General features: G+C 48.0%; 2 protein-coding genes across 2 annotated transcripts; both read right to left on the reverse strand.

Annotated features, from left to right (window-relative positions):
- Positions 1 to 5,461: 5,461 nt before the first annotated feature.
- On the reverse strand, positions 5,462 to 27,838 carry LOC118836422 (anoctamin-7-like). The gene is made up of 23 exons (XM_036743726.1): positions 27,722 to 27,838; positions 24,681 to 24,786; positions 24,150 to 24,301; positions 23,399 to 23,506; positions 23,087 to 23,223; positions 21,627 to 21,684; positions 21,419 to 21,529; positions 21,075 to 21,240; positions 20,902 to 20,992; positions 20,684 to 20,780; positions 19,094 to 19,237; positions 15,134 to 15,271; positions 14,870 to 14,968; positions 14,134 to 14,236; positions 11,751 to 11,862; positions 10,913 to 10,967; positions 10,301 to 10,398; positions 9,830 to 9,966; positions 9,333 to 9,538; positions 8,656 to 8,801; positions 8,461 to 8,551; positions 7,568 to 7,702; positions 5,462 to 5,563 (listed from the first exon to the last, which is right to left on the reverse strand). The coding sequence occupies exons 1-23, from the start codon at positions 27,836 to 27,838 to the stop codon at positions 5,462 to 5,464; spliced, it is 2,709 nt and encodes a 902-aa protein (XP_036599621.1).
- A 3,189-nt stretch (positions 27,839 to 31,027) lies between these two features.
- CPLANE2 (ciliogenesis and planar polarity effector 2) lies at positions 31,028 to 37,218 on the reverse strand. Its single transcript, XM_036746339.1, has 6 exons — positions 37,133 to 37,218; positions 36,280 to 36,448; positions 34,955 to 35,107; positions 33,512 to 33,636; positions 32,745 to 32,881; positions 31,028 to 32,116 (listed from the first exon to the last, which is right to left on the reverse strand). Exons 2-6 carry the CDS (start codon positions 36,389 to 36,391, stop codon positions 31,855 to 31,857), a joined length of 789 nt encoding a protein of 262 aa, XP_036602234.1. The 5' UTR covers positions 36,392 to 36,448; positions 37,133 to 37,218; the 3' UTR covers positions 31,028 to 31,854.
- Positions 37,219 to 54,369: the final 17,151 nt, after the last annotated feature.

Consider the following 54,369-nt stretch of genomic DNA (forward strand, 5'->3'; position numbering starts at 1 on the left):
CATCCTGTGTTCTAAGGGTCCTCCCAGCTCTGACATTCTCTGTTCTAAGGGCCCTCCCAGCTCTGACATCTTCTGACATTCTGTTTTGCGACCTCTACATTTCCAAAGGTCATTGGGTCTGGGCACTTCTCTCAGCTGGCCTTTGGGACTCCGACCCAGAATCCGCTCTTAAGATGCCTGGGGCCCTGAACAGGGACCCTGTTGCCTCCTTAACTCACTCTCCATCCAGTGTTGGGGTGGGAATGGAAAGGAAGGGACTTAGTGTAGGAATAAGTTTGTGTGAGAATAATCAATCAATTCACAAAACTGAACCAGTCACTAACCTGGAGAAGCTTCCAGTCACCCTCTGTGTGACTGTGCCTAAGGGTAAGTGAAGGGGAGCACATATGTGTATCACTGAGGCTGTGAGTGGGAATCTGAGGTGTACGGGGTAGAGTAAGCATTGGACGGTCTGCATATCTGTGGGTGGATACAAAGTACGTGAGGGAAATGCACATTCCTGGGAGTGTGGGATAGGATGAATCTGGAGCCATTTTTACTCTCTCCCTGACACCGAGGCCATCTAAGGGATCCTAAGCCTCCAGGACAGGGACTGTCACTGAGCTAAGCAGAGGTACAATCAGTCCCCAACCCCCCAGTCCTGAAGGAAGAAGGCCTACAGTGGTCACTGAACTCCTCAGTAGGAGAGAGAAGGCAGGGAGAGGGATGATGGAAGTGGGGGGCTTCCCAGGGATCCCAGGAACACTTCAGGTCAGGGGGCAGGAGCAGGCACAGAGTGGCAGATAGCCCCCCTCCCCTGCACTCAGCTGGAGACCAATTTTAAGAGGCAAGCGGAGGCCTGAGCTGGGTCCAAGTTGTGCCAAGTCCACCTCTGCCAGAATCCCCATCAGCAGAAGGCCTAGCAGGGAACGGAGGGGGGCAACAGAGGGAAAGCCCAGCTGCTGGAGGGAAAACCAGTAACAGAGCCCGGGAGACCACTGGGAGACCGACCTGCGCCAAACAATGTTACCCAGTGATATCATAGGGTCAGTCAGTCGATCAATAAACATTCATTAATCGCCTACTGTGTGCCAAGCACTGTGCTGGGTACAAAGAAAAGTCAAAAACGATCCTTCCCTCAAGGAGGAGACAAGAACATACAAATGTGCTAGAGACAGGACACGTTGGAAATAATAGAGGGACGGCATCAGGATTGAGAGACTGAGGAAGGCTTCGCGTAGAAGGTGGGACCTGCAGGAATGGGGATGCTGAGATGGAGGAAGCAGAACATTCCAGGCTCGAGGGACAGTCAGGGGAGGTGCCTGGAGTCTGAGATGGAGTGTCTTGTTTGGGAAAGAGGGGAAAAGTCAGTATCACCAGACTGCAGGGTAGGTGGGAGTCTGACCCTCGCGTTTTGCAGATGAGGAAACTGAGGCCCGTGGAGGTTAAGCGACTTAAGATAAAGATGTAGAGCTGGAAGCAACCTCAGGGGCCATCTAGTCTGACCAAATGTTTTTACGTAAAAGTTAAGTGACTTTTCCAAGGTCACACCCAAACACCTGCCCTGATACTAGGAGACTTCAGCATATATACCACCCCCAACATCAAGTTTCTCAAGTGACTCCCAAAGATGGTCAACCATCACCCACAAATAGACTCCTTCCATGTTCAAGAATTGTGAAATTCTTTTAGCCAGAGTCAGTGTGTTTCCCACCCAGCCCAACGATCCATGCCACCATGGCCCCTTCAGGATGGCGAAGCTAGCTGAGGGAGGGTTCCCTTCAAATTCCTGAGGCCCCTTCCACACCTCGTAGCACAGAAATCATAATACGAGCTGCAAACGTGTTCATGGAGCATTCTCTAGTTGGCAGATCATTTAACATAATCTCATCTGAGCCTCAAAACAACCCCAGGAAGTGGATAAGACAGGCAATTACCCCCAATTAACTGATGAGGAAACTGAGGCTCAGAGTTATACAACCCACGTCTTTCTGACCTTTCTGTCCCCAGACGTCAAAGATCTGGACTGGTAGTAGAGAGATCTGAGCCCTAGTCATGCCTGTGCCAGCAGCAGAGTACAGAGTTTTAAGGATGGAAAGGGTCTTAGAGATTAAGGGGAGGCAGCTAGGTGGCACAGTGGACAGGATGCAGGACTAGAGTCAGGAAGACTCATCTCCTTGAGTTCAAATCCTGACTCAGGCACTTATTAGCTGTATGACCCTGGGCAAGTCACTTGACCCTGTATGCCTCAGTTTCCTCATTTGTAAAATGAGCTGGAGAAGGATATGGCAAACCATTCCAATGTCTTTGCCAAGAAAAGTCAGACATGACTGAAAGGGACTGAACAACAAAAAGTCTGGTTAAACATCTTCCTTCAATTTAAAAAGAAGGAAACAGACCCAGAAAGGGGGGAATATCAAATTTTCCAAGGTTCCACAGCTAGTAAGTGGTAGGGAGGGGCTGAGACTTGGACCTCAGGTTTTCTGACTCCCAGGAGACACTCAGGCATTCCTTAATCCCTGAGTGAGAGGAGTGAAGGCCCTTCTCTCTCTCTCTGGAACCAAGGGAGGGAGAGTGGATCAGTGGTGCTCAATGCGCCTTCCAGCCTTAAGACCTATGTATGGAGGGCATGTTGCCATCATTAGCCAAAATTCCTCTCACAGCCTGAGAACAAGAGAGAAGGTCCAGGAGCCGGAGGGCAAAATACCCAGTTGGCAGTATCGAGCAGACACCCAGACTGTCTGTTCATGTAGATGAGGCAAGAGAAAGGGGTGCCCAGGCTCGAGCTGCATGCTCAGGGTTGGCAGAGAAGTATCTTTGGTTCCTTCCTAGACATAGGGTTCAAATCCTGTAGCCAGCACTTTCTCTCTGTGTGAATGTGGGCAAGTCATGGAATGTCTGTGAGTCTAAGTTCTCTCATCTGTAAAATGAGCCATAACCATCTGTAAAAACTGCCCTAACCTATTGAACAGGGTGAGGTTCACATGAGATCATGCATGGAAAGCTATCTGCAGACCTTCAACTGACATGGACACATATGTTATGACTATTGTCAGAAACATAGGATGTCAGAGGTGTAAGGCAGCAATGATTCTCAGCTGGTGGACCAAAGACCCTAGTCCATGCATACCTTAGAACACAGAATGGCAGAGCTGAAAGGGCCCTTAGAACAGAGAATGTCAGAGCTGGGAGGGGCCTTAGAACACAGGATATCAGAGCTGGGAGGGGCCTCAGAGCTGGGAGGGAACTTAGAACAGAGAATGTCAGAGCTGGGAGGGCCCTTAGAACACAGGATGTCAGAGCTGGGAGGGGCCTCAGAGCTGGAAGGGAACTTAGAACAGAGAATGTCAGAGCTGGGAGGGCCCTTAGAACACAGGAGGTCAGAGCTGAGAGGGTTAGGGTTAGGGTATCAGAGCTGGGAGGGCCCTTAGAACACAGGATATCAGAGCTGGGAGGGGCCTCAGAGCTGGGAGGGAACTTAGAACAGAGAATGTCAGAGCTGGGAGGGCCCTTAGAACACAGGATGTCAGAGCTGGGAGGGCCCTTAGAACACAGGATGTCAGAGCTGAGAGGGTTAGGGTTAGGGTATCAGAGCTGGGAGGGCCCTTAGAACATAGGATGTCAGAGCTGGGAGGGCCTTAGAACACAGTATGTCAGAGCTGGGAGGGGCCTCAGAGCTGGGAGGGAACTTAGAACAGAGAATGTCAGAGCTGGGAGGGCCCTTAGAACACAGGATGTCAGAGCTGGGAGGGCCCTTAGAACACAGGATGTCAGAGCTGAGAGGGTTAGGGTTAGGGTATCAGAGCTGGGAGGGCCCTTAGAACACAGGATGTCAGAGCTGGGAGGGCCTTAGAACACAGTATGTCAGAGCTGGAAAGGCCCTTAGAACACAATGTCAGAGCTGTAAGGGCCCTTAGAACACAATGTCAGAATTGGGAGGGCCTTTAGAACAAACAGGATGTCAGTTGGGAGGAGCCTTGAAAAAGGAATGTTAAGAGCAGGATCAGAAGACAGGTCCCCTGCATCCCAGTTCAGGATTCCCCCCTTGTCTGGGGGCCTCCCAAACCCGGGACTGTCTATGCTCAGCTGCCGCAGGCCACCTGGCAGCCCTTCCTTCTTCAGCTCCACCCCTGACTCCACCTCCCTGGCTTAGCCTCCCCTGCCCTCAGGGCCCCTGTTGACCCACCTGCCCCAAACTAAGGAGATCCCTGCTATCATTCACCTGCCCCACACAGGAAAAAAGAGGACTTGAGCCGATCATAACAGAAAGTCAGGACTGAAAGAGGGGTAGAAAGATGGAAGCCAGAGGATGAGAATCCAGGGAGAGCAGTTTGGGAGCGGGGAGCCCGAATGTCCATCTCAGGTGAGATCCCATCCCAGGGAGATGGGGGTAGGAGGAAAGCTTGTAACCAGCTGGTGAGCCTGTAGGCCGGGACTCGAACTAGGGAAGGGACCATACCTTGTCTTGGCTCCTCTCCTCTGCGGAAGCTGTTGGGACAGTCCCTTGGGTATCCCAACACATTCCAAGCTCCCAAGGGGAACAGAGAGATGGCTCTCCCAGGACTGGGCTAGGGGATAGGAGTGGTGATGGGAGATGACCCGTGCCTGCCCCGGTTCTGAGCCGGTGGTGTGGGTGGCTGTGTTCAGGGCCTGGGGTATTGTGTGTGGGAAAGGGAGGGAGAGGGGGAGGGGAAAGCTGTGCTGTTTCAACCTGCCTGCCACCCCCCCCATTCCCCATCTCCAGAACAGGTTTGGCCAGTCTGGGGCGGGAGTGAGGAGAGGGCGGAGGTAGAGAAAGGAGTAGGGAGCCCAGTACAATGGAAGCCCTTTGTCCTGGGAGAGGGCTAGGGGACCCCAGAATGGGGCCCTATGATGTTAGGGGCCCCAGGCTTCCCCAGCTCCCAGACTCCAAGGCAGTATTTGCAGGAGACAGACTACCCTCTCTTCTAGGACACCTTAAAAGACACCACTTACTACCTTGAGCAAGGTGCTCCCCTTCTCTGGGACTCAGTTTACTTCTCTGTAAATGGGAGTGATGCCTGAGGCTAGATGAATCCTCAGGTCCCTCCCAGATTCAACATTCTGTGTTCTGAGGGCCCTCCCAACTCTGACATTCTGTGTTTTAAGAGCCCTCCCAGCTCTGACATCCTGTGTTCTAAGGTCCCTCCCAGCTCTGAGGCCCCTCCCAGCTCTGACATCCTGTGTTCTAAGGGCCCTCCCAGCTCTGACATTATGGGTTCTAAGGGCTCTCCCAGGTCTGGCTTTCTCTACTTATTTATGCAGTAAGCTTTCATAAAGCACTTACTATGTGCTAGACACTGGATATAGCAAAAACCAAATAAGACAGTCCCTGCCCTCAAGGAGCTCACATTCTGCTCTGTCCTGAGGCCTTCTCCAGCTCTGAATCCTATGAACTTGTGAGTAGGGACCAGCAAACATTTTAGGGGACCTGGATGTGCTGTTCCAAGGTACCACTGGAACTTCAACAGGGAAGAGGCCACACGGGGGCACTTCCGCAAAAGCAGCTGGGCCCAGGGCAGAGGATGCTGGGATCAGGCCCCTGATGCTCCCTCCCCATGGGGGTCTGCAGGAGGACCAGGACCCAGAGGGCTGAAGGCCCAAGCCCCAAGGCAGCCACCTCCAGGGCCAAAGTTGGGGTCACAGAGCCTGGGTGGGCACGTTTCTACTACTTCTTGTCTGAGCGACCTAGGCCAAGTTGCTTCCTTTCTCTGAGCCCTCAATACCCTCCTCTACAACCTGAGGGCTGGACAAGATGACCTCCAACGTCCTTTCTAGTTTTAGATCATTAGATGCTTGTCACCTTCTCCCTTCAAGGATCCCAAGATGGAGCCTTGAGGCAGAGGATTTCAGACCTCACAGCCCTGCTTACTTCCCTCTTCCAGGTCCCACAGAACATGGGATACAGAGATTGCCACTTCTCCCCATCCCCAGCCTTGGGATGGAGGGTGGCCTGTCACAAGATGAGGGGTGGGGGGACTTTAGAGTCCTGCCAGTTACTCTCTCCCAATGGGAATGAGTTCTGCAGGGTAGGACCCTCCTGATTCAGATGGCATGGCCCTGCAGGCAGAAAAAAAATCCAAAACCTTGCTCCCTTCTTCCAGGGCCATCTTCTTCTGCCTCAGTGAGTAGATACAGTGTGGGCCTGGAGTCAGGAAGACTCATCTTCACGAGTTCAAATCTGATCTCAGACACTTACTAGCTATGTGACCCTGGTCAAGTCACTTAACCCTCAGTTTCCTTATTTGTAAAATGAGCTGGAGAAGGAAATGGCAAACCATTCCAGTATCTCTGCTAAGAAAACCGGAAATGGGGTCAGAGAGAGTCAGACACAACTGAAATGACTGAAAAACCTACTCCAAATTAAGTTAGTGACCCAAATGCCCACACTGCCTCCTCCTCTTCCTCTTCTTCTTCCACCTTTCCCCATCACAGAAGTCCTGAAGTCCAACTCACAGCTGCTATTTATTGGTAGCTCTGTACAGAGAATGGCACATGCCAGGAGAGAACCAAAGGCATGCTGGGCTGATGTGAGAGGGTACTATGTGAGCTCCTTGGGGCTCCTCTGCAAGACCCAGAAAGGGGAAGGAGGTGTGGGGAAGTGGTGAGATGAAGGGGCCAAGATAAATTCCAAATCTAGGAATTCAGGAAAGTTCTAAATGCTGAGAGCCTCGATTCTCAAAAGCCACTGCCACACAGGCCATCCATTCATTCTTTTGCTTGGTCATTCATTCATTCACTCACTCATTCAGTCACTCATTCATTCACTCAATCATTTACTCACTCATTCATTCATTCATTCAATTGACTTTTATTAATTGCCCAGTACTTGGGGGGAAAGGTAAAAAGTTTAGATACAAAGGTTGTCAGCAGGGTTAGGGGATGAGGAAAGATCAGAGAACTCAAGGTGGTTCCAGAGACTTCTTTTAGCACTTTGCACAGGCTCTGACATCTCTGCCTGAGGCTGATGGAGTTAGACACCCTCCTGGGGCATTGGCTCTCTCGATCTCAGTGGACCCTCTTCTGGGGGCCTAGGGAACAGGTGCCCTGCTGTATCGGAAAGAGATGGAAACTCCCTCAGCACAGCTTCCCAGGCATAGTTGGGGCTGCCCAAAGTGGGCTGCGTTTGGAGCATCATGGTTTCAATCCCTTACTCTGTTTCTTGTCACTTGAGCAAATCACCAACCCCCATGAAATGAATAAAAAGAGGTGGGAGGTGGCTGGGGTGTGGGGAGTGAACTAACTGAGCTCATGGGTCCCATCCACCCCTAAGGCTATGATTCCATTGCCAGAGACACAAAGTGGTCTAATGGAAAGAGCACTGGATTTGGAGAGATGGGCCCTGAGTTCAGATCCCAAACTGGGCTAATTTTGAACTGTAAGACCTTAAACATGTCCCTTCCCCTGCCTGAGCCTCAGCTTCTTTCTCTAAACTGAGGGGGCTACTAGCGATGATCCCTCTGGTTCCTTTCAGCTGTAACTCCTGTGATCTATGTCCAAAGGACAGAGGGACCCTGAAGATCAAGGATGTTGTAGGGCAAAGACCTGTCTGGAACTGGGGGGCCCTCACCAAGAACAGGGCATCCTGGTTGTCAGCCAGCGCCTGCTTGGCCAGGTAGCGCTCTCGCTTCACCCGCAATGCCAGGTCTGCAGGCACGTCAGGCACCAGCCAGGCTATGAGCCGAAGGAAGAAAAACACAACATGCTGTAGGGGACACAGAGAAAGAGATGATGGAGACACAAAGAAGGATCAGGGTATAGAACGGCGAGGGAGAAGCACCACGGAGACCTCGGTTCTGCTGGTAGAGCCAGCAGCTCTCTGCCTGGGGGTGGCTCAGGGCTCAGGTACTTGGCAGGGAAAGGCAGAGAGAGAGGGGAAGAGTAGAGAGAGGCCAGACTTCTGTGTCAGGAGAGACTCGGGTTCAAATCTGGATTCTGGCAATTGCTATGTAACCCTGGGAAAGTCACTTTGCTCAGTCCCAGAGCCTCAGTTTCCACATATGTAAAATGGGAATAGCAATGATCACATTACAGAGTTCACTGGATAATGGTGAGAAAAGCACTCTGTAAACTTTAAAGTGTTAAGAAATGGGAATTATCATTATTACCATTATTATTATTATTCATAGCCATAGAAGAGGGCCCTCAAAAGCCCCCTAGTCCAACCCTCTCATTTTCCAGACAGGGGATTTGAGGGCCAGGGAGATTCCAACCCCAGCTGACACTATCTCTGTGGCCTTGGGAGACCACTTCCCTTCTCTGGGCCTTGGTCTCCCCTTCTGAAAATGAGGAGGGTGGCCCTTCCAGCTCTAGATCTCTAATACTATGGTCCCAAGATAATGTTATCATCCAGGACTGGTCAGTCCAGTGGCAGCCTGGAGGTGGTGGTTGGGGATGGAGGTGAGGAGGAGCATGGGAAGGGTCAGCCCCTCAGCTCAAGGGTTGTGACTCAAATGTTCCTACCTCAAATGCCAGGATGAAACCCAATCTCACAGCCAGCAGTTTCCAATAGAAGAGGGTAAAATCCCCAGTTTCATCCCGGAAGGCCTTATACCTGGGGTCAGCAAGGGGAGGGAAGGGGGCATACCATAAACATCCTAATAAACACATGCCCCTTCCCCCTGGCTTCTGCCCCTCCACCCTGCCCCTCACCCACACCTGCAGGGGGTGTGGTTTCCCTGGGCCAGGTAGGTTCGGGGTGCCTGAGCCAGGGTGAAGTTGACATAACCCTGCAGATGAGCGTGGTGCTCATACTGGTATAGGAGACGGGGCAGGAAGTCCGACGTGAAAGCAATGAGGAAGGCCTGGGGGACAAAAAGGGTCATGGGGGAGAGATCTGTTTGGGGTCCCCAACATCCAGTGGCCCAGGACATTCTTGCTTTGTCCTTCTCTGACTCTCCAAGGTAGAGTCCCAAGCCTCTGTTGCCTGGTTCCCAAAGTTTGATTTCCCATTTCTGATCCCCAAGACCCCATTTCCCATCTCTGATCTGTTCTCTGATCCCTGACTTTTGGATTCCTAGACTCTGGTTCCTGGGCTTTGAGCTGATCCCTAATCCCTCATCTGACCTTGGAGCTCCTGATTTCTGCTCCCCACTTCATGAGCTCCTACTTCTGATCCTGATCTCTAATCCCCCATCTTCGATCCTGATTCCTAATCTTGGATCACCAATAACAGTTCTCCAATGCCTGCCCTGAGGCCCCGATTTCTAGTCTCTGATCCTAATATTCGACTTCTGAGCCCCAAATCTTAGAGCTCTGATTCCTGATTCCCACTTTTCTGCTTTCTGATTCATGATCCCTTCTCCTCGCCTTCCCTGCCCACAACCCTGGCTCACATTGATAATGACGGAGAGATGGGCCATAGTCTCCAGGATGAGCAGCCAGACGCCGATGCCCTGGGCCCGCTCAGCCACAGGCCGCCGATACTCACACACAAACTTGTGGGCATCCAGGCGGATCTCCACCCAGTTGTTCAGTAGTGCAAAGAGAGGTGCGAGGGGGAAGGCAGCCACAAAGATGGTAATGAAGCCAAACTGCAGCACTGCGGGGAGTGGGAGAACTGAGGGTCAGGTCTCCCCTGGACCTTGTGAATCTCAATAGAGCAAAGTCTTTTTCATTTTTTGCCCTAGTTTCCCCAGTACCTAGCATGGTGCCTAGCACAGAGCAATAAATGTTTGTTGATTGACTCCTTGGTCTTGCAGATGCTGGGTTCGTGGGAGCTCAGGTCCCAAAGGCCCTACTCCCTGTTGAGAGCTGCCTGGTCTACTAGTCACTGCCATCAAATCCCACCTCCCCCAATAGGGAGGGGCATCCTGGGGTGTGCCCAGCTCACCCATCTCCAGGTATTCCTCAAACAGCCCTTCGCACTCAATGAGTTCATAGTCATCCTCCCAACGTCGGGGGTCATGCCCCACTTGGGCTCCCCACAGGCCCGCCAGTTGCCGCTTCTGCCACCAGGCTTTTATCTTCCTATGGACATGGAGCATTGTGTGTGTGGTTTGTCCTTCATTCTCAAGGAGAACCATGACATCGGGAAGATGATGCCATGACTTGCAAGTAAATTGGATTGAAGTGAGGCAGGGCTGTGCAAAGTCACCAGTCTCACTCTCTCCTTCAGAGCCACCTGGGTCCACTGACCAGATATAGATTAGGACGACTGGAGATGAACCAGCACATGGAGGGTGGAAGAGGGAAAAAGGAAGAGCTAGGGAACTCTGATGGCCCCCAGGGATGAGTTTTCCCCCTATGCAGGCCCCACCTGGCTGTTGCCCCCTGACCCGCTCAGGGCCTACAGGAAACTCACGGCAAGACAAATTCCTCCACATTGTTGGCCAGCTGTTTGCCCACCATGATGATGAACAACTGTTGAGCTAATTCAATGAGGCAGCCACCAGGTCCACACTGTGGGCACCAGAGAGAAGCCCCATCACCCTGTGTCCTCAGGGTATAGGACAGGGACTGTCTATCCTCCCACACTCACAGGTGGAGAAGGCTATTGTCGCCTTCTCATACCTCTTGGCATGAGACACATTCATTCATTCAAAAAGCATCTAAAAGTTCCTCTTAAGTGAGAAACTGTGGCCCAGTGGAACACCTGGGTTTCAGTCCTGCCTCTGACACTGATTGGCGGAACTTCCCAGTGTCCCAGGCAGGTGTTCATCTGCATTGATGGAGTGACTTCCCTCACCAAGGAGTTCCCCACACCTGATTAAAGCACAGGTTAGGACCACAAAGACCAAACAGAGTTTACATTGGGTTGAGAGGAAATATTCCTTGTTACCTTCTGTCTCATGTCCTTCCTTTATGGATGCTGGCCCTGACACACCCCAATCCACAGAGGCTGCAGAAGTCAGGGGAAGCATGCAGGGTCAGGGCAAGGGGCCCTCCTGGGCCTGCCTGCCCAAGAGGTACTCACATCCTCGTTCCTCATGCCCAGCAGTGTGCCATATTGTCCAGGGTAGCCCACGAACCTGCAAAAAGCCCAAACCAACAGTTGGACTCACCGGCCAACACCAAATCTACTCACAAACAGGCCAAGAATTCATAAAACTTAAGTTGTAAGAACCCTTAGAACATAGAATGTCAGAGCTGGGAGGAACCTTAGAACACAAAATGTCAGAGCTTGGAGGAACCTTAGAACACAGAATGTCAGAGCTGGGAGGAACCTTAAAACACATAATGTCAGAGCTTGGAGGAACCTTAGAACACGGAATGTCAGAGCTGGGAGGGCCCTTAGAACACAGACTGTCAGAGCTGGGAGGAACCTTAGAACACAGAATGTCAGAGCTGGGAGGGCCCTTAGAACACAGAATGTCAGAGCTTGGAGGAACCTTAGAACACGGAATGTCAGAGCTTGGAGGGCCCTTAGGACACAGGATGTCAGAGCTTAGAGGGATCTTCGAACACAAAATATCAAAGCTGGGAGAAGTCTTAGAACACAGAACATCAGAGATGGGAGGGATCTTAGAACACAGCGTTAGAGCTAGGCAAGTTGGCTTATTATGCCTTAGGAAATTCTCTAGGACTTCTTATACTAACTAGCATTGTACGGCACTTTAAGGTTTCCGGCATGCTTTACAGATATGTCTCATTCGATCCTCACAACAATCCTGGGAAGTAGGCGCCATTATTGTCCCCATTTTACAGAAGAGGTCTGTAGGCAAACAGGGTGAAGTGACTTGCCCAGGGTCACACAGCTAGGAAGTATCTGAGGCCACATTTGAAATTCCAGTCCAGCTGCCACACCCACTCACCTGCCTTTGAAGAAGGCCACATAGAAGGGCGAGGAGTAGAAATTGACAAACTGGAAGATGAAGACTTTAAAAGTGAAGGCATCTTCATGAAGGGTCTGGGTCCGGTGCATCTCTGGGGGATTTGTGGGGAAGGGATTTTGTAGTCAGAAGTCCAGCTGGGGAGAGACCCAAGCCCACCCCTAACATAGTTCACCTTTCCTGCTTCTCTCATGGCCCCCAATATTGACCAAAGGGGTTTCTGACTTGCTTTCCTTTCTCCACTCTAGGAACTCCCAAGAGCACTTCACAACCCTGTGGGCTCTGGAGACCCCCTGGGCACCAAATACGGTGGCAGGAGAGGCAAAGTTTCCCTTTAATCTCAGAAACTCAGAATCTCAGAGTTGAAAGGAATCTTAGAGACCATCCATTCCCCCCGTGCTTGAATTAAAACCTCCCTTCCCCCATCTATAACATACAGGACAAATGGTCACCATCCTCTGCTTGAAGGAGGTGGAGTAGATGAGAACCTGGACAGGGAGTTAGGCAGAAATCTCATCTGACAATGACTAGCTGGGCGACTCTGGACAAGTCCCTCAGTGCCTCATGCCCCTTAGTTGCCAAATGAGGGGGGTGGATTTGACAGCCTCCAGGGTCCCTTCCAGCTCTATATCAATGCTTCTAGGAGCTCCCAAGGCAGACCGTTCCCTGGGTGAACAGCTCTAAATGCAAGCAAGTTTCCCTCATGTGGATCCTATGTTCTTATTTCTGTAACTTTCCTCCATAGATTCTAGTCCTTTTCTCTGGCACCATGCATACTATGGCCCATTCCTCTTCCAATATGTGTCAGACTTGAACTCTGATCTTTCTGATTCCAAGGCTGGCCTTCTCCCCACTATGTAGTTCTGCCTCTCCAGTACCTGGCACAAAATAGGTACTCAATAAACGGTTGCTGATCGATTGCATAGTTTTAGGGCATATTAAGTAGATTGTAGTATTTGGAATGAGGTCTGCTAATCCTACAGCCTGGTCAAGACCCGTCTGCAGTCCTGGGTTCACTTCTGAGCATCCTTTTTTGTTAAGGACATTAAAAAGAAGGAGCATGTCCAGAAAAGGGTGACCATGATGGGCAAGGAACTATAGACTGTGTCACCTGAAATACTATTTTGCTGTAAGAACAATGAAGGAGATGGTTTCAGAAAATCCTAGGAAGATTTATATGAACTGATAGAAAGTAAAGTGAGCAGAAGTAAAGAAACAATGTATCCAATAACAGCCACATTGTGAAGATAATCAACTCTGAAAGACTTACGAACTCTGATCAACAGAAAGACCCATCACAATTCCAGAGGACTCATGGTGAAACATGCTATCAGTCTCCAGATGGAGAATGTGTGGACTCAGAGTACAAAAAGAAACATTTTCTTTTCTTTATTTTTCTTCTTTGATATGGCTAATGTGGGAATTTGATATTTGTAAAGCATTTTGTTTTCTTACTTTCTTAATAAGCGAGGAATTAGGAGGAGGGGGAGAGAACTCAGATAATGATAACTATTATTATATAATAAATTAAAATAAATTTTAAGAAATTAAAAACTATACAAATTGTGGCCTGGTTGAAGACACGAGTTAAATGTTTAGCCTAGAGAAGAGAAGATGTGAAGGGGTTTGTCTTCAAGTATCTGAAAGGCAGTTAGCTTTGTTCTACTTAACCCCAGGGAGCAGAACTAGGAGGTAGAGGTAGAAACTACAGAAAGATAGAATTAGCTTTATGTAAGGCACAATTTAGAAAGAGTGGTAACTCTCTGCAATGATTAGAGCTATCCTAACGTGTTATGAATAAGCTGCCTTGGGATATTGCTGTAGGATTGCTGTTTGTTACTAGTGAGGCCTAATGGCTAAGGGGAGTCAAGTAAGACTAAGGTTCACATCCTACCTCTGACTCTAAACTTCAGTGAACCTTAGACAACTCTCTAGGGCTTAGCTACTAAGTCACAGAAGGGGTGCAATCTGCTTTGGGGAAGGGAGTTTCCCACTCTGGGAGTTCCCAAATATGACAAAATCAAAATTCAAAAGATCACAGACTCAGAGTTAGAAGAGATCTTGAAAATTACCTACTCCAACCCCCTCAATTTACAGATGAAAAAATTGAAACACAGATAGGTGAGGTGACTTGCCCAAAGTCACACAAAGCCAAGATTTGAACTTGGGCCACTTGACCTCACTGGAAGACTTCAAGCAAAAGCTACTGTTCTTTTGTCAGGTACATTCCTACTCAGGTAGAATCTAGAAGATCTTCCAAATCTGAGACTGCACATCTGGTTGACATGCTTTGTGATCACATTGGACAGATGCCACAAGACTCCCTTGAACCCCTGCCCTCGCCCTGCCCCATTTAGTTACTGACCCCATTTGGTGAGCTGCTCTGCTAGTGAGGTGTATACTTTTCCCATCAAGAGAATCAGCACCAGGTTGAGGAAGGTACTGCTGATGTTGGCAATGTTGCCAGCCTACAAAGCAATCGTTGCCTGGTTACCTGGGACTGCCTGCCCTTCCCTTCCCAGAGCCCACCCACACAGCCCACACCCCCATGCCTGCTCATCTTCCTCCAGGAGCTCGTGTATAGAGCCCACCAAACACCAGGGGACCAGGACCCAGGGAGGTGCCTCCCCAGGGTAGGTGACAGGGACCTTAGAACATAATGTCAGAGCTGGGAGGGACACAGGGTGCCAGGGCTGGGAGGGCCCTTAGAACATTCAGTGTCAGAGCTGGAAGGGCCCTTAGAACACAGGATGTCAGAGCTGGGAGGGCCCTTAGAACCCAGAATGTCAGAGCTGGGAGGGAGACCTTAGAACATGGAATTTCAGAGCTGGGAGGGCCCTTAGAATAGAGAACAATTAGGCATGGATGGGATCTTTTAAGATTGTTTCCTCCAGCAAAGGAGTAACCTGAGGGCCTAAGAGAAATTAGTTGCCCAAGGTTACCCAGAAGGTAAGTGGCACAGCCAGGACTTCAGGTCATCAATTTTTCTATTACATCATCTGCCTGGAGGCCAGATGTGGAAACAGGAGGAAGGGAAAAGAGAGGGACAGAGCCACCCCCTCCCCATGCCTTCCTCTTCCCTGCCCTTCAACAGTACTTGCCTGGGTCATGAGCACAGGGTTGCCTGTATGGAACATCACAATACTGACGATGCCACGGTACATGATGACAGACACCAGGAAGATCATCACCACACACAGCTATGGGGCCAGAAGCATGGGCAAGTCAGTGCGTGGGAAAAAACTGCCCATCACCCTCTCCATTTGTTGGCTAGGCCGCAGATCCTTCTCCTCCCGTCCTTCCCACTCTGGCCCTTCCCAGGTTGAAGCCATCCCAGGCTTCCCTCCTACCTCCCAGCTTCTCACCATGACAAGGATGGCCATGGATCCAGTGACTATGCGTGAGAGGCGGGCCCTAGGAGGGAAGTAAGGCTCCTTTAGTCCAGTTACAGGGTTCTGAGCCATCTGAGGTGCCATAGCTGCAAACTCTGGGCGGGGACGTTCCTGCCAAAGACAGAGGACAGGGCAGGGCTTAGCTGGCTGGCTTGACATCCTGAATGACCTAGGAATGGCCAACATGGAAGGAGAAAGGACAAAGCTGAGGGGAAACTGGGGGTTTTGAGGCTAAGAGCCCTGAGGACACTGGAAACTGGAGGTCTTACTATGTCCTCCATCTCCAATTGGAACACCCTTCCGTGTCCAAATCCTCCCTCCTTCAGATGCCACCTCCTCCAGGATGCCTTCTCTGATCTCCGATAATAACCCTATTTAGCATTTTTAAAAACCACCCATTTCAGGAATAGACCGAAATGCAAACAGCACAGGATTTGGAGTCCAAAGGGAAGGGAAAGAAAGGAATAAGTATTTACATAGTACCTCCTAGGTGCCAGGCACTGCTTTTTACAAATATTGTCTCATTTGATCCTTACAACAACCCTGGAAGAACAACCCGGGTGTTGTCATTATTCCCATTTCATGGTTGAGGAAACTGAGGTGGACAGGGGTTAAGTGACTTGCCCAGGGTCACACTGGTATTAAGTGTGCAGGAGTGTGTAGCACTAAGTGTCTGAGGCAGATTTGCACTCAGGTCTTCCTGATTCCAGGCTCAGTGCTCTGTCCACCGTGCCACTAGCTGCCTCTAAGAAAATCTAGATTCCAACCCTGAGTCTGCAACATACTGCATGTGGGACATTGGGCAAATCACTGAAACTCTCTAGCTCTAAATCTATGGTCCCATGAGTCCTCTTATTACTAACATTACCCTCTTTTTATCCTTTTTGATGGGGTTCAGATAGAAATAGCCCAAGGACAACTTGCTGTTTTGCTATTACTCTTTTATAGTTTAGGTTCTTCAAACTATGACTCGGGTGAATAAAATCTTGTATTTCACAATTAAGTAAGAGTATTGGGATGTAAATCATCTTAGGCAGATTCCTAGGACAACTCCAGCAGCAGGCAAGATGATGGGATTGATCTGCACCCTTTCCTGTCCCCATATGGTTTTGATTTCTTCTTGCTAGGTCTCTATATTTTGGAAGTTTTACGTTCTATGAGGTTTGGAGATTATGAATGTTTGCTATGGCAACACCTGTTAAAACATCATTCTCAGATTTATGTGTGTCAGTGCAACACCTGGGCACTCATGAGTAACAGTTTCTGTCTGTAATGATGCTACTATTCCAATACTTTGTTCTTTTCCCATTCTGTGGAGAAGCTAGATCAGGTTACATCATCCCTTGCCATGCCTGTTCTGTCATTTATCATATTAATGGTGGGAATGCTTTCTATTTCTTATTTATTGTGTCCATATAGGTAGCCAGGATTTTTTTTCAAGAGTTCTCCTTCTCTGATTTCCCCAAGTCTCTGTGATTGAGTTTTTGATGGATATTTAATGGCCTATTTGGTTCTTTGCATTGCTCTGAATCCTATTGTGGCCTTAACTTTGGGACTTTTGCTTTTAATTGTTGATTAAGGATGTCGATAACTTCTGATACACCTTTGCTTTCTGGATTCCATTCTACTTGCTTCTTTTGGGATATCTTTAATTGGGTGAGATGGTGTTCACATTTCCTATGGTACATACCAATTAGTTACTGATGTGATCTTTCAGTGGCTTTCTGCAGATCTCCAATAGTTTTCTTAAGCCAATTCTGCCGTGGTGATATTTGACCATGTCATTAGGAGTATTCCTAGATCACTCCAGTTTTCTTCCTCTGGTCCTTACTGGCAATGGTCAAAGCACATACTGTTGTTGCACATAGGTACTAGAATGCTGTTACACTGTCAAATATAATGGGTTCCTTCATGTGTTCCTTCATAATAGAACAGATCCAACATTTCTCTGATTCAATCACATATACCTTGCCATCTTGAATGGCCACCATTTACTCAGTTGTTCTCTGTGTCAAGCTGATCATCATGAGGGTTTTGAGTGAAGCCAATCTGTAGACCTAGGCTGTTCTGCCCATTTCTTAGTTCCATAGGAACAGTTACATCACACTGGCCAGGTGTGAACCCAATCAGTGGTATCACCAGATCTCAATCAGCCAATATTGAGATCTCTGCCAGTCCTTCACAGCTACCATGGTGGAATTTATGCTGTTTGTACATAACTGTTTGCATGTTGTTTCTCCCATTAGACTGGAAGCTCTCTGAGAGCAGGGATTATCTCTTATCCCCATCACAAAGAACAGTGCCTGGCACATAGTAGGTGCTTAATAAATGCTTGTTAACTTGACTTGGTACACAGTGCTTGTTAGACATCACCCCAGCTAACCTTCCCTTACTTTGCTGTTGTCCCTGACTCAGGACATGGATGGAGGGTTGGCTTCTTTGGGGGTATTGGGGAATTATTTTTATTATTGTCATTGTCATTATCTTATTCCCTTCATTTTCAGTAAGATCCAAAGAGAAAAGATCCTGTGACAAGTGGCTCTCCTGTTAATATTGTATGAGTGGATAAAAAGGACAGTTTTGTGAGGGAATGAAAGTATTAGGATGGAAAATAACCCCAAGCTCCCTGCAAGTATCCTTGGGACAACTCCAATAGCAGCCAGAATGATAGACACAGCATGTACCTTATCCCATTGCCACATTCAGTTAGCCAATCAACATTTATTAAGCTCTTACTACATTCCAGGCATTGTGCTAAGAAGTGGATAAACATGAAAAAGAAAATCCCTGCCCTCAAGGAGCTTACTGTCTAATGAAGGGGGGTGATAACACACAAAAGGAAGGAGAGGGAGATGGGAAGGTACCCAGTTTAGGGGCATGATGGAGTCCGTTCCAAAGGAGTGTGGTCATTTGGGTCTATATATTTTGAAAGCTTTTCTTTCTAGGCAGCTTGGATATGATGAGTATTTGGGTTAGCAACATCTACTAAAAACACTGTTCTTGAGTCTTCTGTGGAGCAATGTTATGTCAGGATGATTGAAATCAGCAGGTCTGTTTGTGCTGGTTTCAGAATGGTTTATTGCCCAAGTTCTCCAGGATACATTGAGATCTGTATTTGTTGTCTGATCATGAAAGAGAGGAAGCTTCTGAGGCATAACTCTAGACCAAGTCTTCTTAGATATTCATTAGTGCCAAATTTTTACACCATTGGTGATGACGTGTTTCAATTTCTATCATCTCCTTGCATAATTGACACTTAACATGAAGACCTTTCTTCTTAAGAAGAACCCCTCCTTAATTTCTGATGGCAATGACCTGGTCCTGAATTGTCATCATAAACCTCTCCATGTCCAGAAGCAAGTCCACATGACTCAGATATTTTTTCAATACTATAGACTGTTGGTCAATTTTGCTTGGATGTTGGCCATGCAGGGCCTTTTGATTCTATGCCTAGATCTTAGCCATATTGTTTATTTGTTTATTATAGACCATTTTATTCTTATGTCTTCAAGTGGTTTCCCCTGACGTAGATTTCTTGAGGTCAAAGATTGTGTCTAATTCTTAGGAACATAGGAACTAGAAGTGAAAAGGATCTAGAGACCAGCTACTCCAATCCCTTTATTTTACTGAGTCCTGGAGAAGATAAGGGACACAGCTATTAAGTAGAAGTAAGGAGAGTCTCCAGATCCTCTGACCTACTATGCCACACTGTCCCCCCCCCCCTCTGAATCCCCCACAGTCCCTAGCCAAGAGTCTTAGTAGGCTTTGGTCAGTCTTTGTAAACTGATCATTGGAAACTATCAAGAATTGAGAGAAATGGGCTATCTGGAATACAGGGCCCCTGAGAAGTGGGCCAAGGTGGCCCTGAGATTGTTTCTCCCAACAAGGGATTGGGAAGGAGCCCATTGTGGGGGTCAAAGAGGGGGAAGTTACCTCCTCCTCCTGGAAGTCTGCACAGTCCCAGTGGTGGGCCAGTGTGGCGTTCTTCCGCCTCCAGTGCTCCAGGAAGGCCATGGCCCAGAAGGACATGAAGATGCTGAAGAAGACGGTCCCTGGATTGTCAAAGAGGTAGCCCAGCTAATGGGGGAAGAACGAGGGAGCTAGGGTGGGCCTGGGACCCTAGTACCCCAGGCTCATTGATCACAGAATCTCAGGTCTAGAGCCAGAAGGGACCTCAGTGGCCATCTGGGCCAAACCCTTCATTTTTCAGATAAAGGCCAGAGAGGGGAAAGACCTTACCAAAGGTCACCCAGCTAGTAAGCAATGGTTAATAATAATAATAGCTAGCATTTATACGGCACTTTGAGGCTTGCCAAACAGTTTACATGTTATGCCATTTGAACCTCACAATGACCCTGGGAAGCACTACCATTATTCCTATTTTGCAGGTTGAGGGAACTGAATCTAAGGGAAGTTAAGCCAGGGGCACTGAGCTAATAAGAGTCTTAGGTAGGATTTGAACTCGTGCCTTCCCAACTCCAAGTTCAACACTATATCCCTTGCGGCCTACAAAGCCTACTAAACCTGTACCTCCTGACTCCAAATATAAAGTGTTGGCCACTGCTTCATGATCCTGGGGGACAAGGTTACCAATTCAATTCAACAAATATTTATTAAGTGCCCATTGTGTGCCAGTCATGCTTGGCACTGGTGATACAAGGACAGATATGAAAATAGCTCCTGCCCTCGAGGCGCTTAGAGTCTACAAGACAATTCGTACACAGATAAGGAAATACAAAATATGTGCAAAGTAAATTACCAAGTGATTTGGGGAGGTGGCAGGAAGTACTAACAATTGGGGGAATCATGAAAAGCCCCTTGTAAGAGGCGGCACTTGAGCCGATTCTTAAATAGAGCCGGGGATGCCAAGTGGAAATGGTGAGGAGGGAGAGCATTTGGGCTTGGAGGACCGAGCGCCCAAGAGAACAGTCAGAAACGCCACATCCTCTGGGGAACAGTGGGTTGCTGGGTTGGAATGCACAGTGCATGAGGTGGGGAAATGGGAAATTAGTCTGGAAAGAGAAGTTAGAGCCAGACCGTAAAGGACTTTGGATGCCAAAAAGAGAGGCTTCTATTTTATCATGGCAATAGGGAGCCATTCAAACTTCTTGAGCAGGACAGCAACTGGGGGGAAAAAATGAAAATTAATTTTTAAAAAAGCACTTGAGTGTTTACTCCACTCCAAGCACTGTGATAAGAAATGAATATAGAACAGAAAAAGCAATGCAGGCCTGGAGCTTAAACAAGCCCATGGTCCAATGGGGGAGACAATATGTTTGGGGCAGGGAAGATGGAGGGCCATGGCGGCCTGGGAGCCAGGGTGGATTATACAATCAGACAATCAAATGTACTTTTGGAATATCGACTTAGTATCAATTTTAGTAGGAATATCGATTTAGTAGCTGCATGGAAAATGGCTTGGGAAGGAGAAAGACTAATTTCCAGGTACCACAAGGTGAGCTTCTACGCCCAGCTGGATCAAATTCCACCCCCCCCCCAACCCTTAATAGCATCCTGGCTCACCTTGGCCATGGGGCAGATCTCCGAGATGTTCCAGGTGGCACAAGTAGCACAGAGTGGGCACATGACGAAGGTGCCCCCACTGGCGCAGATCTCCTCCCTGAAGGCAGAGGCTGAGGCTGGCTGAAATGCCCCCTTTACCTGCCCTCCCCACTCTAGTTCCCAGGTGCCTGCCTGGACACATGGCTAGGCTACTCCAGGCATGCACTGCAGACACTCACGCAGGGGTATTGGTGCCCATGGTGAGGAGGCCTGAGAGGAAGACCAAAGTGCCCACAATGGCAGCAGGCAGTAGCCAGGCAGTGTAGAAGCCTGGAAAGGCAGGGAACAGGGTGATAAGAGCCTGACCAGCACCCATCCAGGAACCCAGCCCCTGACCCTATCACCACCTTACCTAGCCAGGCAAAGTAGATAGCCACCTTCTCCCCAAAATACTCGCGCACATGGTCTAGAGGCTGGTATTTGTGCCAACAGCACCAGCGTGCCCAGTAGGCATATAGCAACTGTCGAGGGTTCAAGTCTGCACCAGGCACATGATACCCAGGCAGCTCAAAGGGGCCCTGGGAAGGAAGACAGCCAGTTGGCAGGGGTGGCCAGAATCATCAGAAATGTCATTTCACATCTGGAAAACACTTTCCACGCTTCATGTGCACTTGATGCCAGCGGTCATTGCCCAGGCACCAAAGCCTGTTAGACCCCTTCCCCAGGGAGATGTCTAACACATCTGGGACCTTCTACCTCATGCAGTGGGAAGGCAGCAGTGTAGACCCCCTCAGCCAGCAGGCGAGCAATGCCTATCTCTGCATGTTTCCTCTTCCCATACACTGTGCGCGCCAGGATCTCTGCCACCTGCGGAGAGAGGGACCCCTTGTGTCCAACTGTACAGTGGGGAGGGGCCATCTCAGCACCCACTCCAACCCTCTTTCCCCAACGGGCAGTCACTCACCACACGGTGTCTCTGGGTGTTGGAGAAGTAGGAATCCGGGGAATCACTGCCTAGAAACCTGCAGAGGAGGCAGAGTCCAAGGCAGGTCACAACCCTGACATTCAAGGTCAGTACTCCATATTGACCAGGGCTAGAAGCAGGCCAAAATACCCACACCCAAAGCTGACCCAAGCTAGAGGTGGAAGCCAGGCTGCCCAACTTCGCAAACGGAGGCACAGACTCCCTTCCTCCATTCCAGTTAAACTAGGTGACTAGCCCAGTTTCCCATATGTAACACTCCACTGACCATCTCTACATCTTTGCACAGGTACTCTCTCATGTCTGGAATGTATTCTCTTCCCTACTTCAGCTCACAGAATCCTTGATGTTATTCAGTCACTTACATTCATGTCTGACGCTTTGTGACCAAATTTGGGGTTTTCTTGGCAAAGATACTGCAGTGGTTTGCCATTTCCCTCTCCAGATCATTTTACAGATGAGGAAACTGAGGCAAACAGGGTGAAGTGACTTGACCAGGGTCACACAGCTAGGAAGTATCTGAGGCCACATTTGAACTCAGAAGATGAGTCTTCCTGACTTCAGGTCCAACACTTTATCCGCTGCACCATTTAGCTGTCCCAGTCACAGAATCCTTATCTTTATTCAAAGCACAGCTCATGTGACCTTGCTCCTCTCCCAATCCCCCTAATTGTTAGAGTTCTGTCCCTTTCAGAATTACTTTGTATCATCCTTCGTTTTTATTGATCTTTGTACATGTTATATTTACCGCTCCCTTCCTCAATAGAGACAATTAAACAAATAATAAATATTTATGAAGCACCTACTATGTGCCAGGCACTGAGGATCCAAAGACAAACATGGAAGTGAAATTAGATTTGCCCTCGGGGAGCTTACATTCAAAGTACAACTCGTACACAATCAGGTTACACAAAATTTAATGCAAGGTAGATGGGGGGGGTGGGGAGGGAAGGGGGGAAGCACTGGCAGCCAGGGGTAATGTGGGCAGGGATTTCATTCCATTTTGTCTGTACCCTCACCACCCAGCCCAGTGCCTGGCCCAGAGCGCGTGTTCACTAAAGGTTTGCTGAACTCAATCCCACTGAGTTGGCAGGGGGAGGGTTCACAGCTCAACAGGAGGAGGAATTTCCCAACCCTGAGAAGTGACAATGAATGAGTCCATGGGCAATGACAGGGTACAAGCAGAAGCTGGATTCCGTCTAATTGGACAGACATTTATCAGGCACCGACTGCATGCAGAGCTCCCTGCTAGATTAGCCACCACGGGGCGTTTGGCATCAGGCTGGTGCTGGTTGAAAGAGTCACTCTCTGAGGTCCCTTCCCGGCCTGAGCCTCTTCTCACGCCAGGTTCTTAAGGGGATGGGGGCGGGGAGATGGAGCTGGGAGATAGACAGTGCTTGGAAGGGGAGAAACTGGCCTTTGGGCCGGGGGTGGCTACTCACTTGCTGAGTTTGGACCTTCGGAAGGCACAGGTATAGAAGTCCAGGGGCTTGTTGGGTACGTGTTGTTGGAACGGGTTGGGGAGGTGGAGTTGACGCAGGATCTCAGCTGAGCCATCAGTGTCCGGGTTGGGCTGGACCTGTGGAGAGCCTTTCCTGGTCCCTCTCACCAGCCCCCCAGGATGCAGCGGAGGCAGGGCTCCTCGGTCCTGCTCTCCTGCAGCCACCCTCGCATCCAGTGCTGGGAGCTGGCATTCAGCAGCTCAGTTGCTTCCGAGGCCCTGGAGCCTGCCCATGCCCAGGCCCACAACCCACCTGCAGGGGTGCCCGCATGCACAGGTCCTCCGCGTAGTAAATCAGCACTTCCCAGGGGGCGCTCAGCTTCAGGTAGTGCACTGCCCTCTGCTCCCCAGGAGTCTCCTCCTAGGTACACGGTGAGGGTCAGAAAGACCCAGACACCCCAACCCCCCCGACCAGGGGTCAGGACAAACACCTGTCTATCCATCCACTCACACATACAAAATCTGACCTAACAGCTGGGAGCCATGGAGATACAGAAAGAGGGAAGGATTCCAGAATCTGGGAACCTTGGATGGGAGATGGGAGGAAGGGTCCTCAGAGCTAGAACCACAAGTAGGAATCACGGCATGGGCACAAATTCAGTTGTTGTTGGGAAAATACCCCAGAGTCTGATGCTGTCAAGCTGAGTAGCTCCATGGGGGACAACAGATGGGCTCCTGGTGATGGGGTAGAGGGGTGGTGTCCTACTAGCATGCAGCAATGCAGAGGGTTAGCGTAGGGAGGAAGTATGCCCCACGATGCTGGTACCCTGGCAGCGAGGTTCTAGCCCAGTCGGAGCTCTGCGTAGAATGTCAGAGCTGGGAAGAGCCTTAGACAATTCAGTCCTTCCGAGGAAGAAATTGGGCCCCAGAAAAGGGAATCAAGAAGGTGCCTAGTGACTTATTGGGCACCTTGGCTGAGTGCATGCCCAGGGAGAAGACCAGGAAGGAAAAGACATATGCCCATGCCTTGCTTTCAGGTCCCTTCCCAGCAGACCTGTCCTCACCTCCTCCAGCAGTAGCCCAGCTGCCTGAAGATTCCTTTGGAATTTCTGCCGCCATCTGTGATGCTGGATCCTCTGCCGTTCAGTCCTAGTGAGCCCTGCCAGGGCACCCCTCCCAGGGAGCCACAGCTTCTCCTCCCACACAAGCACAAAGTCTGTTGGGAGGAGGGTCCTAAGTGGACACCTCCTCTCCACTCCCCTCTCCCCAACTCTTGTTCTGTACCTAAAATGAGGGAGATCCTTGGGCATTCAGTCAGTGGGAGAGAAGAATATGAGAATTAAAAATCATTGACTTTCAGCCTAAAAACATGTTAGGAAATAGGGTCAGAGTATAGTTCAAATATGTGGTAAACATGTGAAGCATGAGTAGTTGGGATTGGATTTGAGAAAACACTTCCTACTGCCAGGTGTGTATGGAAGGCTGGGTGGAGAAGTAGGATGAATTAGAAGTCCTTCCTGGAGGCAGGAGCATGGGTGAAATGACCCCTAGCATCCCTAAAGGGTTGACCCATCTCCCTCTCACCAACTTCTCACCGATCTTGGTTTTCCGATCTCGGAAATAGTTGCCCCTGGAGTCTAGAGAGGAGGTGTAGGAGCAGGGGATGAAGATGGGGCTGTCCTCCTCCTCTTGCTGCCACTCCTGGGGGGCATGATATGAGCTAGAGATGCAGCCTGTACTACTGTGCCCAGCTCCACCTCCAGTGCCAGCTGTGCCAGCCCCTCCCTCCCACCCACCCTCCTACTGCCTGCTAACTATAGAGCCTCGAACAATAGAGCTCCTGTCAGGGATCTGAGAGAAGGCACCCCTCGAAACCCCACTCCTCCCCCCTAACTTTCCTCACCCCTAGCCCTTAACTTCCCTCCCCCAAAGTCATCTCTCCCAGCCCTTTACTCCCTAAGAGCTATTAGGGAGCTCCCCGCCCCATTCATCCCAGTAATTTCATTTCTCTCCCAAGTCCTCAACTCTCCCAGTCATCCCTCTCCCAGTTCTCAACTCCCCCAGGTCTTGACTCCCCACTCATATTCCCCAGATCTCCAAGAATTAGAAATGAAAAGAAATCCAAAGGCCATATTAGTGCAACCTGCACCTTGCCAAGAACCTCCAACAAGTAAGTGGTTATCCCCATCCTTTGCTAGAAGACCTCAAGGAACAGAAAACTCATTATCTCCCAAAGCAGCTTATACCATTTTGGGATCACTCCAATTGTTAGGAGGTTTCTCCTTACATTCAGCCTGAATCTGCCGAGCAAAACCCCTGGCAAGCCATTCCAATTGGGTTTGAAGTTCAAATTGGGTTCGGATCTTTAGATTAACTGTTCTCCAGCAATGGCTAACTCAATACCCTTTGATGAAGTTGATTTGTTGACCCTAAGTGTAGAACCTTTACATTTAGTCCTACTAAATTTTCTTATAATAAGGCAAATTCTACATTCTCCACCCCCCAAAAAATTCTTTTTCATCTTAGTTCACCTCTATCCTAGACAGATCTTTTGACATCTCTACCCTGTCAATGTTCTTAACTCTCCCTCCCAGCTTTATGTCTTCAGCAAATCTGATGAGCCCACCATCTATATCTTTATCCAAGTCACTGATAAAGACAGAAAGCAGCCCCAGGGTCAAGCACAGATCGCTGAGGCACTCCACTGGAGACCTCCTTCTGAGTTAAAATCAACTATTCTTTTGGACTGGCCATTCAATCATTTCTAAATTCCCCTAACTGTACTATGATCCTGCCAATATCTTCCATCTTGTTAATCATGATAGCATGAGACACTTTCAAAAATTTTGCAGAAATTTAAGTTATAGCTACAGCATTTTGGATTTACCAGACTAGAATCCCTGCCAAAAAGGGAAATCAGATATTGGTATGACCTGCTTTTGATGGATAAATGAATTTTTTAATAAGTCTTTATTATGTACTGTGCTATGTGTTGGGGATTTAAAGAAAGGTGAGACAATTCCTTCCTTCAAGGAGATTTCATTCTAATGGAGGAGATGGTGCCTAGAGATGAAGGCGGCCAGAGGCCTTTTTGCCTAGGAGGCTGAGTAGATGAAGCCAGGCTGGCCTTTAGCGATCATTGTTTCCTTTCCCAGATGGCCCCCTATCATCTTTTTAAGAACATTTTCTAAAATTTTGCCAGGAATTTGCCAAATTCATCAGGCTACAGTTTGTAACCTCTCCTCCTTTTGAAAATCAGGACATTTGCCTTCCTCTGGTCCCCCCCGCCCCCTCCACCTTCCATCTTCCAAAGATGATGATGATTATGGTGATGGTGGTGGTGGTGGCGGTGACGGTGATGGTGGTGGCAGTGGCGATGGTGGTGACGGTGGCGGTGGTGGTGGTGGTGATCATGATGGTGATGATGATGGTGATAGCTAAAATTCTGTAGTATTCACTATGTGCCAGGCACTGTACTAAGCACCTTACAATTATTTCATTTGATCCCTGATCATGGCTCAAGAGTTACATCCTTTACCTCCTTCAGTACCTGGTTCATCTTGTGCTGATCCTTCCACTCCATCTTCTGCCCATCCCTAGTCAACAACTTCTCCCACATCCCTCACAATAATGTGTCACTCTCTCTTACCAGTAGCCTGCCCCTAAGTCTTTAACTCTACTGCCATCTCCTCTCAGACATCACCTGAATCCCTCCTCAATCTCTGGCCTTTCTTCACCTCTCGGGCTTCATGTGAGAAAGGCATCTCCAGACCCCTCCCTGGTCATGGAGGTCCCAACCCTCACTCCAGACCCTGGTAGGGTCCCTCCAGGGTTTAGGATAGAGGGAGGGTTTGGTGCTAAATTTTCAAAGTCAGTGCCTAATCAGGTTTGAGTTCGGGGTCCTGGGTATAAAAAGGAAGTATGGGGGCTGAGTCAATCATAGGACATTAAAATTATGTGCAAATCACACCCTTTTCCTCTGTTGTTCTCTCTTGGACAGGTTCGGCTGAAGGTGGGGGGCAGGACAGGTGGGTACATCCAAGCCTTCAGATAGTTCTAAGGCTCTGGAGAGGGGCTGATACATTTGGTAAGTTTTAGGAAGATACCTAAAAAAACTCCCCTCTTGTTTTCTGAGTAAAGAAATTGCCATCACACTATTCTTTGGAAGATGTGGGATCTGGTAGGTCCCTACTCAGTACACAGCATGCTGCCCCTTCACTGCTCCAGACATAGAACCATCCCCGTACCTACGCAACAACACACACACACCTTAACACACCATGGCTGGAGACTAGCACGTTATTGATCACCTGGACCAATGCCCTAATTTTACAGAAAGGGAAACTGAGGTACATCACTAGCAAATGACTTGGTCAAGATCACACAGCTGAATCCAGAACTTGAACCCAGGTCTCCTAACTCCCGAGCTGGTGTTCTTTCCATGGCGTGTTAGCAGAACTCTCCCTCCCTTCTCCTCCACGCAGAGCCTGGCCAAGAGTGCCGTCCCATGGGGTGTCAGTGGTGTCAGTGATGCAAAAAGGGCATCTGGAGGATCAACGCAGGCAGCCCCCTGGGACTGTTCTTGCCCTTCATTAACAGTTCAGCACCCTACCCCCACTCTGGGCCCAGCACTCACTTGGGCAGTAGCACAGTGCACCCCATTCCGCAGAGATTCCCTAGGGAGATGGGCTGATCCTTGCTCCAGATCAAGCAGCAAGTGGACATCCTGCTTCCTGGACCCTTTCTTCTTCATCCTGCTGACAGAAGGACCAGCAGGCTCCAGATGTCCCCACACCAAGCAGAGTACAGGGGACCCAGGGACTGGGACTCAAAGAATGTTACTTCTCATTTCAGCAGCATCCCTGGGAACAGGAGGGAGGGAGGAGGGAGGATGCTACACCGTATTTCCTCACATCCTAGCAACCACAGAGCTCCTAAGGGGAGGGAGCCGCTCCAGATGGGGTCCCTAGGAGTCATCAATAACAGCCGGTGTTTATTACATAATGTGGCACAAAGCTCTTTCCTCACAACACCTCTGCCAAGGGGAGTGGAAGAAAGGTCTGGACCAAGGTCACCCAGCTGGTAACTAGCAGCACTAGGATTAGAACCTGTCCTCTGGCCCAAATACAGAGTTCTTTCCCTTATGCCACACTGCAAAGGAAGTGATGTTAGAGGGGTAAGGTCCAGGGTTAATGAGAAGATTGGACAGTCTGTCTAATGGAGAGGAGGGCACGGCAGAATCTGCCATGGAGCAGGGGAAGGTGCCAGAGTTCTAGGTCAACTGTCTCATATACTGGGTGACCTTGAACAAATGATTTCCTTTGTCTGGGTCTCAGTTTCCTTCCCTGTAAAATGAGGTGGTTGCAAAGAAGCAAATTTAGGTTTGATGTCAGAAGAAACTCCTTCCTAACAATCGTTTGGTAGTTCAGTTATGTTTAGACTCTTCCTGACTCCATTTAGGGTTTCCTCGGCAGAGATACTGCAGTGGTTTATCATTTCCTTCTCCAGATCATTTTACAGATGAGGAAACTGAGGCAAACGGGGTGAAGTGACTTGCCCATGGTCACATAGTAAGTATATGAGGCCTCATTTGAACTCAGGTCTTCCAGACTCCAAGCCAGGTACTCTATGCACTATGGCAGCTAGCTGCCTAATAATTAGAGCTCTCCAAAAGTGGAATGGACTGCCCGAGGAGGTGAGGGGTTCCCCCTTGTTGGAGGTCTTTCACCAGAGACCATTTGTCACGTTAGAATAGAGATTCCTTTCAGTTTGGGTCAGACTACCTGGCCACTAAAGTCCTTCCCTGGGTTGCTAGGTGGCACATTGGATAGAGTGCCCAGCCTGGAGTCAGGAAGACTCATCTCTCTGAATTCAAATCAGGCCTCAGACACTTACTAGCTTTGTGACCCTGGGCAAGTCACTTCACCCTGTTTGCCTCAGTTTCCTCATCTGTAAAATGAGCTGGAGAAGAAAATGGCAAACCACTCCAGTATCTCTGCCTAGAAAACCCCAAAATGGGGCTCAGACACTATTGAAACAACAACAAAAAAAGTCTTTCCCAGCTCTCAATTCTACGATTAGTAGAGTTATAGAGAGGCTCCTAGCTCTACAGGCCCTTCCAGCTCTCACATTCTATGTTCTAAAGGCTCTTTCTGCTCTGGCTTCTGCTACAAAACATACACCTTTGAAGAGACTAGGACATTTGGGGATCAAAACCTAAGAGGAAGACACAGCCTATACCTGGCCCCCCAGTTGGCTGGGGCTTCAGGTCCGCCCTAAGGGCATGCCCCATACCTCTCCTGCTCCAATGTCCCCGCTGGAAGGAGGGATGCATCCCCTCACCCCAAACAACACTTGAGAAAAAAGGTGGTGTCCTGTACCAGGCATCCCTGATAAGACCAGACACCCCTTCCTAGCTAGAGCTGAGCAGCTAATAGAGCCTGGGCCCCCAGAGACAACCTGTCAGGTCATAAATGTTGGCTTACACTGTTACAGGAGGCACTAAATTTGGAACTGCAGAGGAAGTCCCAAGGGCCCCAGGATGGGGATTTTCAACCCCAGCTCTGGGACACTGAAGAATGGTTTCTCATCATCCCCAAGGAAAGAAAAAGCAAAGGACTCAGTGATGTAGGTAATGACTGGTCCTCCCCCCTCTTCCTGAGGCGGGGGTCAAAGGCTTTGTCTCTACTAGCTTCCCTATTTCAGGGGCATCGATTTAGAGGGGGAGAAGAATCTGGAGAGATTTGAGCCTAATCCCCTCACTTTGCCGGTAAGGAAACTGGGACCCGGTGAGGTTGTGCTCCCCCAGGGTCACTCAGAGCTGGGAACTAAACCCAGGGCCTTGGACTCCAAACCAAGCGCACTCTCTCCCCACCTGCACTCACACCCCGATTATGCTTTAAGGTTTACAAAGCCCACAACATGGGCCACCCTAGGGGGTCTCTGGTCCAAGCATCAGCATCCCATTTTACAGAAAAAGAAACTGAGGCTCAGAGAGGGGCAAGACCCTGTCACTGGCGTCAGAACCTTCAAATCCAGGCTTCCCAGCTACATTTCCAGAGCTGCTTCCTCCATAGCAGCTGTCTCCCCTTCAAGTACAGTGGTTTTGCCATTGGCATTTGCTCAGTTATTAGGAAAACTACGGGACAGAAGTGTGGGCCACGCCAGCCCCTCCCTCCTAAGTTTGCAGCTTTAGCTTGACTGCCCCTTGGGGGGAGGCCTATTAAACACTGAAAGCAGAATGAGGACTGGGGGAGAAGAAGAGAATGTTTCCGCAGTGCTGGGAGGAAGGCTGAGGCTCTCAACTCCACTATTGTTCTGGTAGGGCCAGGGAGGTTGCTGTCCAGCCCTGCTGGACCAGTGAGGGTGGAAGCATGGGGCTCCTCCCTGACATCCCCATGGGGTCCCACAACCCTCCCCCCACCACCTGCCTCGAAATCCGGGCTTCTTAACCCTACTTTTGTCATGGACCCCTTTTGGGGGATGTTTTTAAATGCATAAAATAAATTACAGAGAATTACAAAGGAAACCAACACTACTTAGTTATCAAATTTGTATATTTTATACATATATAATATATATTTATATATAAAACAAGTCCCCACAGCCCAGGTCAGGAACCCCTGTCCTAAATACTTGTGGACTGATTGATACTCAGACAGAAATGCTGCTTCTAGAATTACTGGTCTCAGTGGCTTCAGAATTCTGGTCCCTCTGAGTCCTAAGAGGAAAAAGCACCTACTAGGAGCCTGGAGACTTAGGAGGAAACAGGATTTTAGCTTAAGAAGGAAATTCGGAGGCCATGTAGTCCAACCCCCTCCTAGATGGTCTCCCCTCCCACTCCCCTCAGATCTCCTGCTCTCCATAAAATGCCTCATCCAGGAGGGAAGGGACAAGAGCCAGAGAGGAAGGAAGAGAGGGTACCACAATGGGTACCTATAAATGAAGAGTCTCATGTACTATTTTGTAACTTGTCTGATGTCAGACAGGTACTCAGTGGCATGGACTCGAACACAGGTCTTCTGACTTCAAATCCAGTGTTCTTTCTTCTGAACCAGGACCCTAGTTTTCTGAGGGCTAGTCTGAGACTATGATATCTCCTTGGTGCTCTGACATCCCCAAGGTGCCACCAGGTAAGATGCCAGAGGTTGACTTGTTGTCTGAGGGTCCGGCTGCCCTGGTCCTCTCTGGCTCTGCCCCCTTCTCCTCTATACTGGCTCAGAGCTGGGGAGAGGAGGGGATCTGACAAAGAAGGTGGGGTAGGGAAGACCTTCTGGGAGCCCTGCAGCACCTCCTTCACGGCCAGGGAAGGCCAGGGCTAGGGAGCCAGAAATGAACCTGAAGACAAGGAAAATGAGTCCCAGAGGTGGTGAGTGGTAGAGCTAGAATTCAAAACCAGGTCTTCAGGCTCCAAATTCGTACCCCCTTCCATTACCCACAGGCAGAGAGTCGTGGACAATCCAGTCAGAGCAGGTAATACAATCACTCCACGTTTTTATCGTGATTTAAAGCCTGCAAAATGCATTCCCCACAACATCCTTGTGAGGGAGGTAGTATAAGTACATTTCCATTTTACAGATTAGAAAACTAAGCTTCAGAATCGAAGTGAAGTGACTTGTGCAAGGTCACACTAAGAAGAGTCACAGCTGGGACTTTCTGCCCCACTGTATTCTTTCCATTCCACTAGACACACCTGCTCTCCCGGGCAGGGAGGCCAGCTCCAAGCTAAGTCCTCCTAGCAGGAGCCTCCTCAGGTCAGCCTCCCCCTCCTCAGCTCTGCCCTCCATCTGGAGGGCTCTCCTGGGGGCCAGGGACCAGCCCCGCCGCCACTTGGTCCTGGTGCCACAGGTGCTCCCCCAGACCATTGAGGATATGTGCCACATCTGCCAGCCCAGCCCGCCCATCCAGGGTACGCCCGTCAGCCAATCGGCGCCCAGGCACACTCTTCACACGCAGCAGGGGCAGCGCCCAGGCCTGGCGGAAGGCCGTGAGGTCACGCTCAGGAACATCGGTATGCATGTACTGATCAAACCTGGAGAAGAAGGAGGTCAAGGAAAGCATAGTGTCCCCAGCTCTTTCTGGACCACCCGAGCACTTGTCCTCAGGCCTTCCCTTCCCCCAGACTCCACCTCCTTCACCTCCCTCTGGGAGGCAGCCAGGGCTGAAGTCCAGCACCGATGGTCCCAACCTCCCCAGGGTGGCCAGCTCCCAGATCCAGGAGCCCCGTAACTCATCCCACAATCCCCCTGTCCAGCCTCACCCACACTGACCCACTTTTGAACCTGGAAAAGGTATAGCACCAGGATGCTGGTTTCTCTCTGAGATCCTGGCTGACATCCTCTTAAAGAACTAGAGTCTCAGAAATAGAAGGAACCTCAGGGTTCATTGAGTCAGCCATTACCTGAGCAAGGATTAAAACTAGGTCTTCCTGACTGTGAGGTCACCTTTCTGTCCACTGAGCCACGCTGCCTCTCTCTCTTACAGGCTCCTCAAAGCCCCAGGACTTCTTCTCTCCTGACCCAAGAGTACAGAGCTTGTTGGAGCAGGGACACATCCCTCCGGACAGACCAAGCCAGCCATGTGCGCAATGGGGCACACCCAGAGACAAGCATCGTGCTGGGGTCCCAGGACTATAAATGGAAAAGACACCACAAGGATACTTCGAGCCAATGACCATCTTGACAGTGTTGGGGGCATCTCCGGCAACCCGGGAGAGTTGAGCCGGGAGGTCTTCAAAGGAGGAACGGTCCGTGAAGGAGAAAAGGAAAAGGAAGGCGTCTGTTTTCTCCTTGCAGGCCTAGATCACAGGAGCACAGATTTTGGAGGTGGAAAAGACTTTAGGGGTCACTGAGTCCAACCCCTTCATCTTACAGATGAGGAAACTGGTTAAGTGATTAGCCCAGGGGTCACGAAGATAGCAAGTGTTGGAGAGGGGATGGGAGCCCAGCTCTTTCTGCCTCAAGTTCAGCCTTCTATCCATTATATCAACTGCCTCTCAAAAGAGGAAGCTTGCACCTCTAACTCTGGGGACAGTCTCAATGTATTCCACCCATCAGTCACTGTGCCACTAGGACTCCTCTAGCTACGACTGAGGACTTCACGGAACAGCCAGGATACCCTGCGCAGCCCAGCATCCCTTCCCCAAGAGGCAGGACAACAACTCCTTGGGAGTCAGGAATAAGGACCAAGAGTTTCCATCTGCACCCCATCCAACTCCTACCCTTCCAGAACATCTTCCAGCCCCACCCTGGGGAACACTCATCTATGCATTCTATATGTTAAGCACCTCCTGTGGGGCAAAAAGCAGTGTGCCAATCACTGGGAGAGATGTAAAGTCTGGACACAGTACAGTAGTCTTGGCCCTTGAGAGGTGGGGGGGGCCCCAAAACCCAAGCATTCTTAACCCCTCTCTTGCACCTCCACTCACAGGCAGAATGTGATCAAATTTCTTGAGCGCTGCCTCTCCACAGTCCCAGAACTCGAATCGGAAGATGACCACTCGATCGCTGACCTGCAGTTTGGCCGGCCAATACACTACTGTTGTCTGGATGCCTAGGGAAAGGGATTGCTCATTACCTCTGTGTGGGATGGATTTTACGAATCCAAAAATTAACAACAGAGGCATCTCCAGGTGAAAGTAGAAAGGAAAATTTATTATGATCCTGCAGGAAAGGGCAACCCGGACATCGAGAGGACTGGGGGTCCTCTCAGTGTCAGAGCGCACTGGACCCAGAAAATTGGGGTGTTTATATAGGTCCCTAACCGCAATTCCCCCTCCCAACCTCCTTCCTCTCAGCTTGCAGACGTAAGCTTTGAGGGTACAATCTAGACGCGATAAATCTACCCAGGGACAATGGCAAGGAACAAACAGTATGGTTATTTTTTTAACAAGCAGGTGACAGTCATAAACTTCCCACCATTCTTGTTTCATTCTACTATCAATCTCAAGGTAGTAAATCTGTCTTAATAACAATGACAATGACGATTAAACAAACAGTTCGGTTATCGGTGACAGGCAGGAGTTAGTTGTTAGTTACCTCATCTTCACATCTGTGGCTATGGCGGATATCCCCAGTATCCTTACACCTTGCCTCCCATCATTCTTATACCTAACTAATCTTGCACATCTATATTGCACCTGGCTTTTCGGCTTTCCATCCATTCTTCCCCAAACAGAGGTTCTCTTATCTTGGGGTCAATGTACAGGGGGTGAGTATCCTGTGTCTTATCCTTATCCTCAGAGAATTTTATGGTTGCTGACTTATTCACCTCAACCCTTCTTTCTTTCAGGCCTCTCGCCATCAGGTAAATACACAGGACCTGTTCTTAACCTCGGGGGCCTACGGTCACTAGCTAAGCTTGTGGAGGGGAAAATATCTAAGTAGAGAAATGGGACTCACTATCCTACTTATTTCTATTTATCTAATTTGTTCCCTTTTATGAGAGGTCTTCACTCGTCCCACACACCTCCATTCTTCTGTCCTTACCTGGCCCCAGCTCTGCAAACAGCCTGGGAAGAAGAGATGGCCTAGAGACTGGGGCAGTTTACAGAAGAAGAGACAAGACTATCTGCCCTGGGGAGCCCCCAGAATTAGAGGGAGGGGCAGAGCCCTGCCCTCAGGAAGCACCTAGTTTGAACATCAGTCAAGGGCATAGACATAAAACACACTTAGCAACAACTACAAAGTAAAACATCAATGAACATAAAGGAACAGAGGAGGACCATAAATACATGAGTCTAAGCAAACAGACCAAGGAAAGCCAATGTAACCAGAGGAGATTTTCTAGCAGAGGTGAGTTTTTAAAAGACAGCCGCAGCGGTTAGTCCCCTTCTTCCAGAACCAAGGCCTCCCATCCCATTACCGCTTACCTACTGTTTCATGGTGGATCACAGGAACCTCCAGGCCCGCCAACTTGGCCACCAGGGCTGTCTTCCCCACCCCACTCTTCCCAGAAACAAAGATCTTGTAGCTTGCAGTGTCAGCAGCCACCTGGGGAGGCAGAACCGGCCTTTCAAGCAGCCCTAGAATAATAAGTAATCCTTGCTTCAGATACTCACCTCCCCAAAGTAAACCCTTCCCTAGCTCTGCAACCATCCAGTCTGACCTCTCCATTTCTCAGGCCCAGAGGGGGAAAGTAATTTGGGGAAGGTAACTGAACAAGTTAGCAACATTGCAGGAAACAGGACCCAGTACTGCTAACATCTAGTTGAGGGCTCTCAACTATACCATGTGGGTGAATGTATAAATGAATTCAATATACGTTTTAATTATACTAGAAGAAGAGCCCTGTAACAGATGAGTAAGACAAACTCCTTGCAAACATGATGTAAAGCCTCTTCCAAAACTAAGACTTAAGAAAAGACTCAGGGGACAGACACGATCTTTTCTGGCACTGTTACTGATTTGTGGTATGACTCTGACAAGTCATTTTTCTTATCTGAAACTCAGTATCCCCATCTGTAAAATATGAGGGTTAGATTAAACAATTTCTAAGGCCCCTCCCAGCTATGACATCTCTGTTCAAAGACTCTTTCCGGCACTAACATTCGATGTTCTAAGGCCCCTCCCAGCTTTGACATTCTATACCCTAAGGTCCTTTCTAGCTCTGACACTCTATAGTCTAAGATCTCTTCCAGCTCTGACATTCTATACTCTAAGGCCCCTTCCAGCTCTGATATTATTTGTTGTAAGGTCCCTTCCAGCTTTGACATCCTGTGTTCTAAGATCCTTCACACCTTCAACATTCTGCAAACTAATGATCCTCTCAGCTCAGAATTAGGGTTACATTGTTGTGTTCCAAGGTTCCTTCTGGCTCTGATATCCTAAAGCATCTTTCATTTCTCAAATCTGCTGATTATCCTGTGGCTCAGGCCATCCCCTAAGGCTTTATTTATAACTGGCAGGGAAGAAAAATGGGAGGAGAAGAAGAAAGATAATGAGCTAAAATACCAGATCCCTTTTTTGGGGGAACCAACAGCCCAGAGAGGAGTCATTGAAGGCCAGAGCTAGAGAGGACTTTGGAGCGCATCAAATCCAACCCCCTCCTTTTTCTGAGAAAGAACCTGAAGCCCAGAGAGGTTCTTTCCCAAGGTCCCACACTTCGAGGTAGGGCTGGGATCAGGCTCCCAATGAGAGTCGTGGGAGCATCCCCAGTCTCTACTGGCAGAGGTCAACAGCTTGAGTCTCCACTCACCAAACACCCTCCGCCGGTTCTTCCGAAGGATGGATGACAGGTACTCTTTGCCCTCTGTGCTCTCGTGCCAGTCAGAGACAATCACAGAGCCTGGGGCTGGGAGCCTGGCCATGGCCCGACCCAGATAGTCCACTCTCCCCAGGACTGAGGAGGCTGAAGTACAAGTGGCCTGTGATATTGGTGGGAAGACCTAATGAGAGGGAGCTCTCTAAGAATGCATTTCCTGTTGCAACAAAGGGGCAAAGCTACCTGAATGGGCTCTCTTATCACCCTCAGCAATTACAAAGTCTCCCCATTCTTACTGCCCCAGAGAGGTATCCTGGGAGGGGGGGAATACTCTTGTGCTTTTATTGCTCCCATGGGGGACGTTTAAATATCCACCCTCTTCATCCAGTGCCCCAGAAGGGCAGATACATGTCACCAACAGCATTCCTCTCACTGACCCAGGGGACATTGACAGGACCCCTCCGTCCTCTGCCCCAGGGGGATACTGACAGGACCCCCTCCTCCTCAGTCCCAGGGGGACATAGACAGGACCCCTTCCTCCTCAGCCCCAGGGGGACATTGACAGGACCCCCTCCTCCTCAGCCCCAGGAAGATGTTGACAGGACCCCCTCCCTCCTCTACCCCAGGGGGACATTGACAGGACCCCCTCCTCCTCTGCCCTAGGGGGATATTGACAGGACGCCCCCCTCCTCCCCTGCCCCAGGGGGACATTGACAGGACCCCCTCCCTCCTCTGCCCTAGGGGCACAGTGACAGGCCTTGCCCGCCCCGGCCCCCCCCCCCTCCTCTCACAGCCCCTCCTCTCTTAGTGGACCAAAGAGGGCGATTATCCGCGCCCCTTTCTCCACCTGCTTTGCGCCGGCTCCCTTAAGACCTGCTCACCGCCTCCCATCAGCTACAACCAGGCGCCCCACGCTTACACGCGAGATAGGTACCACCTCACTGCGCACGCGTAGCCCCGCCCCGGAATCGGCTCCCGAAGTCTGAGTAGAACTCGGTGAGCTCGCGCTACCGGAAGCTTTACTGTTGCTATGGAGACCTAATAGGCGGGGAGGAGGGCGGGACTACATACATTCCCCACCCCTTCCCCACTTCTCAGAACTACGGGCGTCCTCTCCATGGCAACAAGGGCACTGGTGCGCTTGCGCATATTTGCTCTTCTTCCCAGGCCGTGGGAACCAGGTCCTGGGGCGGGGCTGCTGGTGCGTATTGAAGTCAGACGCAGATCGGGCGGAAGTAGAACCCCTGGTGGTCTCCCTGGAGATATAGAAGAGCTGGGGCCCTTAAAGAGGCAAGAGCGTACACAATCTTATCGTCACCCTGTGAACGAGAACCCTCAACACTAGCAACTGCGGCTGCGCCATTCCAGCCAATCAACACACAGATTCTACTCCCACCCCCACCCCCTCCCAGCCCTCACCCCGCACCAATACACTCTGTTTAAAAGAAAACTCGCCTCCTCTAGGGAGACTTCCCGGATTAATCCTTTCCACCTTGCACTGAAATGCTACCCTAGGAGACCATCGGGTCAAAAATTCTTAATCTAGGGGTCGTGAACTTGTGTTTTCACTTTTTTGGTAACTCGTTCAGTCGTGCCCGACTCTTCATGACCCCATGGACCTTAGCACCCCCAGTCCTCCACTGTCTCCCAAAGTCTGTCCAAACTCATGTTCATCGTTTCCATAACACTAACCATCCATCGCATCCTCTGCCGTCCCCTCCTCCTCTTGCCTTCCCAACATCAGGGTCTTTTCCAATGAGTCCCATCTTCTCGTTAAGTGGCCAGAGTATTCAAGCTTCAGCTCCAGCTTGGCCTTCCAGTGAAGAGCCTGAATTAATTTCTTTAATTGGTTGATTCGACCTCCTTCTGTCCAGGGGACTCTCCGAAGTCTTTCCAGCATCACAGTTGGACATCTCGATTCTGTAGCACTCGGCTTTTCTTAATCTTTCCAAATCTCCCAGCCCGTCTGTCTCTGCTTTTCAGCATATTGTCCAGATTTGCCATAGCTTTCCTTCCAAGGAGCAGGGGTCTTTTAATTTCATGGCTATAGTCGCTATCTGCAGTGATATTTGAGCCCAAGAATACAAAATCTGACCCTGCTTCCGTTTCTTCTCCCCCTATTTGCCAGGAAGTGGTGGGACCAGATGCCAAGGTCTTAGTTTTTTGATGTTAAGCTCCAAGCCAGTTTTTATAGTCTCCTCTATCACCATCATCAAGAGGCTTCTCAATTTCTCTTCACCTTCTGCCTTCAGAGTGGTATTGTCTGCATATCTAAGATTGTTGATATTTCTCTCGGCAACTTTAATTCCAGCTTTTGATTCATCCAGCCTGGAACTTCATATGATGTCCTCTGCACATAAGTGAAAATAAATAAGGTGACACTACACAGCCTTGTGGTACTCCTTTTCCAATCTTTGGCCGATCAGTTGTTCCATGTTTGCTTCTTGGCCTACACGAAGGCTCCTCAGGAGACAGGTAAAATGATCTGGTACTCCCATCTTTGTGAGGACTTGCCACATTTTGTTGTGATTCACATAATCAAAGGCTTTAGTGTAGTCAATGAAGCAAAAGTACATGTTTTTCTGGAACTTCCTTGCTTTCTGCAATGAATCCAAAGAATGTTGGCAATTTGGTCTCTAGTTCCTCTGCCTCCTAAGAGAAAAACAGCCTGCTCTTCTGATAATTCTCAGTTCACATATTGCTGAAGCCTAGCTTGTAGAATCTTAAGCATAACCTTGTGGGAGTGTGAAATGCGAACATTCCTTGGCATTGCCTTTCTTTAGGATTGGAACATAAATGGATCTTTTCCAATCCACCAGCAACTGTTGTATCTTCCAAATTGGCCGGCATTTGCTGAGTCCCACACTTTAACAGCATTATCTTTTAGGATTTTAAATAACCCAGCTGGAATTCTGTCACCTCCGCTAGCCTTATTGTTAACAATGCTTCTTATGGCCCACCTGGCTTCATTCTCCTGGATGTCCAGCTCTAGATCAGTAACCACACCCTCATGGTTATCGGAGATGTTAAGAGCTTTCTTTAAAGTTCTTCTATATATTCTTGCCGCCTCTTCTTAGTCACTTCAGCTTCTATTAAGTACCTAACATTTTTCCTCTTTTTTTTTGCATGAGACTTTTTCTTGATATCTCTAATTTTCTCAAAGAGATCTCTTGTCTTTCCCATTCTGTTGTTTTCTTCTATTTCTTTGCATTGCTCATTTAAGAGAACCTTCTTATCTCTCCTTGCTATTCTCTTCAATTCTGCAGTCAGTTGGGTATATCTTTCCCTTTCCTTCTTTCCTCAGCTGTTTGTAAAGCCTCATCAGAAGCCATTTTGCTTTCTTGCTCTTCATTTTCCGTGGAATGTTTTTGGTTGCTGCCTCCTATACAATATTGCAAACCTCTGTTCATAGTTTTTCAGGCACTCTATACCAGATCTAATCCCTTAAATCTATTTATCACTTCCATTTCATATTCATAAAGGCTGTTATTTAGGTCATATCTATACAGTCTGATGATTTTTCCTACTTTTGTCAATTTAAGTCTGAGTTTTGCAAATAAGAAGCTCATGATTGATAACCCTTTCTCTAGGGTCTTAGACCTCTTTTTTCATCTCTGAGCCCACTATGGCAACTCCCTTCCAGAGGGCTAGCTAAAGGAAGCATCAGGTCAGGGTACCAGAATTGAAGGGCTAGCCAGGACCTCTAAGCTACTTGTGTTCCAACCCTTAATTAGACAAGAAAATTCTATAACATCCTTGACAGGTGGTCACCCAGCCTCTATTGAGACCACCAGTGATGAGGAATTCATCTCCTCATAAAGCAACTCCACTCCATTTTCAGCCCAATCCCAGAATTCTAGCCCTTTCCCCCAACCACCAGCCAAGAACTCCCTGTCTATCCATAGTTCCCTGTTCCCACTCCCCAATATTTTGCATTCATCTCAGTGCCCAGAGGCTCTTCTATATCCTTTGCCTTCTAGAGAATTGGATGGAGCTGGTCACCCAGTGATCATGGACAACCTGATGCCAATGTGGGACAAGAAGCCCAGAGCCCTATACTTTCCCCAACAAGATCAGAGCTGTAAGTAGGAAATTTTGTGGCTGGGGCACAGGATGTGTGAATGGATGAAGCTCACTACATCTGTAGTCACCAAAGGAAGAAGACCCAGGACAAAGTTGCAATCATCAAGGATGGGGCCAGGTGCAAGGTGAGCCCTGAGATGGAAAAAACTTATTTGGGGCAACTCTGTCAGTACCCCAAAAATGTTGTCCCCTAGTTAAAAGCCCCATTTGACTCACCCTAAAACTTCTGCCCTAAGTTTCTCTCAATTCTGGGTAACTCCCATCAGTAGATTCCCCAGGTGCCAAGCACTCCTGAAGAAAATAAAGAAATTGGGCTGACCGAGTTAGCTACCTATCTATGCCATTTAATCTTTTTTTTTGGAGGGGGGAAGGCAAGGCAATTGGGGTTAAGTGACCTGCCCAAGGTCACACAGCTAGTAAGTGTGTCAAGTGTCTGAGGCCAAATTTGAACTCAGGTCCTCCCGACTCCAGGGCCGGCTCTACTCACTGTACCACCTAGCTGCCCCTAATCTTTTTCACTCATCTCTTATTCAGTCTTCTACTTCAGCACTTCTCAAGCCCCCAAAGCTACCCTCGGTCCCTTCTCTGTCATCAGATGACCCAGTATTAAGCCTTCTTGAAGCTATGAAACCTCAGTTCTCTCACCACCACCCCCCCATTTCTACAGCCTCTAATCCTTTTGCTGTCCTCACCCATCTTCTCCTTCTCTCTAATCTCAGAGGAAGGGGTGGCTCCTCTACTGGACCCAGCTACATCCTTCCTTTTCACCTATGTGAACCCTTGGTTCCTTCTCCTCCCATCTCTGTGACCCTGCTTCATAAATTATTCCATCTCACACGTATTTCCAGTGTCTTCTTCACTGGGAATACTTACCTTGAACCTGCAAACATGTTCAAGTCTTTACTAGCTAATGAATGAATAAATGGATGGATGGGTGGATGGATGAATAAATGCCTTCCCTAATACCCCCTCAGGCTATAATTCTGCTTCTTCTCTGCTCACTGTCCCATCTATACTACCCACTTACCCCAACACTTTGCAATCTGACTTCTATCTCCACACCTCTACAGAAACAGTCTTCCCCAAGGTCACTCTACAGAAATCGCCTTTTCTGAGGTCGTTCGTGATCTCATTGACAAATCCGATGGTATTTTTTTAAGTCATCCTCCATGACCTCTTCACAATGTGACACAGTGGACTGCCTCCTCTTCCTTCATACCATGCTTGAGCTAGATGTTGTATATGTAGCTCAAACCAAATATGTCCAAAACAGAATTTGTTATCATCTTCTCCCCCCTCCCCACCCCCGCCAAAACCTTCCCTGTTATTGTCAAGAGCACCACGGTCATCCTGGCTGCCCAGGAGCATACCTTCAGCATCATCCTGATCTCTTCACTCACTGTCTGATTTGTTGTGAGATCTTGTTGTTATTATTTTTATAATATCTTTTTAATTTTTGTTGTTGTTCAGTCATTTTTCAGTTGTGTCTGACTCTTTATGACCCCATTTTGGCATTTTCTTAGCAGAGATACTTGGAGGGGTTTGCCATTTCCTTCTCCAGATCATTTTACAGATGAGGAAACTGAAGCAAACGGGATGAAATGACTTGCCCAGGGTCACACACCTAGTTCAGACCCTCATCATATCTTACCTGGACTGTTGGTAATAGCCTCTAACTGGCTTCCCTGCTCAGCTGCCAGGGTGATTTTTTGAAAGCTTCAAACTGACCTCATCACTCTAACTCCCGACAAGAGTGGCTCCCTATTACCTCTAGGACTGAATACAAAATCATCTGTTTAGCATTTAAAGCCCTGTCCCCTTCCCGTCTTTCCTGTTTTCTTATATTCTGTTTCCCTCTATGAACTCTATGATCCCACTTAAACTAGCCTATACTTACACCATATTACACCTCCCATTTCCTGTACTGGCCATCCCCTATGCCAAGAATCCCCTGCTCCCCTCACCTCTGCCTCTTGGAATCCCTGGATTTAAGAGAGCTCAAATGTCAACTTCTAAAGGAAGCCTTTCCTTACTTCCCTGTTACTGTTGAGGGTACCACCATCCTTCCAAGGACCCAGTCTCCCAACCTAGGAATCATCCTGGATTCCTCACTATCTTTCACCCCTCCATATCCATATTGTTGCCAGGACCTGCCAATTTCACCCTTGCAGCATCTCTCAGATACATCTCCTTCTCTTCTCCGACACTGTCCCCTACTCTAGTGCTGGCCTTCATCACCTCATGCCTTGATTATTGCAATAGCCTGCTGGTGACTTTGCACAGCACTGCCTCACTTAAATCCAATTCATTTAAGGTCAAGACATCACTCACCTGATGTCCTCTTTGAGACAAAGGACAAACAACATGTAACCAACCATGTCACCCCTTACTCTATAAACTTTCCATAACCTCCAGGAGCAAATACAAAATGTTTTGTTTGTCATTCAAAGCCCTTTATAACATAGCCCCCTCCTACCTTTCCAGTCTTCTTTCAGGTTACTCCCTGATCCAGGACTCTCACCTCCTGGCTCATCCTGGAACTCTAGACATTTTCTCTGGCTTTCTTCCTTGCCAGGAATTCTCTTCTTCTTGATCTCTACCTCCTGGCTTCTCTGGCTTCCTTCAAGTGACAACTAAAATCCCATCTTCTTCAAGGAGCCTTTCCTAATCCACCTTCATTGGTTTTTTTTTTTTAGCCTATTTATTATTTATTTAGTTTTAGTTTTCAGCATTCAATTTTATAAGATTTTGAGTTCCAAATTTTCCCCCTCCCTCCCCAAAATGGCATGCAATTTGATATTTTTATACAATCATATTAAACACACTTCCACATTAGTCATGTGGATCTACCTTCACTCTGGAGCCTTGTCTGTGCTGATTACTTCCTACTTGTCCTGTATGTGGCTTGCACATAGCTTTGTACATGGTTGTTTGCATGTTGTCTCCCCCCTTAGACAGTGAGCTCCCTGAGGGCAGGGATTGTTTTTCACTTTCTTTTAAGGTGCCAGGCATACCTTGCTAAATACTGGGGATAGCTTTCTAATTTTTGTTGTCATTCAGTCATTTTTTCAATCGTGGCTGACTCTTTGTGACCCCATTTTGGGGTTTTCTTAGCAGAGATCCTGGAGTGGTTTGCCGTTTCCTTCTCCAGCTCATTTTACCGATGAGGAAACTGAGGCGAACAGCGTTAAGTGACTTGCCTGGATTTGAACTCCGGAAGATGAGTCTTCCTGATTTCAAGCCAGAACTCTATCCATGGCTCCACCCAGCTGCCCCAGCTTTTTAAAAAGTCGTCTAATAAACGCTTGTTGATTTGAGGTTACTAATCCCCACCTCCCAGCTGCTTGCACCCTCCCTCCCCAAATTACCTAGGATTCATCTTATATATATTCCGAATATGCTTTTTTATTTTCATGTCATCTCTCCATTAGAAAGGAAACTCTTTGAGGGCAGGAACAATCTCCCCATTCAGTCTCTGGATCCCCGGAGCTTAGGCCAGTGCCCAGCTAACAGGAGACTCTTAAACTCTTGTCTGTCAGTTGTTTGCTAAACTCCAGGGCTCTGACCTTGGCCACCTTCTCCTCCTCCTTTATGCTGGCCTTGGTGACCTCATGCACTCACACGGCTTCAGTTACCAGCTCTCTGCGGAGGAATCCTACATCTGCTTCTCCCCCTGACCTCCAGTCCCCGGTTTCTAACCTGCCGGATGGAAATCCTCTCCACACCTCACACCCAATATGTTCACAGCTAAAGCATTTCCTTCCTCATCCTGCTGCCTCTTTCCTCCCCCAACTCCTTCACTTTGATTAATGACCCCACCCAGGTACATAACCTCAGAGTCACCTTTACCTTCTCCCTCCGCCCCCAACCAAACAGCTGCCAAGTTCTATTGTTTCTACCAGCACAATGAAGTTTCCACCCCTTCTCTTCTGCTGTCACCACCCTTGTTTTCGGTCCTCACCTCTTTTCACCCAGAATATTGCATCTGCGTCCTAACTGGTCTTTCTGCCTTCCAGTCTAGGGCTTCTGAAATCCACCCTTCAAATTGTTGTTTGAGTTATCTTTCAAAGGTAGTGAAAGGTAGGGCTCTGATCAGGTCACTCCTCCTCTTAAAAGCTTTCTGTGGCTCCCTATTGTCTATGGAATCAATTGTAATATGGTTGGTTGGTGTCCTTCATTCTCAAAGAGGACCCAAATGACACCACTTGGTTAGAATCAAGTTTCAATCTGTCTGAGTGTGCCTGATCGGACCAATCCGAGCTGGGAATGCTCTACCACAGGTCGGGCACGTTTGTCAGTGTGAATATTTGGGGTGGATTCTCTAAATGTGCGCATCTCACTTTTCTTTTGAGCTACTTCAATTCTGCAGAGCACAGTACCTTCTCTGAAGTGGGCATGCCATGCTGCACAGTCCTGTGCTAGTGTCTCCCATGTCACACAATCAATTCCAAAGTTCTCAAGAGAGACCTTGAGAATGTCCTTGAATGTTTTTTTGGGACCACCATGTGAGTGCATGCTGTGCCACAGTGTGTGAGTTCTCCATAAAATAGTCTTTTTGACAAGCATTTGGCATTTGAACAATGTGACCAGTCCGTAAGAGTTGCACTCTCTGAAGCAGAGTTTGAATGTTTGGCAGTTTAGTTCTAGAAAGGCCCTCAGTATCTAGTACTTTATCCTTCCAGGTGATCTTCAGAATCTTCCTTAAGACAATTCAAATGGAAATGACTCAGTTTCCTGGCATGGTGCTGCTATACTGGTACTTAATATAAGCTCTTTATGGCTGGTCAGTCAATGAAGATTTCTTAAAGCATATCCTCAGCTCCTAACACATAACCTAAGAGATGGTTAACTGACTGATACCAACTCCTCTTCCCAGCAATCAAGTCTCTTCCCAATCTGTCTCCCAACTCTCTGTTCAACTATATCTCAAATGACTCTCCCTTAAGGTATTCTACAGACCTGGCAAACTGGATTTTTCTCATCCTGCCCAGCTCGTCTTTAATTCATGCCATCCCCTATCCTTGGAAAAGCCTCATCCCCTAACCGTTCACCTATCTTTCTCTCTTCAAGACTCAACTCAAATGCCTTTCCCCATGTGAAAATGACCACTCCCTCCTCAAACTTTCTTTTCTTTTTTTTTTAAGATTACGATGAAAATGGTTTTTTTTAAAAAAAAAAAGGTTTTCCAGTCTTAGCCAACATTCAGTTCAATGAAATTCCTAGTCAGCAAAAAAAGAGTGCCTTAAACATGAGATTTGAACTGTATCTCAAAACAGTTAGGTGGCACAGGCACAGTGGATAGAGCTCTGGACGTAGAATCAGGAAGACTCATCTTCTGAAGTTCAAATCTGGCTTCAGACCCTTACTGTGTGACCCTGGGCAAGTCACTTCACCCTGGTTGCTTCAGCTTCCTCATCTATAAAATAAGAAGGAAATGGCAAACCACTCCAGTAACTTTGCCCCAAAAAATGGGGTCATGGACAGTTAGATACAACTGAAAACCATTGAACATTACCTCAAAACAAATTTGTCATCACTAAAAACTTTTGGGGCAGGTAGGTGGTGAAGTGGGTAGATTATCAATTAAGTTGGGACTTTTTTTTACTGTTTTAGAATGATAAATTAAGTGTCTTTGATTGAGTCTTACTAGGTGCAAAGCCCCAGGCCCAAACCCCTATCTACTAGGAGCTAAGCCTATGTGGGCGTGAAGCCCTCAGGGTCCTAAGGGGAGTTAAGACCAGAGCCAAGAGTAGGAGCCCGAGTTCTGGTGGCTCAGATGACTTTTGATGATGGCTAAAGAGTGTATAAAAAGAGAGAACAGAGCTATTTGCTTGAGGCTCTCACTCCTGGCGGTGCAGGACTCTAACCCTAAACGCAGCTGCTCTAAGAGCCTCTCAGCTCACCCAGATGTTGATGGTTCCTTGGTAACTATGAATTGTATCCGGTCTGTTGATAATGTATGTTTGTAGTTTGTTTGTATTTGCTCTGAAATTCAGGGTGCTGGCTTTTTCCCCTGATTTGAAATAAGATTGTTAACCCCCTAATGCTACTTTCCTTAGTAAAGCAGATCAAAAGAACCTGTGCTGGCAGCATCTTTGCTGTTGGGCTTATGTTGATCTTTCACCCCACCCCAACAGCTGTTAGCCTAATTGTTGCAACAAGCACCAGCCCTGGAGTCAGGAAGACCTGAGTTCAAATCCAGCCTCAGTTACTAGTTGTGTGAAGTCTCTTAACCCTGATTGCCTCCCAAAACAAAACAAAACTTAGAGCTGACAATTGTCTAGAGCAAGAATTCCCAATCTTTTTGTGTCTGTGGTTGGATCCCTTCTCAGAAGAATGTTGTGAAATGTTACAAGGGAAATGAATTCTATTGAAATGCAGTTACCAAAATAGTTTTAAAACAAGTTGACAGACCCTTGGCTAAGAACTTGTACCCCTTCCTCTGTACACTTTACCTCCCTCTAACTTTAGGGTTTGGAGTTTTTCAGATTTTTTTGACATGTTTTATTTTTACTTTACAGACATTTACAGATTATTTTGTGAGAGGTCTCTTGCACACAGCAAAACCCTTTACTGAAAGAAATAATGTGGTAACCTCACCTGAAAGTTCATGTCCCATTTCACATCTGTTGAGCTCCCTTCCCCCTCTCTCTAATTGAAAAACAAAAAACGGAAACCTATTTACTTTGTCTCTCACTGACTCCAATTTGCCATAGTACTTGGTCTGCCTGAGCCTCTCTTGGGCACTTCACTTAGTCTCTCCTTAGGCCAGAGTTATATCTCTCCAAACAATCAATTATTAAGTGCCCAATCTATAGCAGGCACAGTGCTGGGCAGATTATAAACTCAATGGGGGCCCATTTTAAATCCATCTTTTTATAGCCCATGGCTCAGCCCATAGGAGGCACCTAATACACATTCATTGAAGTGAATAGTTCAGGTGATACCACAGTGCTTCCTCCCACCCCACCCCCCATCCCACTGTCACCTGCCTCAGATGAAGTCCCACTCATTAGGGACATCCCTGAGCTGTACCTAGGAAGGTTAAGTGACTTGTGAGTAAATCGATTAAGTAGCTAAAGCAGCCAAGTGGCACCGTGGATAGAGCATTGATTGGACTGGCAGTCAGAAGAAGAGTTCAAATCCTGCCTTGGACACTGATTAGCTGTGTGGCTTCAGTTTCTCCATTTGTCAAACGGGGATAACAATAGCCCCTATCTCCCAGGGTTATTGTGAGGATTGAGTGAGATATTTGTAAAGTGCTTTACCGACCTTATGTTGTTCGGTTGTTTTCCCATCATGCCCGATTCTTCGTGACCCCATTTGGGGTTTTCTACAATGGTCTGCCACTTTCTTCTCTAGCTCATTTTACAGATGGGGAAACTGAGGCAAGTGGGGTGAAGTAACTTGCCCAGGGTCACCCAGCTTGTAAATGTCTGAAGCTAGATTTGAACTCAGGAAGATGAGTCCGGGCCCAGCACTCTGGGCACTACGGTGGCCCCTAGCTGCCTACCTAAAATGCTTTACTAACCTTATAATGTTATACAAATGCTAGCAAGTATCTAAAAGCTTGAGTCAGGTCTCTTCAGTCCAATTCCAGCCTTCTTTCTGTTACCGTATATTGTATTTTTGCTCCCTTTTCTCTGAGGACTTGTCATGGGGCACCTTCTATGACACAAAGGGTGGGCCTCTCTAGGGAGCCCCCATCCTCCTGGGTTATACAGGGCTTGCGAATGGGGCCCATGGTGTAGTGGGGGGGGGGCGGAGATCATGGATCCGCTCAATTGTAAAAACATAGAGTTTCCCTCCAACTGAGATGTTGTGGTCAGTGGGGGCCAGGGGAGAATCAACGTTTCTTCCCCTCAGTGTGGTCTCTGGAAAACTCAGGAAAGGGAGAGAGGTACAAGCCTGGGAGCCAAGAATTCCTCTGTGGAGTTGGCCAGCGGCACCAAGAACATCCATTTCCACCAGGATTCCTCAGAATGGTATGAAGTCTTTCCTGAGGTTGGGGACAGGGGGAGGGGGAAGTGAAGCAGTGGGGGGCGGGGTGCAGATTCAAGGCTACTTCTCTCCAAAGCTTTACCTGGCCCTTCTGCTTCCTCCCTGACCTCTGTGTTATTTATTACTATTCCGTTTGGAGCCAGAGGACCTGGGTTCACATCCTGCCTATGCCACCTGTATGACCTCTTCTGTAAAATGAGGAAGTTGAATCAGATTGATGGGGTGCTTGTGCTTGGACCCTAATTCTAACATCACATTTCCCCTAGCCTGTGCTTGGGTGCCTGTGCTTGACCTCCAGTTCTAAAATCACATCTCTCCCTAGCTTCAAAGCATTGGCCCAGGCAGCCTGTCTCCAGTTTAAGGGCAATGCCTTACCAAAACGACTAGTTCTCAAAAACATATTCTTTCCCAGGCAGCCTCTCTATAGCTAAAGGGCAGCATGCCCCAAACTTATCTCTGCTTCTTCCTCGGTAAGCAGCTATGCCCAATCGTAGATTGATTTCCAGATGATACACTGAGTCTAACACACATCCTAGACATAGTCAAATGTATACTCCCTTACATTAATCTTGTCTAACAAGACACGTGATGGAGTCCACCTGGATGTTCCCAGTCAGCCATGAACTTTTGGAGACTTAGTGACATTTCACAGTCAAAACCACACCCACAGGTAGCCCCCCCACCTTGGGCTATTTCTCAGTGAACTCTGGGTAAGATACCTGTGCAGTAGATACAAAAAGTGCATGATCTTTTAAAAACTGACCACCCCTTAATCACACCTTAAACACTCCCTAATCCCACCCCAAAACACCTAATTGACAGGTTTCATCCCTAAATCTTGTACTTAAACTTTCCCTGTAGCCCTATATGGTTGCAGGTTCCCTAAGAACTCTTGCCCACTTTATTTACATAAAGCATAATAAATCTTTGCCTCCTTGACTTACAGAATGCTTGGGTCCATGAATTCATTCCAGGTGACTGGGAACTTTGGTTTGGGATTCCTACATCCCTGGGGTTCATTTCTCCTTCAACAAGATGACCCCATGGTCCCTTCTAGCTCTGGATGGATGATCTTGTGATGGTCTAGGCCACGTCCCTGGAATCTGGGACATCCCTGACTTAAGCCAAAACAGCTCTTTTCTCAAAGGATGGGAACGGTCAGGAACAGATGGGTTCCCAGCCTCAGGCCTGGAAGAGTCAAGCAAACTTGGCCAAGGCTCTTAGGCATTTACTAACAACAGCTACACCAGGCACCACAGAGCAGGTACCCTGGGCCAGAAACTGCCCAAGCACAAAGGAGTTTTCCCAAGCCTGAGACTGCCATCAGCTAGGAGCGAAGACAAAATGAAGCCTGCTCTCTCTACCCCCCTGATTTATTATTTTTCAGAAGGGGAAAAAAGGGAGGGATTCAGAAGTTCCGGGTTTGAGTCCTAGCACTAATCTTGGGCCAATCTCTTTACCTGTGGGAGCCTTAACTTCCTCTTCAGGAAAATGGAAAAATGGAGAAAGAGTCCCTGACTGCTTCATAAGAGAATTCAAAGGAGACAAGGTATAGGAGATCCCATTGCAAGCTAATAAGTATCTCATGGATGCAAGTGGATTTCTTTACTGTGAGATGCCATCGTATAATGACCACTGGGCTCAAGAGATCTGGGTCCTAGTCCTGGTTCTGCTAATGAATGATGCAATGGGCTTCTCTGGCCCTCAGCTTCCCCTTCTGATGAAGTGGAAGCTCTTTGAAAACAGGGGACTGATTCATTTTTATCTTTTTTCCCCGGTGCCTAGCTCAGGGGCCATAATTATTTGTTGATGGACTAAATCTGTAAAATGAGGGTCCTTTTCTCTGACACTATATGCCATGACCTTTGACCATGACAGAGCGTGGTGCTGTGGACGGAGCCAGTCCAGTCCCAGATATTGACTGGCTGTGACCTGAGGTTAAGTCCCAAGCTCTCCGAGTCACAGCTGCCACCTTTTCTGAATGGGGATAATCATACTGGTGCACACCGTTACCATGAGGAAAGGCCAAAGCCCCAAGTTTGATTTTTAATTGAATCTCAGCTCGGACTAGAGTTTAAAACAATTCCTGGGGTGCCCCCATGTGGCTGCTTTGGGAACTCCACCCTCCTGGCCCCTGATGCTTTAGCTATCCACTTTTCCCATCACAGCTTACAGCATCTGAATTTTTCTGGTTCCTTTTCCATATCAAAAATCAAGCATAAAATGCTCAGCAGATGGGGAGTTTGACCTCGGTTCTGTCTTCCTCTCCTTGTCTTTCCTGGCACCTGGTAGAGGGTTAGTCCCTGTTGTCTCATATCTGAAGAAACCTAAGTCCAACAACTGGTGTCCTTGGACCCAGTCACACACGTGATGTGACGTGAGAGATCCCAGATGAGCTGCCCAAATACAGCCCCCTCCCCTTCCTTTCCTTAAGGGCCCAAGTCATCAAATCCTGCAGACAAAGGAGACTGAGCTCCTTGAGAGTAGGGACTGGTTCCATAGCACTTCTGTACAGCTGGAACATAGTAGGCACTTAATGTTTATGGACAGCCTAAGCTGTCTTTAGCACATTGAGTTTGCAGCCCACTAAAACCCCCAAATCCTTTTCTTTAGCTATATCTCTACCCCCCATCTTATATCTGTGAAGCTGAATTTTAGAAATCCAAATGGAAAACTTTTATCATCTACTAAATTTGCTATTATTTGATTTGGCCCAAACACTCAAGGGTCTTTGGATCCTAAGTCATCTGTTGTGATGGCTAGCTTTCCTAATTTTGTGCCATCTGCTAATTGAAGCTTGAACGTTACACCTTTAAATCATTAATAAAAACGTGCATCTGCCTGTACCCCATGGCTTCTGTGAGGGGTTTAGGTATAGGCTGGTAGGGAGGTTTTACCTCCAGGATCAAAGCTAGGGGGGGCCTTAGAAATCTAGTCCAATCCCCTAATTTTAGAGAGTATGTAAATGGTGACCCAGAAACATTTTGTTCAAAGTGATTTGCTCAAGGTCACACAGTACATGTGGTAGTTTGTCTCATGTTGGGGATGACTCTAATCATCTGTCTCTCCTCTAGGGTTTGAACCAGGCCATTCTAACTCCCGATCTTCCCCCTTCTCCCATTGGTGAGTTTCCTCCTTAGAACCCCATTTTGTGGAGGGACCCAGTCTGGTTAGTCTTCATTCCTTCTATCTCTGATTTTCTGAACTTCAAAACCGTGCCTCAGTAAATGTCTCATCCTAGAATTTACCCCCACATCTTGGGTCTCCTTGCCTCGGAATACCCAACTACCCTTGTGGTCTTTTTGTTGTTGTTTAGTCATTTTTCTATCATGTCCTATTCTTCATGACCCCATTTGGGGTTTTCTTGGCAGAGGCACTGGAGTAGTTTGCCATGTTTTTTCTCCAGCTCATTTTACAGATGAGAAAATTGAGGCAAACAGGGTTAAGTGACTTGCCCAGGGTCACACAGCTAGTGTCTAAGGCCAGATTAGGCCTGGCTCTTAGACCTAGCTGCCCCCCTCCCAGTGGCCTTACCACCCTGGAATATCTCTCCACCAGGCTCGTCCCATTATCCTATGTTTAAGCTCCTCCATTCTGTTGGGGAGTCCAGACTGGTCAGCCTTCATTCCCCTTCCTATTCTGTTACTGAATTTATGGACTTCAAAACCATAGCCTGTGGATACCTTCACTCCTTTCCACTTTTACTGCTCCTTTTTGGGTGGTGTTTTTCCCTCATCAGAATGTAAGCCCCTTGAAGACAAGGAATTTTCTTTCCTTTTGCTTATTCCAAAAACAATGGGTATCCAGGAAATATGTAATAAATGCTTGTCTCCTTCTAGGACATTTATACTCTATTCTTTTTTTTCCCAAGGCATTCTCGAGGCTAATTATTAAAATGTCTGTCTTGTACATATTAGCAGAGAAGAGCCTTGACTGAGCTTGGGGGACTGGTATGAAATTCAATGAGATTATAAAATGCAAAAATGCTTGCATTATCTGATATCTGTAATCAGGGCAGAACCCTTACTAATTAGCTTTGGGACTAGAGGCATAAACAAACAAAATTAAGAAATTTACTAATTGTCCTTTCCTGCTGTAATTGGGGTTTTTTTCCTCAATGTTTTTATTCATAGGTTTACATAGAACGTAGGATTTAAAACTGGAAAAAATCTTAAAGATCAGTCTATAATCCAGTCCAATTCCCATATTTTTATACAAGTAAACAGGCCCAGAAAGCTTCCTAAAATCCTACTCATACTTAACCAGTAACTGACAGTCAGGATTCTCTTTTCTCTGTTCTGTATCTGGCTCTAGGTCCAGCCCCAGGCAATTTGTCTTTGAATGCAAATTCTAGAGGGCAAGGACTGTCAACATCATTTTTTTTCCTTCTGGTGCTGCATGAATTAAATATTTAATAAGGTTTTGCTGATGTTGGCTCCACATACTCTTTGCTCCTGAAGCCCACAAAAGGCTCACAACTGCATGGAACAGGAAGCCTCAGAATTTGATTAGACAAAGAAGACTCACTTTCCCCCAACTCTCAGCCTTGCTTTTTCCATTCTTGAGAGGGGCAGCCTTCTTCCCACAACGGTTTTCCTTCTGTGCCTACAGAGAGCTCAGGGAGCCATTACTCCTACAGGAACTGAATATGTCTTTATATGCCCCCAGTTTACAAAGTCTTGAGAGTGTGGCACTCCTGGCATCTTCACCTGCTATGCTTCTTGAAGGGGATGGATCCTTAATAAAAACTGGCTAGTTTCCAAAGTGGCTAGTTTTACAGTGTCTTGTCAGCTAATTTTTCCCCCCTTTTCAACAGAGAATAGCTTGAATTTTATTCGAAAGTCTTGGAATTAATATGCAGGCCATAGCTTTAAGGGCAGACAACTCTGATTTAATTTTACCAGACCTGAGGATAGGCTAATCCTGGGCTGGGAGGACACAGTATTTACCAAAAAGTCCATGTGGTGTGGTGAAAAGAGCCTTCAGTTTGGAATCCAAAGGACTTTTCAGACACCACCTATATGTATCCTGGAGCAAGTGATATTACTTCTCTAGCCCCTAGTTTCTTCATCTGTAAAATAAGGGGGTTGGATGAGATAGTCTCTAAGGTCTCTTCTAGCTCTAAAGCTGTGATCTCATAGTTCCACTTGTGTGACCTTGGGAGTCACTTGAGGAATGCATGATGTAAGCTACAAAGGAAATGTAAGCCATTGAGCTCATCATCAATCTTTATAGCAAGTTCAAATCTTAGTTCAAATCAGGCCTGAGACACTCACTAGCTGGGAAGTGACTAGCAAGTCACTTCACCCTGTTTGCCTCAGCTTTCTCACCTGTAAAATGAGCTGGAGAAGGGAAAAGAAAATCACTCCAGTATCCATGCCAAGAAAACCCGAATGGGGTCATAAAGAGTCAGGTACAACTGAAAAATGACTGGGATATAACTTGTGAAGACTTCACAGAGTCAGAATATAGGGGCTACTCTCTTCTCATATTTCTGGAATAAGGAATGTCTGAAGGAGTAGGAGAGGCTTGGAATTTAACCTTGTAGTGACTTACCTAACTTCTAGAAAGGAGGGGCCTGAAGCTGTAGGTGCCCCTCCCTTCCCCCTCTCTCGATGCTAGCACAAGAAATTTACCAAATAAGGAGATAATGGACTACCTGTGAGCTGTTTGTTCTCTGCTCCAGGAAGGTCCCCCTCTCCTTTCTCATTCCTTCTCTTTACCTTAGCCATATCATCACCACATCAGTAGCCAAATAAGGAAAGTATGTATAGATTGGCTCTGTCTGATTTCCTGGTTCCTTGTCTAGATTTTCGCACCTAGATTATAAGCCCATCTCCCAGCCAATGGCAAGAAGGGATAGAGGTGGGCGGGAATCTCTGCGTTAGGGTATATCTATTGATGCATTTTCTTTGTACCTCGCCTCCCTCCATTAGTTTGTCCTAGTGGAGGTGATGCCCAAATCTCATGAGATTTGTAAAATAAATTCACTTTGCTTTT

The sequence above is a fragment of the Trichosurus vulpecula genome, chromosome 2 (assembly GCF_011100635.1).
Source record: "Trichosurus vulpecula isolate mTriVul1 chromosome 2, mTriVul1.pri, whole genome shotgun sequence".
Classification (NCBI taxonomy): domain Eukaryota; kingdom Metazoa; phylum Chordata; class Mammalia; order Diprotodontia; family Phalangeridae; genus Trichosurus; species Trichosurus vulpecula.

What these genes read in the sequence shown, in the direction of transcription:
- LOC118836422 (XM_036743726.1), bottom strand. Translation starts at nt 27,838, where the DNA reads ATGAAGAAGAAAGGGTCCAGGAAGCAGGATGTCCACTTGCTGCTTGAT. An exon ending in CTGGGCTACTGCTGGAGGAG is followed by an intron (nt 23,507 to 24,149) that starts GTGAGGACAGGT and finishes CCGTGTACCTAG; the next exon opens with GAGGAGACTCCTGGGGAGCA. An exon ending in CGAAGGTCCAAACTCAGCAA is followed by an intron (nt 21,685 to 23,086) that starts GTGAGTAGCCAC and finishes CCTCCTCTGCAG; the next exon opens with GTTTCTAGGCAGTGATTCCC.
- CPLANE2 (XM_036746339.1), bottom strand. Translation starts at nt 36,391, where the DNA reads ATGGCCAGGCTCCCAGCCCCAGGCTCTGTGATTGTCTCTGACTGGCAC. An exon ending in GAACCGGCGGAGGGTGTTTG is followed by an intron (nt 35,108 to 36,279) that starts GTGAGTGGAGAC and finishes TTATTATTCTAG; the next exon opens with GGCTGCTTGAAAGGCCGGTT. An exon ending in AAGATGGTCATTGGCTCGAA is followed by an intron (nt 32,117 to 32,744) that starts GTATCCTTGTGG and finishes CTTCTTCTCCAG; the next exon opens with GTTTGATCAGTACATGCATA.